Source organism: Anomalospiza imberbis, chromosome 2 (assembly GCF_031753505.1).
Source record: "Anomalospiza imberbis isolate Cuckoo-Finch-1a 21T00152 chromosome 2, ASM3175350v1, whole genome shotgun sequence".
In the NCBI taxonomy this organism is placed as follows: Eukaryota; Metazoa; Chordata; class Aves; order Passeriformes; family Viduidae; genus Anomalospiza; species Anomalospiza imberbis.
The window spans coordinates 75,312,208-75,374,336 of record NC_089682.1 but is presented as its reverse complement, the minus strand read 5'-3'; the positions used below and the strand labels follow the sequence as shown (position 1 = coordinate 75,374,336).

General features: G+C 39.3%; 1 protein-coding gene across 1 annotated transcript; it reads left to right on the top strand.

Moving 5' to 3' along the window:
* Window positions 1-4,489: 4,489 nt before the first annotated feature.
* Window positions 4,490-61,786, top strand: PRMT8 (protein arginine methyltransferase 8). The gene is made up of 11 exons (XM_068182896.1): window positions 4,490-4,631; window positions 5,552-5,695; window positions 36,081-36,266; window positions 39,455-39,610; window positions 44,568-44,631; window positions 47,660-47,802; window positions 48,186-48,273; window positions 51,387-51,502; window positions 56,020-56,170; window positions 58,444-58,565; window positions 60,333-61,786. The coding sequence occupies exons 2-11, from the start codon at window positions 5,621-5,623 to the stop codon at window positions 60,414-60,416; spliced, it is 1,185 nt and encodes a 394-aa protein (XP_068038997.1). The 5' UTR covers window positions 4,490-4,631; window positions 5,552-5,620; the 3' UTR covers window positions 60,417-61,786.
* Window positions 61,787-62,129: the final 343 nt, after the last annotated feature.

Genomic DNA, 62,129 nt, shown 5'->3' with positions numbered 1-62,129 from the left:
TGTCTGTTCTGAGTACAAGATTTGTAAATGCTCAAAATGTTAGGTGGGAACTGAACAAGGTCAGTGTATAACAAACATATCACGATACTATGCCCATTTATCTACCATTGCAGTAATCACAATTCTCAAAAACCTGCTTAGCTCCTCCAATCCACAAAGGACTGGAGACACACTTTGGTGACCTTTACAGAAGTTGTCAGAATACAACTTTCTTCCAACTGACCCAGTTGCAACTTATTCAGTTTGGCACTCTCAATTGAAGAAAAAAAAATGGAAGGAGCATTTTGGTTCAGTTTAGATTAAGTTTTTGGGTTTGCAACTGCAAAACAGAGCTTCTGTTTTTAAATGAAATGAAGTCTACAGTCTTAGAAAAAATAATTCAAATATCTTGCAGAAATAGTTCTGGGGTGTTCCATTATCTGTAATTATGGCTATGGGTTTGTTTGTGAGAAGGTGCCTATAAATTAACACTGAATGATCTGAGCCCTGGACATATATTCTTGGCCTGCAGCAGTGGGTATCTCAGATCAGCTTAGATTCTGACAGACCCTTCCTCACTGAAACCTAACATCAATGGCTGAAAACTGCAATGATTCCCAGGAAAAGACTGGAATATGCAGTGTTAATGAAGAAGGATAAGAAGATGATAGATTGCGGGGGCCAGAGAGAGAAGTTATTGAGGAAAACCACAGGACAAGGAAGGAACAGCATAAATGAAATGAGATCTTTAAATCTGCAGTGTGAATTAGAATTCACTTCAAATTCTTCAAATTAACATGGGCAAGTTTCAGGAATAAGAGTAATATTTGAAGTACTGGCAACTTTGAGAGACACAGTAGGGATAAAAGTGCACGAAGGACTGGAAAGATTGCCAAAGGTATCTTTTGCGACAAAGGAAGTCACTGTGGCTTCCTGAGCAATAAAAAACAATGCAAAGTGATGCTACAGAAGGATCCTTCCAATAACAAATCACATAACAAACAAAATTGATTAGATAACAAAATTTGGTGGGGATATTGGAATAGGAATAGATTTTTGCCAGTCCAATAGGGAATCCAATATTTTGCCATCCAAATAGGATGTGGATTTATCGTCCAAGAATTGGCTAACGCTCAATCTGAACTTCCAAAACCACAACGTGCAGTTGTTGCTCATTTTCAAATGATCTGACTGTACCAAGTGGAGTTTGGGTCATCTTAGTGACAACCCTTAAAGCGAGTCATAATACATTACTGGCTGTCCAACAAGCCCAGTTTTCCTCAGAGCTTCAGTTTTCCTCAGAGCTTAGCTCCTAGAGACCCTTGTAGCAGTCTTTCACTGAGCCATGTGCAGTGTACCAGCCTCCTTCCTGAACCAGAGGACTCAGCTCTGGACTCAGAATCAATGATGTAGTCTCAGCAGTTCCAAGTAGAGACAGAGAATCATACTTCTCTGACTCCACTGGCCCCTTTCCATTTGAGGGAGATGAATTATACAGCTCGCCTTTCCATGCAGCGAGAGCGCGTGACGAGTCATACCCAACCTCGCTGCACCTCCACCCCATAACCCCCAGATGCTTTCCAGCAGGGCTCCTCTGCAATTCCTCAGTCTGCACCGATGCACAGGATTACCCCACCTCAAATGCAAACATCTGGGTTTCATCCAAGCTAATGACAAAGCTGGCAATAAGTCTGACTCTTCTGAGGGCCAGCACAGTTATTGCCACACTCAGGAAGCAGCACAGCAGCCTGAACCACAGCTGCTATTATTGGAATTCTAAAGTAATAAATGCTTCCCTTTCCACTTTCCTTTCAGCACCACTCTACTCAATTCCTAATACTTGGTGACCTTCATATGTACTGACACATGATATATTTAAACTCAGAAGATGCTTTTGACACCTCCTGGCTTTGCTGCAAATGCACTTCTACAACCATGACATTTTCATCATGACACTTTTCTTTTTCTCAAGATCTACCAAAACAGGGGTTCAGAAATATGTTCCTGTGATAGTTCCTATAACCAGTTATCACCCTTGGGTAATGGGTGATGTCAGCAGGATTTGTATTCACATGATGGGAGTATAATTTGTCCCCTAAATAGTATGAAAGCTCACATTCCTCAAGTTCAGTGTTGCTGTGAATTTCAGTATCAACAGGAACTCGCACTGAGCCTCATATTCAAACTGAAGGACTGGCCAAGTGTCTTTGTCTGGTCACAGATATCTGTGTATGTAAACAAACTGTTCTGATTCTGAGTCTCATAAAAATTATTACAAGAAAAGACTTCTACCTGATTAAAAAAAAAAAAAAAAAAAAAAGTAGGACCAGTCATTTTCCCTTTGGAATAAAGCAGATTAGAGAAATCTGTGTGTATGTTTTCAAAGCAGTTTCCTCAATCACATATAGAACATAAATGGAGTGAAGACACCAACCATCTGGCAGATTTCCAAAGGAGCTCAGGACCAAAATATTCATCCTTATGCAGGAAACTAAGAGACTGGAAGGCTTTCCCAGTACTTTCCCAGTATCTGTAAAACATCAGCACCATGTTCAAGGATGAGCAGTCAGGTATCATCTGTGTTGACAAAAAGGTGGAGGAGGACAAGAATAGGTGCCAGGGTAAGTCATGCAGTATCTGAAGCATAGGAGAGAAGGATATATTAAATCTCTGCCTGCCAACTTTGCTAGTTGCCGAGTGCTTTTGAAAATCTGATGCCTCATTTAGCTGACTAAAGAGTGATTGAGCTGTACCAGAAATACAAACCCAGCTGTCAGAAAAAAAACTGGAAAATATGTTCTGGAGTAGTTTTTCAAAATCAAATTCTTTTTCTCTATATAGAACACTGGTTTATTTTAAAATGTTTAATTAGGCTAAGTTTAGCTGTGTGTATCACCTGAAAATAGAAAAAATACACTAAAACTATGCAGGTTAGTCCAAATGCTTGCTGAATAAAACTTCATGCACTCACTAACCACCAGATATTCATGCCATAGCAGAGAAAAACATTGTGACAAAGACTGCAGAGACATTAGATTTTTATCTGAAGATTATTTTTCCCCTTACCCCTTCACTTAGACATCTAAGTACTTGGTGAGAAAGATGCCCATAGCCCAAGATTATGAGAGTAGCTTTGGAATACTTGGCAATGACTATAGATGTTTTTGTATTTGAAGGGTTTTAGGACCTTCTAAAGCTCTATGAATGTCACAAAGAAAACGGGAGATGACCTGCTTCCACCTCTGTCATTACTTAAGTCTCATGCCTGGAAGGTGTGAAATAAAATTCTACTATACAAAGACAGGAGGTGTGGATGATTACTGAAAAAATTAGCAGTGATCTGGAGCTAATGAAAGAACTTGAGGTGTCAAAATAAATGTGAGATGAAAGGAAGCTTGTGAAAGACTGAGTGATCAAATGGCCCTGCAAAAGTGTCACAGAGGTCCAGTTTTGGAACGTGTATCTAAAACACATTCTCATATTCTGAAACCGCTTCATATAGTATCATTGTGTCCTACATGGCATATCCTCATTGCCACTTGACATTTCAGCATATCACACACCTTCTGCTTCCCTAGGTTTCTTACTTATTACTGTGTGACTCATTACAAATTCCTGAAATCTAAGGTATACCTACCGATCTGTTTCTGAGCAAGAATTTGTGAGGGTCATTCAAGTAAAAAGAAGAAATTCGCCTATTTAATTTTCTTGGCCCCACCTCCTCATCCCTATGGGGCAGGAGAATAATTTTGCTCTCTACTCTCTGATTCACATACTCTATTTCCATTCCCCCACCCCCAGGAATATTTCCGCCTGCCGTGTGCCCAGGGACCTCCTATTTTTGGCAGTACTTCATGGTATGTCAGTATTCCAGAGGTCAGCTGAGGATAAACTCTAATTGAAAGATATTAAAATAGGCTGCAAGGGACAAAAATTCGAAACCCCAAATCTATCAAAATCTGTTACTGATGAAGCATCTGAGCTAGCTATGTCCTTAAAATATGCATCAAAAGTAATCTTCCAAACCTCTTCTTCAGGTCCCCATTGGCACCCCAGAGGAAATAATTTCAAACTGTTCAGAGAGCAGCAGTCCTGTTCTGGTCCTTGAAATCCTTCGAGCAACACACACCCACACAGCAGCATTATTTTCTCACCTCCTCCGTATAAAAACAAAACAGAAACGTGAGAACAGTGGGCTGGAGATGGAGCTGCGGAAAGTGAAGTTGGAAGGATTAATTATGTAATACGCCCCCTCTCCCGCCCTTACCCACAGCAACACGAGTGAGGTAAACCCAATCCTCCCAGCTGACAACTCAGAACTAGAAAGTGCCCGGAGGAGTGAAAGCAAAATAAACGTGTGGGGAAGGTGGCGATGCACTCCTACAGAGGAAGATGTCATTAGGAAAAGGCTAAAAACAAGTTCAAATCACCTTTAGCCTCTCCCCTTCCCTCCCCAGCAAGACCTCTCCCTCCGCCTCTTCCCCTCTCCTCCCCCCAGCTCCTCCTCCCCCCTGTTCAGCAGGAGCTGCAGCCGGATCGGGACTATATTCCTCCAGTTCACGGCTCTCGGACGGAGCGTGGATCCTCCTGAAAAACTTCAAGTAAAACAGGAGCTGGGAGAACACACACACGAAGATATATTAAGAAAGCAGGTTTGCTACTTAACTCGGAGGAAAGAAGCTGGAGCAGACTTCTTCGGTTGCTCTCTAAGAGCCTTGCCGAGAGTCCTTGCAAAGAAAAGTGTTGCTGATTCAAAAGAAGAGGAGGGATGGGGAAGAGAAAAAAAATTGTGCATGTCTGTGTGAGAGGGAGACAACGTGTGTGTGCGTACGTGTGAATGCGTGCTTGTGTGTGAGAGGGTGTAGGCGACGGGTGGGGGGAGCTTGAAATTATATATTTTTTATTTTTTTTTCTACGAAAGACACGTGAATGCAATTCCCAGTGAGGGGCACCAAGCTCTGCCCAAGAGCAGAAGGGGTAGGGAGAGGGAAAGGGAGAAGAGAGGGAAGGGGAGAGGGGGGGAAGGAGGGAGGGAGAAGGAGGAGGAGAAGGGATTTCTATTTCAGAAGACATTCATAGAAAGAGGGTGGCAAATTCTGTGACCGTCTTTAAAGGAGGTGTCCTGGGACATAGAGAGAAAGAAAGAAGCCCAAAGAAGGAAAATAAAGGGCTATGATTTCCTTGTCCTGTTGCTTTGTCTCTGGCTCCCTCTGCCTCTGGAAGAGTAGCCACAGGACACAAAGATGCCCAGCTGGTCACTGCACGCCCAAGTTCAGTTTAGCTGGTGCTTCTCTCCTGTTTAGCCTGACTGCTTTCTCTGAAGGGGAGGACTCATAGCCCGACAGCCTTTTAGTTTAACCTGAAGAGTGTGTGCCGCCTCTCTGCCCACCCCAAGAACTCGCTGGAGGTGGAGGAGAGGGGAGAAAGAGGAGGACTTGAAAGTGCCTGAGGAGCTCCCGATGCTAAGAGGAGACAAACATTCCTGTGGACGACGCAGAAAGGACAAAGCTGACTGATTTATTGCTGTTTTCCATATTTTTTTTTTATCTCCCTGTCCTTTGGCGCACACCAGTGTTTGGAGATCTTTGAAAACACAAACCAAAACACCAGCCCCGAAGCCCCAACCCCTTGGCTAGCTCTTATGGGAATGAAACACTCCTCCCGCTGCCTGCTCCTAAGGAGGAAAATGGCGGAGAACGCTGCCGACAGCACCGAGGTGAGTAAGGATGCGAGCCGGAGCCGGCGCCGCGCTCCCCCAGAGCCGAGCACTGATCCCTCGGCAGAAGCAGCAGGAAGTGCAGAACAACTTTCCCGGCCCCTCCGGCCAGCTCCTGCCTGCCGTGCTGCTATGGTTTCCTGCATTCGCCCCCCCTCTCCCCCCACTTCCCTCCCCCCCGGATCGCTCCGTTCCCCGTAGGCAGAGAAGTTTGCCCGGCGCCGAGCCCTCCAGGCGCTCGGGGCTGCCCGGGGCCGCCGCTCCGCGGCCGCTTCCCGGGAAGTTGGGTGGCCGTGCGGAGAGGCGGCTCCGCGGGGTGTCGGGTCTGAGGGCAGGGGGGGCGGGCGGCGGTAATTCGGGTGTTGGACGCGCCGAAAGGCACAGACCGTCTCTTGCGGCAGTACCTTGGCCAGCTCCCCGCGCTTTCCGCCGGCAGCCTTGGCTGGGATCGTTTGGGGCCACTTTAGGAGCATCCGAGTCTCTGCAGCATCCTGGATATTACCAGAGCGGAGCTGCCCGAGGTGGGGGCTGTCCGGCTGGCCTGGGCAGTGCCGAAAATAGCTTTGCACTGCCTTCAGGCCGGGAGGGGAGCCTGCGAGGTCTTGGGTTTTCTGCAAGAAATCCACCCCCCCACCACTCCCCCACCCGTTACCTTCTGCTTCCTCAACACTGGGGCTGAGCAGCCCCTGTTTACTTGTCTGGGGCTGTCTTGACCTCACTGAGACTTCTCAGGGGATACGGCAGTGTGCGAAGTCTCAGGTCTGGAAAAGCAGAAGGACGCAGGATGCAGTCCCAGCATCTCTGCGAGCATGTGAGAAGGAGACAGGCGAAAGTGCGAGTGTGTGCCAAACTCACTGTTTCTATTTATAGACTGTGCCTAGCACTCTGACTGAACACTTAACACATGCTTAAGCAAGATGCATCACAGCCATGTACAGACCCCATGGACTTGCACCCCAAACAACTTTACAGCTTTACCCTTGCAGGGGCAGCACTGAACCTTCTCCCCAGTTACCCTGCAGAGGGAATAAAGAGCAAAACCTACTGTGAACACATGACTATTCCATTCTTTATTATTTCCACATCTCTGCCTAATGTCTCCTGCTTTCAGTTAGTCCTCCCAGTAGGTGTCCCGCTCGCTCATGAATTCCTTCCACATTTCTCTTCACAATAGTGTTCTCTCTGCTTGACCTTCATAAATATGCCTCCTTTGCCATGCCAGGTGAAGAGCCAAATTTTCTTAAATGAATGTGATGTAAGCACTAAATCAAAGAACATGCCTGCTACTGCGCTACAACCCCATAGAGTACTGCTTGCAGCAGAGGCATCTATAAATAGCAAGAAGTCTGGCTGCACATCTGTAAACTGTCGTAGTCCTGACAGCACATATTGCATTATAGGTCCCAGGATCCCAGGACAGGATTGCAACAAGAAATTTACAAGCACAGACAGTTCCTTTCAAAGCCATTTTTGTCAATGGAAATTGTTTTTAGACAGGGAAAATAGGTGAAAAGAGCTCTTTAAAGATTCCTCTTCTATTTCATTCATTCTCATCACATTTTTATTGTTTAATTGTGTTTTCCTGTTTGTGCAATGCTGCACACACTGCAATGTTATTTTATGGAGAAGGATTTTTTTAACAAAAAGAGATTCATTCCAATGCTGCATACAGGTTAGGAGAATATTAAAATTCTGTGCTTTGTCTCTTCAGAGTATCCGTCAGTGACAGACTTGTGAAATGAGAGTGAAAATATTGCAGATTAGGCATATCCTGCTCCACTTCTACCTTCAGAAAATCAGAAGGGATACATTTATAACCCCTGCCTAGATATTTTCTATTTTATTAATGTTCTTATTACTGATATGGTCTGGGAGAAGTTGTCTGTCTGCATATGTGCAGAGGTAGAAGTGCACCAAGCAAAATATTCCAAGACCTGTGAAGCTCTTTTACTCGTCAATCATCTATATTTAGCAAAGCCATATGATACCAGTTTGACCTTCAAACCTGTGTTTCTCTAACTTTCTCCTGAAGTTAACGAATATGTGTGACAGAAGGAATACAGGACAAAATATCTCACTTCTTGACTTACCACAGTGTCACAGAAAATTAGGAATTGGTATAAATTTGCTTCATTTGAAAGAAATGGGGTACCAGTAATAGTCATTATTTGATAATAAATTTCTGAAGAATTTTGATGTCACAGTCATATAGGCATGATTTAAACAAAATCAGCAGTAATGAGAGATGAAGAATTAAAACATTTAACAACTGGTCAGAATGCCCTACTACCAAATTATTCCAAAGACCTTCTGGTTCTTGCTTAGACTGATTTGACCCAATTTACTTGTGTTACGGCTTCATAGTATATTTTTCATGTTTCAGGGTTGTTTTTTTTTTTTAATCTACCACTACTAAGAGCATTTATCCAAATTTTGGTCAAATATGGCAAGTATACTCTTTCAGTTGTAGGGAAGTTTAAAACAATACATTAAGTCAAGGAACATAGACACTGCATAAAAAACAACTTTTTATTCCCTTGACTACCCTCTGTTGCCCATGCTACCTCTTGAGCTTAAAGAAATTATGAGAACAGGGACAGACAAGGAAAAAGCAAAGATACAGTAAGACAACACTCACTGTTTCCTCAAGCAAAAATACGGAATAGAAAAGCAATTGCTCACTAGCATTACTTTCCAGTCAAGGAAGACACCTTGTGTTACCAGGAAACTTAGAGTGTGCTCCCATGGTTCCAGCTGTACAGTCATTTACATCACTGATATCCCCACAGCCTTATATCTTGATACAAAACATGGTCAAGTGAGTCCAAGTATTGCCACAGGTGCTGTTGGACCTTGGATCAGAATATCAGAACTATCAGAATGGTTTTGCAATTTATTTCACTGATAACAGCTTGATATCAGTCTATCTGCTGGAGTTTATGTAGGACCAGTGGTTTGTTGTATGTGTTTATAGTATCCTGAGAATACACAGTGTTTTGTATAAAAACGAAAGTCAAGGGGTAAAAAAACCCCTATGATTTTTCTGTTTAGACCCTCACTAAAGGCCACAGGGTCCCACTAATAGGAAACTTGCCAGAATGGTTTCAGATCTGTGTCTGCAGCACACAAGGAAAAAAGATGCAGAAAATCTTTATTGCCCTTGGCCATCACATGAATATTTAGAGATGTTCCACTGGAACACAAGAATCTCTCCTTCTTGAGAATTTCTCCTCAAGAAACAAGAATGAACCTCCGTATCTTTAGTCACAAAAGGAGGCTTGTCTAAATAAAACAGGACTGTTTGCATAATAACAGATGCAGAATTGCGTTCTCTGCAAATAATTAAAGATACTCTGACAGAAAACAAAGTAAAAGAGGAACTGTTCTTTGTAGAACATACGCACAAAGGTTCTGCAAATTCATGGTGCTGATCTGCTGTAGATTTTGAGTTCTGGGGTTTTTTTTTTTAATGTATTATTTAGAATCCTACTCAATAGTAGGCCTGATATCAGTGATGGAGAAAAAAATCTGAAAGAAGTGTGATTTCACAAGAAGTGTGCCTGGCTGTTACTTGTGAACCTGTGCCAGGTGAAAGGAACGCAACCATAAAATCATAGAATAATTTGAGTTGGAAGGAAAATTTAAGGTCATCTACTCTCCCCTCCCTTGCCATGGGCAGGACATCTTCAACTTGACCAGGTTGCTCAGAGCCCCATCCAACCTGACACTGAATGTTTTCATGGATAGGGTGTTAATCACCTCTCTGGGCAGCCTGTGCCAGTGTTTCACCATCTTCATTGTAAAAAAAATTTCTTTCTTATGTCTTGTCTATATATAAGTCTAATCTAAATTGACCCTCTTTTAGTTTAAAACCATTATGCCTTGTTCTGTCACAACAGGTCCTGCTACAAAGTTTGCCCCCATCTTTCTCGTGAGCCCCCTTTAAGTACTAAGAAGGTGCAATAACCACAAAGTGCTGCAGCAGCACAAAGTTCCAGGGTTTATGTGCACATCCAAAAGATACCTACCTGTCACAGGCTAGTGTCTGACTGAAATAATCCTAGAACTTGAAACTGATCTGGTTTTGTACAATCTAATTGCTCAGTAACTTCATGAAGAGCAGTTCTTATGCTGAAGACTTCACAGTCTTTAGAGAGAAAAGATTCCTGTGTCATTGCTAAGAATAGAGAGATCAGTTAATTTATTTATGGTAGCATAATGGAGTCCTCCCAGAATGACTTATTATGCAAACCTTGGGCTTTGGTTAGATTTGGGGTATCATGCCTAATAGATGTACTTCCCTAAACAGATGAATAAAACTGATTCAGGATTATGTGATCTGGGTCAGCAAAGGTAACTGACTGTTCTGTTGTCAGAAGTGGGGAGGTTAAAGTGTTCTATCTGCATGAAATCCAGTCATACAACTACTGAGGGGGAAAAAAATATATTGTAGAATCTATTGAAACCATGAGCTTCTATTTGTGATTTATGAGTGGGAAGAGGAATTTCTTCTTAATAAGCTACCGAAGCAGAAATTAACAGAAACAGAGCAGGAGTGTGTGTAACAGAGAAAATTGGACTGAATTTATTCAATAAACCAAAGTTTTGCTCCTGGTTATTGTGCTGGGTGTTCTTGCAGATAGAATTAATTCTCTCTAAATTTTTCTATTCATTCTATTGGATTCTATGTTTCATTTGTGAGAGGTCTTGTAGAAATTTCTTATTTGGTGCTATTAAATTGCTTAGAACAGCATATATGAATGAACATTTATGAGTGGGTGATGTTTACCCAAGTGAGAAATGGCACTGCTGTATGGTTTACATCTTGGACTAACAGAAGTCGTGAGAGGTGTGGCCTGGTGTCACAGAGCCAGCTGAGGAGGCAGTTTGTAACACGAATTTCAACCTTACTGAGTGGCCACATGCCTGTGACACACGGCTTTGAATGGGAAAAGTTGTGGGTGTGTGCAAGTGATGTAGGTGACCTACAGAGACCACTGGCTCATGATCCAGAGGTTTTGCACAGCTGACAAGACAGTCAGAAAGCTGACCCAAGATGTCAGGGCTTCACTGAGGGTGTAGCCAAATTCCCAAGGGCTATAGAGGCGGCTCTGAGTTAAAGCAGGGAATATTCCACCTCCAACACATTTTGATCCTTTACAATTCTCCTACGAGAACTGAGTTGCCCATGCTATTAGACTAGTACAAGGTACTAGAACAAGGTAGTTCTAACATAGTCATAGGGGCTTTTTTTGGTTTCTAGCCAATTCAAGAGTGAGGGAGCAGAAATATGGCTCTGAGCCACCTTCTACAACTTCAGCTGTGCAGAACATTAATTTAGCTCAGCTGAAGATATAGCTAAATGCATTCCACTCTTCTCTCAAATTTAATACTAAAAATTCAAGGTATTGACCATGAAATTTTGGCCCCATTAAAGAAATAGATTTTAGCTGGCATTAATAATAGAGATAGGATGAAGAAACACTTATGCTTAAGTAAAGAGTAACAGCAATCACTCAAAGCAGAGTTTCAAGATAAAGATATCTTATTATGGTTCATCCTCTGCCAGCATAGGGTTGTTTTAGTAAGTAATGTTTTAGTGTCAAGAAGACTGGGATTTTTAGAAAGGATCTGGTTGATATTGGTGACATCATGGACCAAATCACATTGTTTCCTTGTGTCAATGCTAAAAAAGGACTTCCATGCTAGTGAGCAGGCTTTAATGACACTTTTTTTCCAACCTCAGTTTGTGAAAAGCACAAAATTCTTCAGAGAAGAGCACAAGATAGATACTCTGTAGATGATAGATTTTGTAATTGTTTGCATCCGTGCAAAAAGTGAGCTTAGCAAGACTGATTCACATGCCTTCCAGAGCTCCATCCTGATTGTGAAAGATGAAGGCTTGTGCCCTTACTGGTAAAGGCAGAGCAGAGAAATACTTACAGGTAAAAAAGCATTGAATCTATTCTATTCATAAGATTTTGTCTCTGCCTTTCTGAGTTTGCAGCAAAGTTCAGTCCCTTGACAGGTGATATAATGAACAGCTGAAGGGGGTGAATGATGAAACTTGTTGCTCCTACCTCTGATTCCACAGAGAATTCTGTGTACCTGTTGCCCTGATCACTAGCTTTAATTCTGTCTCTATTTTGATCTAGAAGTTTTGGATAAAATGGATCTTTTCTATATTTTTCTTTTTCCTTTGGGAGTAACCTCTAATTAACAGAAACAATAAACACTCATCTCAAGGAAGCAAAGAGGAGATTACCCAATAAGTGGCTGAGTTGATGACCACAAGGGTGTCTTCCCCATGCCAGAATGGAGCAATTGTTGATTAATCGCAGCCTACCTGGCTCTTTCCTGTGTCCTTGAACAGGTCCTGGCTGTCTTCACACAGTTTTCTGGCATGTTATTTCTTTCAGGGTCTTGCATGGGAGCTGAGTCATTTCATAGCGACAGTGAGAGGATGGGCACTACTTCATTCTTACTATTTCACTTTTAAGCTGAGATTAAACTTCTGGAGAGGCAGGTACTGATCTGTTCACTCTTGTGACCAGTGACAGGACTTGAAGGAACAGCATGAAACTGAGTCAGGAAAGGCTTAGGCTGGATATCAGGAAAAGTTTCCTACCCAAAAGTGTTGTTGGGCACTGGAGCAGGCTCCCCAGGGAAGTGGTCACAGCACCAAGCCTGAAGAAGTGTTTGAGCAACACTCTCAGGCACACGGTGTGATTTTTGGGGATGTCCTGTGTAGGGCCAGGAGCTGGACTCGATGATCTTGATGGGTCCCTTCCAACTCAGCTTAGTCTATGATGCTATGACTCTGCGATTCTGTGATTGATTCTATGATTCTATGATTTAAGAGGTACAGTAAGGTCAAGGATGATATCTTTACATATTTCTTACATGCTAGATTTGCTAAGTCCCAGTTCTGAAAAATAAAAAACCCCAAAATTTTAAAAGGCATCTAAAATGCTGTCTTTTCCATGATCTACATAATTATAAAAATGGAAACTCACTTTAAAAATCTGGAATAAAAAAATCTATTAATCTTTATTTTATTGCATCAACAATTCAGAGATTTAAAGGCTAGAATTGGAAATAAGGCAGACTCATTTTCAGAAACACTCACTGCCAAGTTCGCTTTTCTGAAAATTCTGTTAAGTGCAGAAATTAAATATAATTTTCCTTTGTATTTTGAGCGTGAAATGCTAGGTGATCATAAATAAAATCTCAATGTTTTTCTTTCCAAAATGAAGAGAATATTTTAGTAATAAAACATTTGAAAGGATATTAAGGTGAGAAAAAATTGTTTAGCTGAAATTTTTGACAGAGAAACAATAAAGAAGGTGAAGAGAATACCATTCTCCCTCAGTTAAAATATCCTGTCCTGCAGTACATGCTTTTGGAAGTTTGTGAGTATTGAGGACTGTACCTGGGTCCTTTCCTCACCGAGTGAATTCTTGTTTAAAAAGAGGCATTACCACTTTTTCTAACCGTTGCTCATAGAAAAGGAGTTACTTAAGCTCTTAAGCTTTTCCTTTTTTTTTGAGGAGGGGGGACCCACCTTGGAAGAGAAGCATAGAGATGTGTATTTTCTAAGATACTGTTTGATACCACTGTCCTCCTCAGCTTTTCCTGGTCCCAAACTCTTCACCATAGTGCAGCTGGCAAGCTTCCCATTCAGCATTCTGTTTAGTCTAGAGCACACATTTCAGTTCCTAGTGCTCTCCTTGTCCTGTCCCAAGGTACCAAGTATATCTGAGATGTTCTGCCACAGTTCCCCTCAGTCCCCCTTTTTAGAAGAAAGAGTAGCACTTCTGTTTCTCGTGTCAGTAAGGATGAAAGTAAACATCTACTGGCTGGGAAGCAGTAATATGTTGTAATACTGCAAGGAGCAGTGTTGAAGTGTTCCCTCAGTGGCCACAAAGCATACTTGGGGTCATGTGTGGCCTTCTAGTTCTCTTGTCCTGCTTGTCCTTTTTTGGCTAGACAGCTTATGTTTCATTTCTTCCCATAGGACCAGGAAGGCTCAGACCTGGTTTCAGATCCCAGAATAATATGTGACCAAGACAGGGCTTTCCAACAACAATCCACCAGTTCAAATTTACTTCTGCTTTGGACCTTAATTTCTCATTTAGATAGGAAGAGAGGAGATGTTGCCATCTGTTTCAGTTTCTAGTTGTCTCCATATGCTATTCTTCAGTCCACTGTGAAATTTGACCCCAGCTTGGGTGAAAGACCAGCTACTTATATTCTTTTCTTTAGTCACACACAAGGAAGTAATTTACCCTTCCTGTAACTCATTCTGAACTACTTCTATTTGACAACCATGTATCTCATGATTGTGCCCCATATTAGACATTAACCTGTCTGAATTTGTACTTTTTTTTTTTTACTTTAATATGACTTACATTAGGATGTATCAGGAGTAACACCTCTGAGTCCTATATAAATAGGGATCCCAGTGCTGTGGCAAAACCAGACGTGTTGATTTGAACAAACTTCTGTAGACCAGCTCATGCAACCTCATGTGCAGCATAGAACAGTCACCAGCATTAGATCACGTTGGCCATTGTTGTCCCTGGCCAAGCCTTGAAAATCTCCAAGCACAGAGATTCCACTGCCTCTCTGGGTAACCTGTTCAAGGGCTGCACCCTCAGCAAGTTCTCAGAGGACAAGTTTTTCTTATTGTCCTATCTGAATCTCAATAATTGCAGGTTGTGACCTTTTCACCTCATTATCTCATCTGCTGCTATTTAGAAGAATTCTCTTCCATATTCTTTGTAACTATCTTTGAAGTACTTGCAGGTTGCTGTTAGATTGTCCCTTAGTCTCCTCTTTCACAAATCAAGTTCAGCACACAATAATCTCTTCTTATAGGTTGTCTTCTCAGGCCCATGACCATTGCATTATATAGTATCTTGCTTACCTCTTTTCAACTAAATAAACTCTGAAGAAATTTTTATTAGAATGGAAAGGAAGAATATTTTCCTAAATGAAAAAACATAGTAGAAGACTAACTGATTAATGCACATGGCCAAGTAATGTCAGCAAAGTGTATTTTGCAGAAATCCCCTGTGACAGATCCCAGCTGTATATATGGCATGTTTTACTTCAGTATTTTGGGTCAGTAGTTTCATATTTTCCCTAGAAAGAGAGGTCAAATCTAAAAAGTAGTACTGCTTCTTATCCACAGTTTGCATCTTATGTAAGTGTACATCTGGAACAGCTGTTTCAGGAGGAAATAAAATGAGATTGAGTTAACCACATCACAATATAGTTGTCTCCTTAGGAGGCACAGTGTTTTAAACCTAATTAGGATTAGCCAGATTTACTAGGTGCAGGGGGTGTTCCGCAGTTGCTAGGGATGCTTGCCTGTTGTTGAGCCTTAAAAAAAGGTAAGGGCCATCATTACCCTTTCAGTTTTGTTGGCTTTGGTAAAACCCAGTAAACCCTCTCCGAGCCTGAAGCAGACCAAGGATGCAAAATAGCAAAACTGAGATATGAAACAGTTACTGGGCAGAGGAGATAAAGAAAGGGAACAGATTTCAGTGTGCAAGAAAGTATGTTGCAGACTGAAATTTCAGCTGAATCCTTTTCAGCTCTGTGTAAGTATGCTGATCTCTTAGATTCTTTGGATTAGAAGAGGCAAATGTAAAGTTACCCTCAAATAAAAGCCCTGTTCTGGAAAATATTATATTTATATAGTACTATATTTAACCATGTAAAAGAATGCTTTGCAAATTTACTGGAGGTGAAACTATATAACAAAATTATTTTGTGAAGTTGGAAAAGAAAAGGCAAGAGAGACAAAAGGCAGTCAGGAAAGTGGGTGGGCAGGTGGATGGGGGAAAAAAGAAGGGAGGGTGAAAAGGGAAGGGAAGGAGGGACAAAGGAGAAGGGGGGTAGGGGGGGAGAGGGGGAAGGAGGAGGGTAAAGGGGGGGAGGAAGGAAGGAAGGAAGGAAGGAAGGAAGGAAGGAAGGAAGGAAGGAAGGAAGGAAGGAAGGAAGGAAGGAAGGAAGGAAGGAAGGAAGGAAGGAAGGAAGGAAGGAAGGAAGGAAGGAAGGAAGGAAGGAAGGAAGGAAGGAAGGAAGGAAGGAAGGAAGGAAGGAAGGAAGGAAGGAAGGAAGGAAGGAAGGAAGGAAAGGAAGGAAAGGAAGGAAGGCATTGGGAAATAGAGTCAAAGTACAGAGAAACACAGGAACAGCAGAAATACTTAAAGGAGTCACAGAATCACTCTGTGGCTCCTTGAAGACTGTTCTTATCAGTAAAGGCCAAAGTGAGGAAAGCACTGAGTACTTTGGCCTTTTCCTCATCCATTGTCCCCAGGGCGCCTGCTCCATTTAGCCACAGGCCCACATTTTCCTTAGCCTCCCTTTTGGTGCCTGTGTACTTGCAGATCATTATTCCATTGTCAGGTTTAACAAATGTCAGGAATCAAGGAGCTGTAGGCAGAGGTAGCAGGAGGCCTTCAGAGGAGTGAATCAATTTACCCTTTTACAGGCTGTCAATAAGGAAATAGCAGGGGGGGTCTAATGCAAATCTCAGTTTCTCTGTCAAAGTGAATAAGCCCAACATTCACTGCTCTCTGACAGATTAGTCAGTTATGAAATAAGAAGAGACAGTGTGTAGTTCTAGGCCTGTGATTCACCCCCACCAACCATGAAAAAAGAAAGAATATAACATAGAACAAAACAGGACTCTTTTAAATTAGTAATCAAGGTATATATTTTTAAGCTTCCTTGAAATTCTCCATTCAAATTTGCCTTTATCAGCATTGTCTCACAAATGATGAAACCAATTGGTAATCTCACAAATAAGGGATTTATAATACTGTGAGAGAGACTCTGCCAATGGAAGCTTACCACCAACTCCTACACCTTTGCACACACACCTGAAGCCCACCCCAATCTCCACTCCAACAAGTAAAACAGAACAGAGTGCAAGATTCCTCACTGGTCTCCATGTCAGGATTCTAAGCAGCAGGTCAGCTCCAGCTCACCTCATCTCACCTCATAGGCACATTGTCATTGCTGAACCTGACATATTACTGTAACGATCATTTCCCTAGCTCGCTGTTTCAACTACATTATCCTTCTATTAATATCTGAATTGCTAAATCTGTATATTCTGCTAAATCCAAAAGATGATTGCACTTTCCAGGGCTGTTCAAAGCATGTGTCCTGCTACCTATCTGAATTTCTTATTCAGCACCAAGAGATTAATTCAAGCCTCCAGTGCCAAACTCCATCTCACACTTCTTAGATTTTTCAAGAATATTTTAATGAATAATAATAATAGTACTATGACAATGTGTATACTGCTTAATGAAGTATATTTTGCCTAACAAAATTGTAAAACTAGGCCAATGGGTTTATATTTCTGTTTTCTCTGTATTTGACATTCAATTTCTGTCCTGCTTTTCTAAGAGACATTTTTCATCAGATAAACTTAATGGGAGGGAAAGATATATGAGGATTTTAAGTAAAGAAGGTGCTTGCACTTATTACTGTGAGATTATCATGAAAATGTGAAACTATTCTCATAGCCTCAATACCACTATTTTATTGATGAAAAAAATCTCTATGCCATCTTTCTATCTTTTTAGATCTGTTCCTTTCTCAACAGAAAACCAATAATGCTTCTCAGTGCTCATAAAATATGTCTTTGTTGCTTTGTAAAAGGGAAGGCAAAAGTATTTATGTGTGCAAGGCCTATCTCCACCTGGTAAAACTGAGTATTCTAACCATGCCTACTAGAAAACAAAAGTATTCTCAGCTCAAGACAGGTTTACCCTCACGTAAATCCATCAGTTTCAGCAGAATTATTTTTGATTTTTATAGATTTAAAACCAGCTCGCATCTGTATATAAAATTGTATTTAAAAGGACGAATCACCAGTGGTTTTGCTCAAGAATAGGGTTTTCATCATTCTGTTTCACGATTGTGTAAAAATATTAGGAGCATACTTCTTTGTATTGCTTTCTTAACCATATTTGAAAGATGGGTGTAAGATACTAAAAGTTTATTTGATCATTAACACAAAGCTACAAAAACTTGATTTATATCAACACAATTATCAGTTGCTGCTTTTGAAATACACAGTGTAGATACCTTTTTTAACAAGTGTGGTTCAGAAACCACTGTAGTTAACATAAATCACTGAAGATCTCTGAACATTTCAGTGAATGTTTGATTAATAATGCAAGAAATGCTGAACACACTGGTTTGGTCATGTGTGTCAGTAGCACTCAGCATGATTATTTATTGTAGAATCAAGTCCATACCAGCAGGGTATTTAAAAACACTCCTCATCTACCTTGTATAATATGGAGCAAGAGTAAATCTGCTGAAAACTAGAGGTATTACCTTTGTCCTGCATGTTAGATACATACCCATTTTCTTAAATGAGTGCTGAAAACACATTGAAGTCAATTATGCATTTGCAGCTCTCCTGGGAAAAATGTATTACCAAGCCTGGAATTGACAGGTTGTTAATCTCAGTCTCTTCCAATGAAATTTCTCACATTCGGTAAATTAACCCCAAGTAACATTAATGGCCAAATATCAGCAAGTGTAGTTCATCAGGCTAAATTTACAGGGTGGTTAGGAACATATATGTTGTCCTTGCAATAAATGGGGACTAGTCACACAATACACACCATTCCCTTTGTAGTCTGCAGAAAGACTAGTATTTCTTTGTCATGGTTTAACCCCAGTTGGCAACTAAGTACCAGGCAGCTGCTCCTTCACTCCTTTTCTTCTCCAGGGAGATGGGGAGGAGAATCAGGAGGTAAAAAAAAGGAGCAAAACTCATTAGCTAAGAAGAGTTTATTAATTGTAAGAATGTAAAATGCAATAATAACAGTGCTGTTTAAACTACTACTAGTACTGCTAATAATAATTATTTTACTGAAATGGAGAGGGGGAGACAAACAAGTGATGCACAGTATAGTTTCTCAGCACAGACTGAGGCCCAGCCCATCCCTGAGCAGCAGTCAGCAGCTCCCAGCCATCTCACCCCAGTTTACTCACTGAGCTGATGTTCAGTGGAATATCCCTTCAGCCAGCTGGGGTCAGCTGTCCTGGCCATTCTTCCTCCCTGCTTCTTTTGCACCTGCTCACTGACAGGACATGAGACACTGAAAAGTCCTTGGCTTAGAGCAAGCAACAACCAAAACATCAGTATGGTTCTCACACTAAATCCAAAACACAGCACTGTGCCAGCTACTAAGAAAACGTACTCTGTCCCAGCTGAAACCAGGAGGAAGACTTACAAGTAGCTTTCCTTTACATGGGTATTTTAAACCTTAGATTTAAATTTAATTAGCTGCTTGGTTTTATAACCATTATAATGCTTTTATAACCATTAGCATGGTTATAAAATACCATCACCATTAAAAAAAAAACATTGATACCCAGTGGAGTTCCAGAATCTGGTAATTAATGAACTGCCATAAGATACTCAGTCACACAACAGTTTCTTCTCTGACACTATTCCAAACCAAGAAAGTTACTCCACTCCCCATCTTAAAACTAAAATGCAAATGTAATACATAACCCTAATTCTGAGTGAGCTGGACTGTGCTACTTAATAATTCAATAACTGCCTCGACATTGTGATCATTTGTCATTTCAGCCATGCAATTCCTTAAAGACACATTAAGATGCTTGCTTACAAAATTCTTTAGCAGGTATATGTGTCTGCATACATATACTCATAATGTTATATTTACATAAAATTCAAACTGGATATTTTACCATGACTTCCACGTCTTTGTGCACCTGTGTTAGTCTTACTAAAACTGTGTCAGAGAAGACACAACTATGCCTGTGTGGGCTCAAACACTGTAAAATTATAAAATCCTGGTTAAAGTCTTATACCACATCGAGTGTTTATATATATATGTACACATATACATTTATATGTTGATAGAGAAACTCTGTGTTTAAAAAGACAGTTTTATGGAAAAGTCCTAGCTTTTTATTTCTTTACATCCTTTGTATTCACTATGTTCCTCTGTATGGTTGTTGTGACAAAATTCAGTTTAGATTTGGAGAATCACAGGAAGATCAACTCTTCCATTTCAAGTTCAAAACGAACCTCATATTTTAGATATAGTACTACCTGAGCTGAATTAAGCTTAAATTCAACTAACTTGGTGAGCTGTTAGTAATACAAGCTCCCAATGTAGAAAGGGAGCATTAAAATACATTTGTCTCTGAGTTTTGATCACTTCCAAGCATTCGCACCTTTGATTCAGCAATTAAATATAGTTGGTCTTGTTTTCTTAAATTCTGTAACACCTACACATCTCATAGCTCATAGAGATGCCCACCTGGATCCTGGGCTCCTTTACATGCCCCACAGGGTCTCCCACTGCCAGCTGTGCCCTGTGACAGGATCAGAAGCAATGGGCACAGACTGAAACACTGGAGGTTCCATCTTCAAATCAGGAAATATTGTTTTACTGCAAGGATGACCGAGCACTGGCACAGATTGCCCAGGTTGATTGTGGAGTCTCTTTCCTTGGAGATAATCAAAAACCATCTGGATACACATAGGCAACTGGCCTGAGGTGATACTGCTTGAACATAGGGGCTGGGCCAGATGACCTCCAGAGGTCCCTTCCAACCTCAGCTGCTCCGTGGTTCTGTGAAATCAAACACAACTTGTAAATAAAATTGGAAATCTAAGTGGTTTATATGTCTATTTCACACATCACATTTGTCTTCTTTGCTGATATTTTAAAATCTGGTAAATTTAGGAATCTACAACAAAGGAACAGAGCCTCTGTTTTTTCTCAAACATTCAGTCCTGTGAAATGATGAGTATGTTCACATTTCTATTCAGTATGGTGTTTTTTACATCTGATGAACTGACGTCTCAATAAAACAAATAGGACCAATGATTTATTAAAGTCACTGGATTGTACAGACTGTACAGAACAAAGGAAGTCAAGTCAATTAACTTAATGTGCTAGGCACCAATTCTATATTTATCTTTTTTCACTTTGCATTGATTTTAGTTTTTTGACTGCTGAATATGACTTTACTATCTTGGACATCAACTAAAAATCAAAATCCTTCTTAATCATCTGGTTTTAGTGTGAAATCCTAGGTTAAATAAAGATAGTACTATTTATTTGGGAATTCCTAAGGAGTTAGGGGAGATGCTGTTGTCAGTTCCCATTTTTATTCCTTCATCTTTTAACCATGTTCTCTGTGGTATGGTCTTCAAAAGAAACATTATTGTTTGAGGGATATAATTTATGTGTCTTGCTGCTGGTGGCAGAACCTTGCATTCCTCTACTCGCAACATGCTTCAGAGTTCTGCTGAAAATCACTGCATTGTAAGTAAAAGAAGAAAAATAAGAACTGGGTTTTTTTAATGTGGTGCAGAATGATTTGACCTCCAGGGATTCAGCGGCTCAAAAAAATAAAAACCACCAAAAAAACCCCAAACCAAAACAAGAAAACCACCCCAAATATTTTTACAAGCCTTTTTTAGGGAAATCTTCTTAATGACAGTAATTTGTTTTCCAGGGTATTTTAAGAAATATGCACAACTCATTGGATAGAGTCCTAATGTTCTCTATCATTGAATCAACAAATCTTTGTTATTTTTGGTTGTTATTATTTTACTTTGAATGGATCAGCTAGGATCTGGAATCTGTTCACATAAATTCAAATGCTTTAATAAGGTATCTGAGCTGCTGGCCTGCTTGTCCTGTCTAAGCAGAAGAGACAAATACCTCTGAATGGCAACTCTGTTCATCTCAAACCCATCTCATACTTTTACAGAAACCTTTTTCTTTCTATTGATCCTAGACACATTCTAGAGCAGTTTGGCGGCCAAACTCCAGTAATATTAGCAGACCAAACACAGTGGCTTTTGATTTGTATGACAATACTGAGAGCATACTCCTCTGATTTATATGTCTATGAAAAATCTTGGTTTTGTCTGTGTTTTTTACATTTTCAAAATCTTCTCCTTGTCAGAAAGCTCTCCCTCCCCATTAATTCTGAATGTGCAGCCAGTTCAGAAGTGAGAGCTGATGCTTCTCCTCCTCTATCCCACTCAGCTGTCAATCATTCCATGAACAGAAGAAATATTTAAAGAAACAGAATCCCATGAAGCTTGATATGTTCCAAAAAGAAAAAAAAAAAACAAAACAAACCACTCCATGTCAATAAAACCTTGAGTCACCTTGAATTGAAACACTATTTTTACTTCTGTTATATCTCTTCTCTTTTTCTTCCAGTTTCTGAGATCAATTTAATGTTCAAATAAGCAGCAAGTGAAACTTTCAGTCTTATTCTTGAACTCCAAGTTATCTTAGACAATTTGCAGCTTTTTTTTTTTTTTAATTTTAGGGGTTTTTAGGGTAGTACAACAGCACATCAAAAGGCAAGAAAATCTGAAGGACACTTCTGCCAGTGGAACACAGATAGGGTTGGTGCAACAAAGAATTTTGCATTGCTGTACATCATGCTGTGCCCATGCTGTGGCTAAAGAACAATAATGCCAACCTTATATGTGGAAAGGTGATAAGACTGGCTAAAAAAAGACACTGAATCTGCGTCAATGTGTTACTTTTATAGGCCTTTCTGTACCCAGAAACTTTTAGTTATTCTTCTCAAGGTTTCTTCACAACTGTGAATAGTAAAAACCTTTCTAAGGCTGAGATCCACTCTCTGAGCTTCTCAGGTTAAGAAAAGTCACATGAATCAGTGAAATTCATGGGTCAGAAGCACTTTAATCAGAAAACATCAGTCTTCACACTCATCAAGCTATTTACACAGCATCAACAGAAGACTAATTTGAACAGAAGCCCAGTTATCCAGATCTTGCTACTGTCAGTTGCATTTTCTGCTCTTGTTGTTGCTGGTAATTTTCTTTTTGCTCTACAGCTTTCCTAAGTGGAGCCACTTCTCCAGTCTGTAGTGATTCTACACCAATCATTTCTATTGCTTCTCTATTACTGCCTAAGTAAAGGGAAGGATGAACCACTCATGCATGCACAAGGACGTCTCGTTACTCAGCTGCTCCTGTGGATGCTTTTGGCAGAGCCAGATTTTCACACAACAAGAAACAATCAGAGCCCAGGAAGGATGTCAACAGAAAAGCGTGGAAGGGCATGTGGCCACTACAGAAGTGGAGGATCAGGATGCAGACTGTCCTTGCACGCCTGAGATGTGCAGGAAGGACCCAACTCCAGCTGACCCCATGCCGTGCAAGCAGCATTTTCTTGTTGCAAAAGAGGCACTGACAATTGTCAGGACAGTCACAGGCTGTGTTTTGTGGACAAAGCATTGTGCTTTGTGTCCGTAAGTCAGGCAAGGATTTCCATTCTGTCTTAGCCAAGCGCATACCCACTCTCATCTCAAAATAACATATGCTGCCTTATGAATCAGCATCAAGAGAAGTGCTGAGGCACAAAGGGAAAGTGCTGCCAATCCCTTATGAAAATGGCAGCAACAAGAAAAGGAAGGCAAATTATAGCAACAAAAGACAGGGTGGAGACAGCCCCTTGGTGAATAGAAATGGAGGTGGCTCAGGGTAGGTAGTTTGTTATATTTTAACTAACCCGAAACCAGTCAGTATAAAATTCATATATTCTCACTCCTGGAGGGAGAAGAGAAGATGCACTCTTCATGGTAAATCTCAAGGGGAACTGCCTTCTCCAACTTCAAGTGCCCTAGAGAGAACCAAGTCAGAATTTTCCTCCTTTCATAGACTAAACCATGTTTGTGAGGCCAAAAAGCTCCTGACTTAGTTTTAGCAGCTGGGGATCCTGAGCACAATCTAAAATGGATTTCTGCCAGTTTTCTACCCAGTGATTTAACTACTGTGGGACTCTTTACATCTGATTAAAAAAAATAAACCTTTGAATGTCATCACAAGAGTTGTATTCTAATGACTACAAACGAAAATAGTAATTGCTAAGAGGCATCAGAGTACAATATGCTTTTGATCAGTTTCTTCTAGAAATTCCTGCCTGGAAGATGCAACGTGAAATGTCAAATGTCTTATTAATGTCTCTTTTGAAAACAGATGACATTTTATGGGATTTCTGATTTACCAGGGGTGTACAAAATGCACTGAAAATGGAATATAAACCAAAGTTTAACTTAGAAAAATATAAGAACTGCAATTGTAGTTAAATCATAATATACATGTGTTTTTGTATTTTGTCCATGGTCATGACACTGGGTGTCCCCAGTTACTGGGGAGGAAAATGTGAGTTGAAGGCAGCTCAACCCCATTGCTCTCACTGAAATTATTCTGTTAGTTTTTCAACTTTTATACTTTCTGTTGGGTCACGTCAGCACAGTCCCCTTTATGAGTTTGGCTAACTCAGGGAGCTGATCATGTTCTTTTAATGAACTCAGGGAGGAGCACTTAAACTATCAGTTAATTCACCTAAAATCAGGTTCTTTGCAACAGCTGTGGGCAGCTGCATTATTCCCTGAGTTTCACAGGCACTTCATCCTTGCCCATCTTCAGTGAGCCATGGTAAGTGTTGATTCAGAGAGCCACATTCCACCTCTAGGGGTTTCCTCTGTCACAAAAATATGAAAAATTCTGATAACCCACACTAAGAAATGGCTGATTGCTTCAAGGTCACACAGTGAGATGGACTTAAGACCAACACAGAGGACAAAAACTGCCAGGTGATGAAGAAAAAGTCTGTGCTATAACATACTAAGATCCAGTGAGCTACAGCTCACAAAGAAGTGGCAGGGTGTCATTGCTCTGTGCAGGGAAATGTTATTTTTTGCCAGTTGACAAATGGAAGCAACAAATGTGGGACTTCTATTCAATGTTGGTGCTTGTTTGCTGGTAGCTCTGCAGCAGCACTGAACTGTAAGTCACTGTGCTGATTTTCTCTGGCACTTCAGCTCAGGAACTGCCATTTTCCAGTCTTGTTCTTCTTTTTGTCCTCACTTATCCTGCAGAGGGTAAGAAATAATAAACCTGGACACTTCTTAGGCAGAGACCTCCTCTAGAGCTGAAGTACATCTGAAACTACGCTGAGTGTAGGTCAGAAGCTTGGCTAGGACACGGAGTAGGTCAGTTGGATATTTTTTCCTCCTCCATACTAAGGCTCAGCAAAGCCTACAGAATATAATGTCTTCCTGGAGAACTTCCTATAGAGCTTCCTATGTAGCAGTCCTACCTGCATGAACTTCCTATACAGCTGAAACACAGTGTGAGGGGAAGAAAAGACTGGTATATCAGCGGCAAAGTGACTTTCACAGATCAGCGCATTAGAAATTTGCTAAGCAGAGGGGGGCTTCCATTAAATTTTCTGCTAATTTAAGAAAATAATTTGTACAGATAGAATACTCTGGTTATTTTTGTTAATAATTAGCCTCTAAAAATAGTGGAGCTCTACTTTTTCATGTGAAGTTCAGCTTACTGCCTGATGCCGAGAAAAGGCCTAAAAATAACTGGTTTTATAGTTGATTAGCACTTTCTGGTTCTTGTTCTTTGTCACTAGAGAGTCAGTTGAAATTATGCTGGGGAGAGGAAGAGGCCAGTCAGTGATACAGCTGCTTTTCCTACAGGAAAGGTACTGTGAGCATTGATAATGGAGGCTCTAACTCACCTTGACCTCTCCTCAACAGATTTTCATGAACTTGTTAGGGTGATGTAAAGTAGCTTGAAAGTTCCAAGTCCTTTTTGTTTCCTTTCCATTCATTTCCATTGCCTTGCCTGTTCAGCAAGGCAGGCACTTATGCAGCAGCAATGATAGTAAAAACCAATAAGAAAATCACAATGGAAAGTTCACACTTCTCTGGCTCTCTATCTTCATAATTCTTTATGCAATGATCTGCAATAAACTCTTCACTGCATTCAACTTTGATATTTTCAGTGCAGGCTTCTATAACTTCTGTTGCTATTTCTACAACAAGCTGCGCCTTGTGATGCGAGGCGTTCTAAAGTAATCTGGCACATGAATATCTCTCTTCACTTGAAAATCAATAAAAACCTTCAGTCACATTTGCATTTCTGTGTACTGCTTCCAGATAACAGGACCGTGTCTTCCCCAGGTTATAGCTGATCACAGAGTGAAAACAACTGCTAGGGTTTCATGCCTCAGAAGATGACCTTGTCCTTTTTTTTTTTCTTGTCATAAAAAGAGCTGACTTGCCTAGCCATCCTTAAAATAGAACTAATTACCATCTGTTAACGGGCCCCTAATGCTCTGACTGTAGATCCTTATGCACCATTCATGGTTTCACAGCCATGATGATAAATAGTCTGTAATTCAGAATTCATATGGAATTACATCAGCTTACCTGGGTGACCCAGCACACATTATGGAGACTTCTCCTGTAGAGCCTTGCACACTGAATGTTGGACTCCACAGAGAAATGCAAGGGCAGCCTTTTAATCAGTTGACACCATGATTTGTAAAAAAGAAGTATTCAGGCAACGCTGATGAGTCCTCTTTGTTGCATGCAGAAGGAAGGACAGAGAAATGAGAAACCTAGATCCTCCCTCCAGCTAGTCCAAGTTGGTGCAAAGGCAGCCCTGGAAAACTGAGCCCCACATTACAGGAGGAAGAGGAGCTGAGTCGTGACTTGCTAAATAATGATATAGGCTTTGAGCTACTCCCAGGGAAATATAGCATGGAATGATTTCTTCATTCTGTATGATTGCATAGTGCCAAATCTACCCAAGCAGCAGGGAACATGACTCACCAGCAACCCTGAACTTTCATGTGTACACAAGAAGAACCACTTACCCTTGTTCCAGCTACTCCCTCACAGTACCCAGCCACCCTGGAAATGGTGCTGGATTCACAGGTCGTGGTGACTCCTCTCAGCCACACATAAAATTGAGTGTGTTTCCATCCTGTCTGAAAAAAATGAGGCAAGGCTGCTGCAGTTTGACTACTTGTAATGCAGAATACAAAGGGAAGGGAAAGACTTCACAACTGCAGTTTTAAGCCAGTGCTGTCTGAGCAATATGACACTTCTGCAGCCTTCTCTTTCTGCCATGCTAAACCTGAAAGGGTCTTGGAAATGGTGTTGGGGAGTTCAGTCCCTGAACAGCACCCCATAGCTGTGTCCTACTTGTTGATGGCACAGAAGTGCTTGCCCAGTCAGGCCAGGTGGGACATTAAATATCAGTATCAGTGCAACTAGTAAGCATATAACATTAACAATTATCACTACCAAATATAGAGGCAACTCTGCAATGAATGCCCAGGAATGAAAGTGATATGGTTTATTTTTAGATGCTTCCCATTTAGGACCGTTATTTTAAAATCATCTGGAAGACCTGATGCATTTTATTAATGCAGAGATATTCCTTTCCCTTGTGTAACTCCCTAAAAGGCAAATCAGAAATAAAATAACATTAAACTTGGAAAAGCTCTTTATTTCCCAGAGGCTGTAGCCTACTTCAAATGGAAAATACTGTTACCAGCTTTTTCTCTTTCCAGTTTCAACAATAGACAGGCAGTAGTCCTACCTCAAACCTTCCCTCTGAACAACCACAAAAAATAAGCCTCTAATAGCTCTGTCAGAACAACAGGCTGTTTCCCCCTTCTTATATCTGTGCATCTTGATTTCTTTTGTTCTTGACAATTTTGTGTGTAGCACTTTAAAGGCAAGAGATCTGTCAAAACTCCCAAAACCCAGACATCTCAGAAGGAAAATCTGTTCCAGGAGAACATACAACATAGTTTACACCTACTGCTTGTTTTTTTCTGGATAATTGAATGGAAGATGAAAAGTTTTCCATGGTGATCAGTCAATTTAAGTGCTCCCTGGCCTTTACTGGCTATTTTAGGTGTTAGGTGCTCTTCAGATTTTGATAGAAGTGAAACCAGTGATGTAAAATATGGCTGTCAATAACAATCATAACTCTCACACTTGACCTTAGTTCTAAATTTTAAATTCCTGTCATGATATCAGAATTTCACAGTCAACACTGATAGACTTGGGACCACACATTAGGGCATCTTCCTGTTTTTCACTACCAAGTTAGCTTCTACCAACTGAATAAAGAATTCAATTCAATTCAGTTCAATTCAATTCAATTCAATTCTCATCTTCTTTAGTCACAAAAGGAGACACTTAAAATTAGAAGAAGGTAGGAAGGATCTTATTATCATTTGGTTTTATTTGCCTTTCATGAATCCTTGAAAAGGGTCAGGATGCTCCACAGAAAGCAGGGACTTTCAGTGTTACCATGTCAGACATAGCTGTACATCTGTGTAAGTCCAGAAGCTTCAACCTGCAAGAGACACAGGCTTTGTGAAGCTGCTGGTGGGCTTCTCTGTGGTCCACACACCAGAGTAAACTTTTCAGACTGGATTCTGGAACAGGAGAGAGGCTGCTGTAGCATAATGCAACCAAAAAGCTCATACATCTTAGCAAGGCACTGTATTCAGAAGAGCTCTGTTAGAAAGCATGCTTTTCCTTAGGAGCCCTGATATATGGTACTGAGTTAGGAAAAAGCTGAGAAGTCTGGAATGTCTCTCAGATACACCTAGCCCTGGTGGTCTAGCTTGTGTTTCTCAGCCTGCTAGATTTACTTCTAGGTATCAATCTTGTGTCAAAATAACCAGTATGTTTGAATAGATCCACCTCTTCTATTCCTGATTACGGTGAAAACTGGAAAGAAAACCACAGGACATCTAGCCACAGAGCATCACAGCTTTCTTTATTTATCTGTAGTTCTCCTTTATTTAAATCTTAAGCTTTCAGATTCTTGACTTATGTGGCAGAGACCATTAAAGTACAAGAAATCCATATGCTGTGAATGTGGAGGCAACAGCACGGTTATACATGGAGATCCATTTCCAGATTATTGATAGCAGTTAGATTAGTCTCTACCCTATGAAAAGAAGAATGAATTTAGCCATCTGCCAACTGTAGTTTGCTTTTGGTATTATCCACCAGAGGACAAGGCTTCTAAAACACGATCCCCCACTGAGCTGAAGCTGTGAATCCCTGGCTGTGAGAGAAGCGGGTTTGAAGCTTCATCCAGAGCTTGAGAACCTCCTCACTGTGCAACTTACCTCATTCTTAATGAGGCTCAAGGGGCTCCAAACAAACAGATGGACAACAGAGTCTACTGACAGACCATCTGCTCAACACCACAGAGCGCAGGTGAAAACACAAGGCATTTCTCCAGCTGTTCCTTGTAGCAGGGATCTTGCAAACCTAGAAGGTATTGCTGTGATATTAAATCTAAAATAATACTAGGCATTAGAGCTACCAAATGCCAAAGATAATCAAAATGCAACCTTCTTCTAAAGAAAGGTGCCTCTTAGCACTTTAAAAGTAATGCTTTGCTATCCTTCCACAAGGTGCTTCACAAAGAATAAAATTCAGTTAACACTAATACGTTTCTGTCATATTTTCCTTTTGTTCTGTGCTGAACTAGAATTTTCATGCCCTGCATGGGACATTCTACTCTACATGCATTGCCAAGTCTCCAGCTTTATGAAAAGTAACAAATGTTCAATTAAATGTCAACATCTGTAACTTGTTGCTGTTTTTTTCCCCAATGGCACTAAGCAGTCATGAGAGCAGATTGGATGAAGAGCATTTTAATTACATGCACACAGAACGGTCTAGAACTGCTCACACATTTATAAATAATACAAATACTTAATATCATTCCTGTCCTTAAATTTTGTCAACTCATTTCCTGTAATCTCAGTTCTGTTCTGTTACAGAACTAGAGAGAACTAGCTAGAAAGTTTAGAAGGTTTAGAAGGTAGCTTAAGAAGGTTTTCATTCTTGAGTGAAGTCCTCAACTTCTTGTAGTGTGCATTCTTTCATCTCATGAAAGCAGGTTCTGTTCTTATTGTGTGTACAAAACTATCAACCAAAATTTATAACCTACCTCATAATTTGCACTAGGCTCAGGTTTATAAACGTTGCCACCTGTATCTCCTGCACAGTGCAAATATAATTATGTCTTAATATCATAGAATAATATGTGTGGAAGGGACCTCTGGGGGCCATCTAGTTCAGTACCCTGCTCAGATAAAAGATTGCTTTAAAGGCTGGTAAGGGATATTCTCCATCTGAGTTCTACAGTCTACACAGTTGGAGACCCCACAGACCATTCATTTCAGTGCTTAAACTGTATTATTCCTGCATACCCAGAAATATTAGAAACTGGAAATTGGATTGCTTATTTTGTGACCTGTCACTAAGAAAATTCTGGCTTTACCCAACAGACAATTCCCATGAAAAATCATGACAGTATGAAGTACCCTGGATCAGACCCATAAAGGTATCACAGCACCTATGTTTACATATCTAAATTTCTTTTTAGCTTCTGCACAATAAGTAACAACTTTGCAAATGTTGTGATCTTTACATTCCTTTTTTGCTACTTGTTGTTATTTCTGCTGCAGCCTAAGTATGCTGACCCCACTTTTATCATACTGATGACCAGCTTGCATCTTTTCTTTTGACTTTTTGAGGATTTGGACATCTAAGTTATAATCTAGTTCCTTGTATAACTGATCAGTCTCAGTTGTTCTGGACAGAGGCTTTATTCTAAAAGTGTTTTCACAATATTATTTTTATCACCATTACTTAGGGGTTTTATGTCACAGCTGTAGTACACTCTAAGCTATGCTTGTCTGTATAAAGGACAGTGAATTTCCTGCTGATAACAACAGGTTAGGTTTGTCTGTGACAGGTTGATCTGGCATTCCAAACAATCCATGTAGAAAGTTCAGAGCAGTGCCTCACTTTGAAGTGGCTGAACAAGGGGTAGCCTCAAAGCAAGCAATTTTAAGAATCAGTTTTCTCTCCCAGTTTTCTTACAGAGTCTGTCTGACTAGATTCAGTTTTAGAGTTTAGATTTGCATTTGCATTGAACTCATAGTGCAACTTAAAACAGACTGAGGCTGACTTTCATCAAGCAGAAAGTAGATTTATAGCTGCTGAAGAATTGGCAATTTCATACTGATTTTTGGACAATGTAAAGCTTCCACTAAGTAAATGTTCTTTACTGGTCTTCAGAGGTCATATATATATATATATATATATGCATATATATATATATGTGTGTGTGTGTGTGTGTGTGTGTGTGTGTGTGTGTATCCTTGTTTCCAAAGAGCTACAGCTGTCTGCAGTTGAATGTTGGAACTCCCTGCTTTCCTGCCATTTTGCATTCCTTGTGAACTTCCCATCCTCAGCATGGAAAGGTTTTCCCATATGTAGAGGAGCTAAAAAAGCCTGGATTCCTGCAAGTATGTGCTCTTTATTCCCCCAGCTCTTAATTTAGTTCTGAGTAAGGCCTGGTCTTCTTTGTACACCTTCATTACTGCTCATGCAGTCCAGAGGTTACACATTGCACATGTAACAACAGCCAGGTGGCTTAATAGACCTAGAGCAGGTCAAAAGCATGACAGCTGAAATCTAGTTGCTTCAATTTCAGTGGATCATCAAATAACTTATCCTTCTACCTAATTTCTGCTTTTCAAGAAATGTACCAAAATACAATTGTATTTGATACTTGCACAATTCTGTCAAATCAGACTGGCTTGGACAAGCTCAAAAGTTATTAATGGGAGGCATAGGCAAGATACTGTAAGAGCTTCATTTCCTCACAAAATCAGGTTAAAACTTCTCTGATAATGGATTCAACTCTTTGCTCTATTCAAAGATCACCTAAGATAAGCCTTAGACAAAGACTTCAATACAAGATAAAGGGGTCAAAGGAGGTTTTAACTTGCATGATGACTGCCAAGAAGTTTTTGTTGAAGCCTAAATTTTGGCAGGAGGATAGCAAATACCTCTTATATTTGGCTGTGCTTTTATATCTGCAGCAGGAAGAAGCTGTATTGTTAGAATCGCTATGGTGATTGCATACCAGTTGATAATCTCTTGCACTCCAGAAGTCTTGACTATTAAATTCAGACCAATTAAAATGGTGTTAGGCACATTCTATTCTAGTAGTTCTGACATAGAAAGCTATCTGGCTCAAAAAATAAGTAAAATCGCATTTAAATATGATAAAATCTCATGTTTAAAAGGAAGAGGATGCTGAAATTGAATAATTTAAAACTGTAATTCCATTTTTAATTAGTTTCTTACGGAAAAGTTCTGTACTTCCCAGCAGAAGGTGCAGTTAACCACTTCAATATCATAAAAATGCCATAAAGAACTAAGAATTTGTCAAGAATAAAACACTGCAGCTTGAACAACAGTTTTGCAAGGATTGGAATTTTAACCTCCAGCCCAATGTCTCCATAGTAATATCAAGAAAGGAGAATTGAAATTCAAGTTTATTTTTACTCTACACACCACAGCTTTTGTCACAAACCTCTTAGAAAATGAATTGTGCATATTTCACCATCTAGTCTCTCTGTAGATGGCTATATCTAAAAGGCTCAAATTTTCAAAAATAGCTCATGATTTTTGAATACTCAGTTCTCTTTGGTATTTTTGGAGTATTTTGTGTATTTTGCACACCCAGACAGCCTTGTTGGTACATGTTGGATTAGGTCCAGTTTTCAAAGAAGAACTTCAACAGTACCCATTGATGCACATGGACAACTCTGTATATCTTCAAGTCACACAGAGGTGTCACTGAAGTACCTGTATATGTTTTAGAAACCTACATCAGGATGTTGAGTTGAGGGATTTTGAGAAAGAATGAGGTTTACGAATCTTGTCTTTTGCGAGAATTCAAAGCTTTTAAGGAAACCAGTCCTGTGCTAGTACATTTAATCACCTGCAATGCACCAACCCTGTCCACAAAGACGAAATAAATTTTATTTGATTTTTAAATGTAGGAAAGTATTTCTCTAATTTAATTTGGTTTAAATGTTGAAATGGTACACAAAGGTAGGATTTCAGTCGCAAAGAGGTGATGGACTGCTTCTCAGATCCTTCAGACCCCCCCACTTCCAAATTCAGTACCGCATGGGAGATGGAAAAATAGAGGACTGCATGTTTAGCACAATGAAGAATGAATTCTGAAGCAGCTGCTTCCATTCTTTCAGACTTCATCTGCATTAGCAGCAAGCCAGTGTTCTGGAATTGTGTGCAGCTGGCCAGAACCCATACATGGGTTCTGCAGAGACAGTTTTTTAGATTCTTTACACTGGTGTGAGGTTTGCCCCCAGCCCAGATGCTTTGCCTTTTCAGGTGTTATTCAAAAGATGAGTTATTCCTCATGTAGGCTATATATATATGCTAAGCTTGCAAATCACATCAAGGGATTTTTTCACTTCTGGAAAGAATATAGGAAGTTGTCTTTCCTTGATAGCTGTTGTTCTAAAGCATGTTTTGTCCTTAAGCAATTATACCATATCCCTAAAAGCATAGTTGTTTCTAGTTTACAATCTCAGAGCTGTACACGGAAAGACTTTATTGTTTCTGTTACAAATAATAGCTTTCATTGCAATTCTTTATTCTGCAGTTGTCCACTCTGTGTATGTTTTCCCCAGATATTTGTTGCCATAGGACATAAGTCACTCTCAAGTGAAATTTTTCGTAGAGTCTATGGCAAGTTATTGACCGAGGGATTTCCTGAGCCCCACTCACAAAATTATTCTTATAACTGTGATATTGTTTTGGAATTCCAGAACTACAGTGCTACACAAAGAAATTTCTGCAGGAGGTATTACAGATGCTATAAAATTTACAGTGTTTGAATCCGGAAGGTCTGTATTGTGTTAGTATGCCTAAAGCAGAAATGAGGCAGCTGGTTTAAGGTCCCTGTGACAGAGTGCTGCTGGCGGAGAAGATCACCACCCCTATGCAGTTTTCTACTGCCCCTGCTGCATGAGGCTGTGGTACCCACAGTACAGGATGGACCTATTGGCATTCAGAGCCAAATGTTGTCAAACAACAACCATCAATACATTTTACTGCAGCCTGCTTGGCTACAAACTAAGGCAGCTGAGAAGCAGAACTAATAGACTTCTTCACATAAGAACACATCTCTTCTGGCAGAGATGTAGATAAACAGTTGAGAGCAGTAACTCTTCAGGTAGTTTGGATAAATCTGAAAAGTACTGCAAGTCAAAGGTGCAATACTGTCTCAGTAGCTTAATGAAAGTTATCTTGCCACTCCTTGGCCATAGCAGAATTCAGTTGCAGACTAGGAAACAGTGATGTTAATTCTTTTACAGGAAAGAAATTGAATGAACTTTCATAGCCTAAGTTGTTAGTTTTAATTTCATTCAGTATCTTTAGTGAGACTAACCTTGTTCTCATAATCCTGTCTGGACCTTTCCATGCAGCCAGGAGCAAAATTGATACTGCCTGAGATCCAGATGGGAGATTTGCCTTCAAGACTAGCCTCTTTTCCTGTAGCAAATGCTCTCTGTTGTACAGTAAACCACATTTAAATTTGTAGTTTGACAGCAGCAGAAATGCTAGAAGCCCCCTGGTTTCATTTTCAAAAACTGATATAACCTCTCCATTACATATCTTTTGAGCATTTTCTTGTGATGCACTGTCGTGTGTCTGGAGACATCCTTACCTAAGACAGGAACAGAATTCAGTCACTGTTTTATTTTGTAATTTATATAAACAAATGTATTTTGATTGTAAAATGATGCAGATGGTAAGATTTAGGAGGAAAGTATAGGACCTTACAGATCTCATATTATAATAAAACAGAATTTCAAACACCTACAGTTTAAATCTTTGTAATCCATCAGACAAATACAGAAAGGACTGCTGAGAAAGGTAACTGCAAAAAATTACATAGGGTGTGTGCCAATGGAGAAAAAAGTTAAGATATAACTCAAGTGTGTAATTAAAAGTAGCAGGATTATATTTGAAAGAGTTGAATATTAAGAGAAACACTTTGACAGAGTAAGTTATCAGTGTTACTGCTTGCAATGAATAGGCAATGAAGCAATGTCTTAAGAGAAATTACTTGATTGCAGATGGACATTTTTGAAACTAGACCAAACAGAAATACAAACACCAATTGGAAGCAAGTGTATTCTGTGTGGGAGGTAAACTAGGTGAGGTTAACAGAGTGAGGTGATAAAGTAAAAAGTGTAAGAAATAGAAAATACTTATAAATAAAGCACTTCTGTATCTTTGCAGATGAAAAATGTTACAGGAACATAAACCAATGGTATTTACTTTTTTTAACAGATGGACCAAAGAAGCCATCAAAAGATGACACATAGAAATCTACAAAATGTGGGGGCTTTTTCTTCCTCTTTTTTTTTTTTTTTAATGGAAGCAAACTGAACTAGGCTAATTGATGCTATTCAGAGACAGTACAAGGGATTGACACCTCACAGTACCAAGCTATAGAAGACAGCATGGACTTTATGAAAGTAGTGAGAAGAGGCTCTGGCAACTCTGGTCCCCAGTGGGAAACTACCGAGTCTTAAAAAATAAAAAAAAAGTACAAAAGGATATGATATATTTAAAGTAGGATTGACCTTAATATATGAAGTTGTTGGCCCATAATTTGCAGGTGACTTAGTGCATAGGTGAAGCTGTAGCATATTGCTCAGCCTTTCTCAGTTTTCAGAATTTTGCTTCGTATTAAGGATTCAAAATGTAAATACACACATGGGCAGACCAGGGTCTGTTTTACCTCATATTTGAAAAACATTCTATCTTCTGTCTTAATGTGCTACAGGTATCAAATCTGAATCAAAGGGGTGTGAGAATTCTGTGTCTATCAGAATGCTGGTTTTGGAGATGCAGTACACAATAAAAAATTAAGTGCTGGGGGGCCATGGTATGCTGGAAACGCGTAACTCCTGCATCTCCCAACAACAGGAAACTACATGAAGAGACCAAACATGCCACACAGCTCCCTACAGTTCTACCTGGACATGCTGAGAGACTTTCAGATAGCATCAGGGACTTTCAGATATTGTGAGCCTTCTTAGACCTAGCTCATCAATATAGACAGGTACCTTACCTGATAATTAGGAATTGATTGTGAATCCTGCCCTTGTTGGCATCACTGTGTCTGGAATCCTTTTTTTTTGTGAGCTCTTCTTTGCAGGGGAACTATTTATTTATTGCAACCTGCCTCTCACAAAGCTGTGGCAGTTTGACAGAATAGGACATTACTGGAGAAAAAGTAGCACTTTACTGTTTTGTGTCAATAAGTTATCAGCCAACACCAATAATTTACCATTATTCTCCACTAATTTAGGTATCTGCAGAGAAACATTTAGGAAAAATCCATTAAGGAAATTTTACAAGACCTCAAATAAGTTAAAGATCCAGGAACAGAAGGCAGTCTAAATTTCACTTATGATACACCAGGTGTCTTTGGACTTGTTATCTACTAGATAGTTACAATAATAGCACTAACAATATATCACTATGCTAGACATAGAGAGAAATATTTTCTTTTAATGATGCCTCTTAACAATATTCTGTGTTCTCCTAGGTTTGCACCATTCCATCCCAGCCTCCTCAGCCTACTGTTGTTCCAAAGCCAGTTCAGTCTGTCATCCATGTTCCATTGCAACCAAGCTGTCCAGGCCGAGGCAAGATGGCAAAGCTTATCAATCCAGAAGAGATGACATCTAGGGATTATTACTTTGATTCCTATGCTCACTTTGGAATTCATGAGGTAACCTTTATTTTTGTTTCAGCAATTGTTAAATAACTAACAATATAATAATAATAATAATTCTCATTATTTCTTTTATTTTTTACTTCCTTATCTGTATCCCACTTGCTCATGATTATATTCCTCTGCCTTTCCTCAGACAATTGTGTAGTCTGGTTAAGTGCCAAAGATATCACCACTTCTCTAGAGACTTGCACTCAAAACCTCTGTCCCACTTAGATTCTTATTGTAGCTGTCCATGCAGAGGTGAATTTCACAAGTGCACTGATGCAATGCATTTATGAGGGCTGCAAACCAGCCCAGCCACAACCATGGGCACTCCCTTATTGCTAAGTTGGGGATTTGGTTCTGTTGCATGTTTGAGCACAGACATCAGCAGAACAGCTGCTCAGCTGACATGAAAAGCCAAAGAGTTTCTTGACTCCTGGCATGTAACTTGAATGCACAGGCTGCATTGATGGGAACATTAAGCCCAATCACCTCCATTAAATACACTCCTGGAAAGAATTTGAAATACTTGATGGACCATTTACTATCAAAATGTTGACTGTAGACGAGTCCTAAAGAAGTCACCGATACCTTGCCCTGCTGATATTTTTGTGATGCAAGAGGATGAGATCTTTAAGAGTAGGATGCAAAAAAGCAAATGTGAAATGACTAAGTGCACTCCTCACAAACAGTACAACAAACAATATATATATCCATTACTCTAGTAATTTTTTGTGGGGTGTAAACATAGAAGATTTCTATCTGCCAATAACATCTTGCCATTGTAGCATTCAGAAATTCAGTCCAAGAGTGAGAGAAGATAGAGAAACAATTGAGCGGGAAGGAGACCTAGGAGAAATTTTGAAGACACATCAGAGACCATAAGTCAAATGGAGCTCCTGATGGAAGGATACAGCCATGTAGGTCTCAGGGAGTGCAAAGAGCTGCTTGCTGAGGCTGGGAAGTTTCCTCCTTGCCTGCAGGAGGTGTGCACCGTAAAAGATCTGTGTCAACAAGTAAAGGAGTTGCTAGAGGAGGCTGGCAGACTTTGAAGCATCGCGGGCATGAGGAAGAGACTGACTGGATCTTGTCTGAGAGCATGAAGGTACAAGACCCTAAAACACCAACCACAGTGAAAGGAGAGGCAGTCAGAGTCCATAACCATGTTTGGAAGTGGGTACTCCTCTGATGGTGAAGGCTGGAAATTTGTGCCTGCTGGGAGCAGGAGGGAGTACCTTCATCCACCTGCAGATCTCTGGCTACAGAATAGGGTCAGTGTCTTCATTGTAGCTGAGGGGCAGGAACTTCTGTCCAAAAAACCTCCAGAACCAGTGGACTCTGAACCAGGCAGAAGCACTGGGAGCAAGTGACAAGTGATAGCTGCAAAGGCTCTCACCTGCAGGGTACAGAGGCCCCCATCTGCTGACAAGACCTTCTGCCAAGGCATTTGGATCTGGGACATTGTGGAGAGACTGCTGGCATTTGTCCATCCCTTAGACCAGCCCTTAGAGTCTGCTGCTGTTCTACATGAGCACCAGTGAGACCTGGAGCATAGAAGGTCTCACTGGGCAGCTCTCAGAATGATGATCAACAGCAAGGTGTGCCAGGTGGATTTTTGCCTCAATTTCAGCAGCACAAACAAGGACTTGAGGAGAAGTGTTACCACGGGTCCACAATTGACAAGTTTTTGGTTTTTATATCTATGGTACCCTCTTTGAGGATTGATGTCTGCTAGGAAGACATGAATCCACCTGAAAAAACAGGCCAGAAGGCATCAGTATTGACACCTGGGGAAATACTACTAGTGACTGGCCTCCAGATGGACTTTGTGCTGCTCATTACAACATTTTTGGAGCAGCAGTTCAGTCAGTTCTCAGCCCACTGCACTGACCATTTATGCAGTCCATAGTTCATCCATTTTTCAACGAGGATGTTATGGGAAAAAAAGTTGAAAATTTTGCAAAAAATCAAGATAAAAAACATTCCTCTTCCTCATTCCCCTTCCCTCATCCACAAAGCCCATTATTTCACCATAGAAAGATACCAAGTGCTCAGTCATCTCCAAATCCATGCTGAACACTCCCAGTCACCTTCTTGTTCTTCATATGTGTGGAAAGAGTTTCCATGAGGGTGTACACACACCTTTCCAGTGGTGATGGAGTGCTTTTTGCCTGGTACCAAACCATGCTTTATGATAAAAGTTGCCTTTTATTCATCTGCAGTTACTGAGCACACACAGTGTCCTGCCAAGACAGGCAAGTAAGCAGCTGGTACATGTAACAATCCAGTTCATGACTGCCTCAGACTGCTGGGCAGTGAACAGATCCTTTTCATCCTGAAATTGAAAAACTCATTTGTCTATTTGTTCAAACTATGAAATTAGGCAATAGTATAAGCAAACCTTCATCTTTCCAGACATAACAGGGGCATTTTCAGAAAACTAAAGTCTGTGTTGAATGGTCTACAATTCTCTTAAGAATGGCACCTTGGTCTTGAGCTGGGTCCTTTTCATTGATAGAGTTTGACGGACGAATGTACAAGAGAAAGCAAGGCATCAATGGAATTAAGTGCATGTACTGCTGATATCAGTGCATCAAAAATCAGCACCTAACAATGGCATCTCAAACTAGTGAGATAGTAGTTTAGGTGATACATTAATATCTTCTGGAAATTGATCAGATAAGTAGGTGGAAAGAGCAGTGAGGAAGGACCTTACAATACAGGATTTCTAAGCTCTGCTATGGGCTTCTGCCTCACATGGGCAAGGCTGTCAAGCCTGCTGTTGTATAATGTCTTCTGGAATTTCTTTTCCATTCAAAGAGGAACCTCAGAACGTCCCTGCACTGAGGCTCTGGGTTTGTGCATGATTTAGGAGGAAAGGAATGTTTGGATTTCTGTATGGCTTCTGTCTATTCCCAGAGCAGTGCTGTGGTTAGATTACATTCTGCTTGTTGATTGTAACAGTGAAGTAATAGCAGAATAAAATTATACAAGGAACATCATGCTGCTTCTTAATAATTCAGCTCTAAGTAGTTGGCGTTTTACAGTTGCTTTGATGTGTGCCCCCCAAAGTACTCGAGAAACCCTTCATGTTGTGTGTTAATAATGCTTAAATGACAGCAAGGGAATGCATTCAGCAGCAGTGTGGAAGGCATATAAGCATTTCAAATAGTGACACAATCCTTTTATTTTCATCACAGGAAATGTTAAAAGATGAAGTGCGCACATTAACCTATAGAAACTCAATGTATCACAATAAACATGTTTTTAAAGATAAGATTGTCCTCGACGTTGGAAGTGGCACGGGAATCCTCTCCATGTTTGCTGCAAAGGCAGGAGCCAAGAAGGTATATGGGGTAAGAAGACTTTCTCTCACATTTTGAATTTGTTTGTGCATTTTGCCTGACAATTTGGCTTTGTGATTTACCTTTTCATACTTGTCTTGGTTTGAAATTCTACTCTCCAAGCTCATCTGTGCCTTGGTTTATGGTGACTTCAGTGCAGTTCTGTTGTATTCTATGACTTGCACTACTGCACCTTTTCCAAATGGGGATGTAAATGTCTTTTCAAATGTGGAACCTTTGGTGTTCTGGTACAAATTCACATTTCTTCTTGGCTGAAAAAAAATGTTAAAGATACTCACTCCTACTCAGAGGGGTTAAGGGAACTATCTTGCTTTTTAAATTTTCAGGGTCTGCAACTTTGTAGTCTTGGAAACACATTTTCTTAATACACTTTTCCCTGCATATTACAACTCAGCAAATTGTGCAAGAAAGCATGTGCATGTTTTCTGTGCCAACAATAACACTTTTCAGAGGCAGAAGGAAATTATTACCTTAAATACATTGAACTTTAAGAGCATGAATGTGCTGTTCTCTGCAGAGAAGTCATTACACAGAGCATAGATTTGCTTACTAAGTATATTCAAACTTATTTGTACTGATTCTAAAATGACAAGTGCAGTTTCTTTTTGCTTTGGACTTCTGTTTGCCCTGAAGACACAATGCAACATAGAAAAGGGGAAATAGATCCTATTCCTCAGTGTACTTCAACAAAATTGTTTACTAAAACTTAATTGGGTACATCTGTGCATTTGAAGACACTGATGTCACCAAGTACCCAAACTGTGTGTCTTTATTACTGGTAATGATACATGAAATGCCATTTCAGTTCTCAGGCTTATATTTTCAAAATCCACTGTAACTTCCAAGTATCTTGTTTGAATATTAGGCTAGAGTGTGGAACTCTAGATAGCTGAAATCAAAAAGTGCTGGAAAAAGTTTTGGAGTTTAAGCCCAAGATAGGCAGCTGGAATGTATTTTCTTGTAAAGCAAGTATTATTTACTAATATGATTTATTATCTCAAAGCCTCAGGGAGGATAAACCAGCAGCTTTCTGTGATGCAGAAATGCAGGTCTCATGCAAAGATGTTGCAGTGCTCTAGAAGTATAAGCATATACAAAATGATGGTGATGTGCTCCCACCTTCCCATCTCTCAGATCCCTGGCCATATGGTCCTCCTCCCTCCCTTGTGCTGGCACTGGTGCTTATCTGATTCTACAGTGAGCCAGCTCACTGGCAGAAAATTCACCAAGTAAAATAAAAGTAAATGCTTTCCCACATTTGTTGTTGTTGTGAGGGTTTTTTGTGTTTGGGTTTTGTTTTGTTTTTTTTCCCTTTGGACTTCTTTAGAGTTCAGGCTTTACCTCAGGACTTTATAAAGCTCAGTGGCACACCACTGCCAGCTCACTGATGGACTGTTCATTGCTGAAGCTTGTGGGTGCACTACCCATGAAACTTAGCTCTCAGAGGAACTCCCTTAGGTGTGAAACTCTTCTGCTACAGCCAAAGAATTTCAGCCTTCTTGTCAGATGAGCTGTCTCACCATGAACACTGTACACAGCAAGCTGCAGAGTGCATTTGTGTTGGACAAGCAGCCATTTCAGACCTAGCAGTGACAATCTTATAGTCAAATTGAGAATTTCTGGTCATATTTGCCATTGGAAACTGTGAGTGTTCCATTTAAAAAACAAACATTTGCCATGAGTTATTACACAGAGCTGCAATGTTCCAGTTTCTTCTCTACAGTTAAATGTGATTTTTCAAATAGCATGACATGGGAACTGTTGACAAATGCAGAATGTTGGTTTTTTGACCACAGAAATCACTTTCCTCTTACTCACACCTTCTCTCTTTGGCTTCAAATTCATCCACTACTCTGTCTGGTTCTTCTTATCCCTTCTTACTTACTGTTGGAACTTATTCCTTGCCACGGCCTAAGCCAACAGCTAGAATTATCTCTGGGTCTTCAAGAGATGTAAATCATAGAATCATTAACTTAAAGCTGTATCAAGTTGGCCAAGGACATGTCCAGTCCAATTTGGAAAATCTCCAAGTATAGAGACTCTAAATACTCTCTCAGCACCTATTCCAGGCCTACAATCAGCAGGAATTTCCCTTGCCACAGCTCAGGATTACTGACTTTTGTTTTGTCCCTGTGCATTTCAGAAAATAGTTTGACTTTACTTTCTTTGCAAGCCCTTTTAGGATACTTTTAGATTGTTATTGGACTGGGGGGAGAGGGGGGGAGGGAGGGGGGCAGTAATCTCTTCTACAACCTGAACAGAACCTTTTCTCTTCTTTCTTCACGTGCTCTGAGCCCTAACCCTGTGGGAAGGTTCCAATGTGCCATGCAGTGATGTTCATCTAACAGGGGAGCTGTTGTAAGAAATGTAGAGATAGAATTGACACATACCTCTTAGTGCTTGGGAGGGGTCAGTGAGGGACACAAAAATACGTAAAATATCCCTTGAAGCCTTGGTTCATCTGCTGCATTTAGTCATACAAAATTCAGGACGGTCACTGCAGTAGAACTATCTGAATTCCATGGTATTTTCAGATAAACAAGACAGTGCAGGGAAGAAGGAGTTAAACAGACACAGAAAATGAAGGCTGATGTTAGATGTCAGCTGCTTTGTATAAAAAGGTGGTGATGAGGACACAGCCCAGGGGAAATCTGGGGATCTTGTGACTGTTTCAGGAAGAGACCACAGTAAATGAGGAGGCATTTGCAGCAGTAGATTGAAGACTGAGAAGTAAAATGAAAGCAGAGGTGAATATACACACACAGAACCAGATACTGCAGAAGCAATTCAAGGGTCCATGCTGGGACCACTGCTATTTAAGATCTCCATTAAGGACAAGAGATAGTGGGTTTGACTTCACCCTCAGCAAGTTTGCAGATGACACAAAACTGCTTTGTGCAGCTGATATACTTGAGGGAAAATAGGTTACACAGAGGAATCTTGTCAGGCTTGGGGAGTGGGCCTGTGTGAACCGCGTGATTTTCAACATGGCCAAGAACAGGATCCTTCACTTGAATCAGGGCAGTCCTTTGAAGATCTCTTCAAGCCCAAACCATCCTATGATTCTGTGATGATAAACTCAGGTACAGACTTATTTTATTGGAACGTGTGCTTTTCATAAAATCCAAATGCTTTGCAAAATAAGACAGATTTGAGCAGATCACTGACTTGAAAGAAAACTGAGAAAAAAACCTGACAACACCGTTTTTCCCTCTATTTCTTCACCTGCAGAATTCAGTTTTCTTTTTTTCTGAAATGAGTTGCTTTTTAAAATAAAATTAAACCACAGTATAGAGTCCAAGACAAAATGCAGATGAACAGCTTTGGCCACCCCAAAGCAAGTTTATTTTCTGAAACACATATTCCTTCATGAAACATCTAAATGTTGGGGATTTTTATTGTTTTGCCTCTTTGCATCTGAAGCAGATTTTTTGAAACTTGTTGTCATTCATGAGAGAGAACTTTTTATTTCTTTGCACCTTGTTCTTTAGAAAGTTTGGAACGCAACCTCCAAACACCTACCTACGCCTGCTTTATTTAAAAACCATCCAAAATGGGCAATGGAATTGAAAATACCAGACAGATGTGAATAAAGACAGGGAAAATGAGTATAATGGCAGTAACTATAGACAAGGCATATAGTCTATATGGTTTACAGTAAGGGAAGAACCTGGATGGAGAAAAGGATGGCCCTCACCCCAAAGGATTTCTTCCTTGAGCTCTTTGGACTGGCACTCAGGTGTTCCTTTCCACAAGCCAGTTTTGGTTTATGCCCAGGCCATTGAGCCAGACATTTTAGGAATGGTTTACATCCACAGGCAAGCTAAGCAGAATCAATGTGCTCCCATGGGGACTGGGGTTAATATTATGACTGCTATTATGTCTGTTTCATGCACAATATAAAAAGAATAAGGGATCTGTGTGTCCTTGTATCCGCTGTCCTGCCATCTGTGAGTGCTGTCACAGAGGTCAAGCACAATTTAGCTTTTAGAGATTAAATGGGATTCACTGGATATATAAACCACTTCATTAGAGATAATATAGTTCTATTTGACATTCCCACAGGGGAATTAGGGAGACAAGGATTATGCAAAGTAGTATCGTCTGTTTAATGCCAAATTTGGAAGAGGTAAATTAGGAACTGATTCAGTGACTACAAGCAACTTTGGCCTTCATGATTTTCAAGGGGCACAAAACCCAGAGAGATTCATGGAATGTAGTTTTTCTCTAGAAGATATTAAAGGTCATTGCAAAAATGCTTTTATGCTAGTACACAGATTTTACCAAGTTTAAGGGCAAATCTAAAGGATGCACTCTGTAATTATTTTCCTAGAAAAAGCACAGAACTGGTCAGAGAAAAAGCCATGCATATCTGGATGTTCTTTTAAGTACAAAATTTCAGTCCTTTCTTAAATGACTGCATTCTTTTGGAATAGCAGCTTTTCTAAAGAATATAGATTTTTCACATAGAAAACAATTGCTTCTTGGCATAGACCAGTATTGGCATATTTGAATTTTACTATTATTCGCAAAGTTTGAATGTGTTTTGTTTTAAAAGATATATGGAAATGTGGCATCATCCTAATTCATTCAATTCAGCAGATTTTTGTGGGGGAGGAGGCAATATTCTAAAGTATCAGGAATAAATTAAATATAGTTAATAATGTACATTTTGTAGGTAGAACCTCTTCTTTTTTCACATTTCAATAATTTTATAAGCAGTCTTTTCCACGAGAGCCACTTTAACTCAGACACAGACTACAATTTAAATATTAAAGTATCATTAATTATGATCCTCCCCACAGGTTCGATTTACTCTTTATCAATGGTTACATGATTTGTAGAGTCTTTGCTGCCTTCAGTAAATAGTTTTCATTCACACAGCTGAGCTCTCTAACAGATAAATTGCTCTTTATCTTGCTTTTCTTTTTTTCCCTTTTTTTCCTAGATTGAATGCTCAAGTATATCTGACTACTCAGAAAAAATTATCAAGGCCAACCACTTGGACAACAGTAAGACATATATAATTTTTTTTTCAGGAAAAAGAGAAGATAACAATTTTGCTTTTTCTGATTAATTTATGTTGTGTTTTACATGTAAATGGTAGTTTTGCAGAATTTACTCTTGTAAATACAAAACTAAACACCTCTTTCTAGGCACTACAACAATTCCTCACAGGAATTACTGTCACTTCTGTATTTATCAGAGACAAAAAACGGAAATAGAACTGATCAACGGGAAGTTTGGTTTAGCAAAGCAGAAAGAAGACCCTTTATTAGAACTGAACTTATCAAATTAATTCTGCCATTAGAATTCCACCTTCTCTCTTAAACAGAAGAGAAATACAAACACACATACTGACATTCAAATTGAAATAAGCAATTTCAAATTCCAATTTAAAGCAAAAATTTTTCACTAAGTTTTCTGACTCCCCACTTTAAGAAAATATTTTTTCAAAACCTTATCAAAGCACACACACAAACGAAAATGTTCAAATCATAAAATAAAAATATCATATAAAACTTATTTTTTGATTAAAAAGAAAGCTGAGGAAATTTCCAAGTACATGGAAACTCTAAATTGAAAAAAAAAAAAAAAAACCCACAAAAAAACCTAGAAGTAACCCCAAGCTACTGAAAAGTTCTATTTCATGCCTTCAGTCCTCCTCCAAATGACAGCACTCAAGATATCTTTGTAACAACCTAAAAAATTAGTCTTTTTTTAACTGAGGCCGTGAGACAGCTGCTGTTTAAAAGTGCTTTTTTGTGAAGAGCTTGCCTTTGCTGCAGAGCAGGTCATGGCTGGGCTGTACCAATGCCCCCACTTTCAGCTGTGTCTGCGCTGATGCTCTGCCCGCACATGCGCAACATTGGGTTTCTGTTCTGGTTCAGATCTGCTCTAATTTTTATTGCTGTCACTGGCAGTTTGTGACTAACCCCGAGCTCTCTCGGAGGAATGTTTATTGTACATCACGAGCATTCAAGTGTTGTGGTGTGAAACAGCAGTGGTGTGGGATACGAGGGGCCAGCCAGCATATGCAACTCTTGGTTCAGGAAAAGAAAGGAAGCAAAGGACCAGAAAATACTCTTTCCACAGTAGGGATAAGGCACTAAAGCAGTGAGGTGTGACCTCTGTGGTTGTCCTGAACCTTGGATGCAGAGGCTGTGTGTTCCCAGAACGGCTTTCATTCGCTAGAGACACAAATAGCACACCGCAAATCAATTTGTGTTTGGATTTCCAGCAGCAGGAATTGTGTGTGAAGGGACCATTGTCAGAATAAATTAGAAGATTCCAGTGTTCTCCAGAAGGTGCAGAAGGTTTTTATCTCTGCTTTTTCCTCCTGTTTCAGCAAGGAGAAAGTCAGTGGGAAACTGTGGAGGCAGAAGCAGAGCCCCCTCCCTTTGGGAGGAGGCTTGGCAGGCAAGGTTCAGCAGTCTGCCTGACTGCAGTTTGGTCTGCAAACTGCACACCTGAACCAACATTTACACCTTCACACTCCACACTGACCCACATTCACTTCTATTTTAATGCAGCCAGGTACTGAGCCAAAGGATCTTGTTGCTCATGGAAATCTTCCTTTTCCACCCCCCCACCCCCACATCTTTTGAGCAATGCAGAGTCAGCAAAAGGGGCTGAACCAAGGGAAAGCCCACTGCTTCCAGAACAGATACATGCAATCCATCAGGGGACAGCACAATCTGTCCCCACATGATGCCTTGTGAAGGGTGGTGGGAGGAACCAGTGCTGCTGCTGCTTATACTGTGACTGTTCTAGGTGTAAACAGGGGGCTTCAAAGTCAGGTGTGTCACTCTGGCAGCTGTCAACAGTGCTAAAATTCACTCCAAAATAATTGGGGCAGTGAAAGTTCTTGGGAGAAAAGAGAACGAAAGATAACTCATGGTTGGAGCTTATAGACATGAAGAGTCTTCAGTATAACAAAAGATGAACTGTTGAATTACTAATTGTGAAAGAAATGAGTTTAAATGATGGCAAAAAGAACTCTGCTCTTTTCCAGTCAGGTTGCTCTTATCAGCTGATACTTTGTGATGCCAGTCTGAGACAAAGTGTTCCAAATTTCTTAGGGGGCCAGTCTGGATTAAAAATTTGCTATGCAAATAAAGTGGCCACATCTGGTTAGAGTAATACTAGTACTGCATGTATTTGGGAAAGACAAAACCTCCTTTTCCCTGGGCTGAGTTCTAAAAATCACTCAACCCTCACTTTCACATTCAGCCAGCTAACCTAGTTAAGTTGTATTAAATTAAATTACCTTCATTTTTCTGAAACTGAATGTTGACCATTGCATCAATAAAAACTGCTACTATTAAAAATTACCATTCATTAAGAGTAGTGGAGTAATCTTATCAATTAGTAATGGAAAGTAGAATATTCACCTTATTCCTAAATTTCAAGTGCATCTGTTACCTTTTCAAGGAAGAATCCACTGCAACAAACAATAAAAACATGAGAGAAACACACACTGAAAATTATTTAGCACAAGCTGAAAATACATGTCTAAATAGGATTTTTTTTTAAAGCAGGAATGATTGGTGACTTGTGTTGTGGTCCTAAAACAAAATTATTTGTTACAACTGAACCAAATATGGCCCAACATTCAAACATTAGTGTGTAAACCTGCAGGGATGTTTAAAGGCTTCTAAGTGTATTCTTTGCTATACTTGGTCAATGATCTAGAAATCTGCCAAATTCCAAAGGACATTTTAAAATGAGATCATAAAGGTAACCAGGTAAGGCCTGTTTTTCTGTTGTTTTTAGACATGGTGGGTTTTGTTTGTTTGGCCTTTGGATTTTGGGTTGGTGTTTTTTCTTTATATACTGATACTAAAAATTCTATTTATTATACGTACTCTGAATAGTTTTTAAAAAGTGTGAAATGCATTGAGTCACATGGAGTCATGCTTTATGGACAGGCATTCAAGAAGAGAATCATATTGAAAAGGTCAGCCTGACATTCACCAGTAAGGATCTTAGTCAGGTGTTTTATTATGTGAAACGTATTTCTTTGGATTCTCTTTTCAGTAATCACAATATTTAAAGGTAAAGTGGAAGAAGTTGAATTACCTGTGGATCAAGTAGACATCATCATCAGCGAGTGGATGGGTTACTGTCTGTTCTATGAGTCAATGTTAAACACAGTCATCTTCGCACGAGACAAGTGGCTGGTAGGTGCTCTGCATGTCGTGCTCCTTGCTGGAGCAGTCACCATTTATTTTCTGACTACAAGCTTTCCCTTCCCTACTGTCGCCATAACGAGACACGGTCACATCTCCAAGTGCCATTTCTTAGGCTTTAACGAGGAGATAACAAAGGGAACCTCAGTGAAAGAGCTTTGCTTTTGATTAAGTGCTGGCCGGCCAAGTTTGCCTAGACACTGTCTAATGACATTGCCACAGGCTGCAAGGTTAAAGCTGGTGTGCAAATCTGAAGGAAAACAATAAAGGCATGCAAGGGGTGCTTGTCTGGTTTTTGTATGTGCAGTTCAAAATGTGATGTCTTTGTCAGGTGAATAGATTACGAGATCCATTTCCCCACAATTCATCAACAGAAACCTGGAGGGCTAATGTTTCCAGACCGAGCTGCTTTGTACGTGGTAGCAATTGAAGACAGACAGTACAAGGACTTCAAAATTCACTGTGAGTAAGCACCTGCCACTAAGACTTTTCTGTGGTTATTTCCCTAAAAGCTTTCATTTCCAGTAGCCTACTGTGATCTCTTTGCAGGCCAGAATTCCAGTATGAATGTGAACTCTGAGAAAATGTTGGTCTGCTGATAAAATCAGGAAATTTGCAGAAATTTAAAGTGTGCAAAGGAGAGATGCATGAATAAACTGATGAAGTCTTTGCCTAGAGTCATATTAATACCTCTAGCTATATTTAAAATGTGGATTAAAGGAGATTTAGTTTTGGTTTTGTTTTGATAAATATATAATCCATCATAACAGCCACAAAGCCCAGTAATACTCTTTTGCCATTCAGGTCCTTATTTTTGTTTTTAACATAACAAAAACATAAAAGCAGTAAGATGTGAATTAATGTACATGTGAAGAAGTAAACTTAGAAAAAAATTATATCTCCATGATGGCCTGTCAAAAAGAGAAAAATTCCACAACATTTATAGCTTTTTAAAAAATATTTTTCGCAAGAATTTTTAAATTAAAAATAAGGATCAGGAATTTAAATTTTACTTATATGTTAAAAATAATTCTAATTTGGGGGTTTTTAATACTTCATAGATGCATAAAATTGACTTTTCCTTTGCTTTTAAAATGTTGGAAGAGTTTCCTTGAAGTATCATTGAATAACTGGTGCTGTTAGTGACATCTACAAGCAACCTAGTCCAGGCTTCTGCTGTGATCAAATGAACAAGTTTTACATCATTTCATTCTTCTTCTTTTCCTTTCAACATTTTTTTATTTTATTTATTTTTCAGAGTTGGGCAGTTTCACTTAAAGGTATTTTCCATTAGGGAAAAAAAAAGAACCACAAAATTCCTAAGCAGATTTATTAACCAAAGATACATGTGAAAATTTGGGTTAAATTAGTGGGTTCAGACAGTCTTTAAATAAAAATGCCTAGCTCCTCATTCCTTGATGCTCACCTCCTCCCAGAAAAGAAGGCTTGGTGTTTTTGTAATCAAATTCAGTGCTAATACACAGAACTGCCAGTTGGTCAAAATTGCTATTTTGGGTCAGAAGCAAGCCCAGTGCAGTGGGGTGGTGACAAGAAATCTCTGTAGGTGCCAGGAAGGATTATATCTCCTCCTCAAGCACAGCCTACATTTTTCTCCTCAGCTATGTGATGACCTTGACAGTTAAACTCCTTATAAAATGTACAGATTCAAATGGATGTATGAGGTATCCATTCTGTAAAGGAATCAGAGCCATTTTGGCCTAAAATCTTTCATTTTGCTTTTGAACTCCTTCCTTTCTAGACCTTGAGTCTTTTTCTTTTCTCACAGACAGTACATCTGTTTTCAAATTGTTTCATTTTGAGCCATTCGAAAAAAAATGTACAAAGCAATTTTTCCCTCTTCTAAAATGTTGTTTTCCTTTAAGACACTTCATTTTTTGATTTCACCTCTGATTTTCCTTCCTCCCCTTACCTTATATACCTTACATACCTCTGTGTCCTCAGTTATTTCCGTCCCACTATCTATCTGCACCACCACCTTGAGTCTTCTTTCCATTTATATATCCCTGATGGTGCTCCTTACATTTCAGTTTTTTATCTTTTTCTCTCTTAAGGAGGATAGAGTCTTGCTTTCTTATGAGATGCAGGGCTGAGCATTTTAAAGGGCGTTCAAGAACCATTATATTGATAAAGAAATAATGCAATAAGAGGTTTTTAAAAAAATCTAACTTCTGATTTTTTTGACTGAAGATTAGTGCCACAGAGTACTACTACAGTGAATTATTCTGATTTACTGCAAAATATAGAACATATAATTTTAGTTTTTACCTCCTGTGACAGCTCTCTGCCTAAGACAGATTGGGCCACATATTTCAACGGTATCCCATGTGGGCTGAGGTGCAGTAAATTATGGAGGCCCCAAAAATAAATAAAAAATTAATCAGTTGTTTCTTCAAGACTTCCTAGTTAATCTTTTCTGAGTAATCATATAAAAATATACCACTTTTTAAAATGTAATCCAAAGTTCTCACATGCTCATGATGCCTGAAACAAAAGTTTCAGCTCCCTGAAATGTTGAGAGACTCACAACCCAATAAAGAGATAATAAAGAGATATCAAATAATCATTCATGTCCCTGCTTTTTCCAGTTTAGGAATTTGCAGATTTTTATATCACTTGACATTTTCAGTCATTCTGCTCTGGAAAACCCAGTAGCTCAAATGCTATGCTCTGAAAAAAATGAGACATTTCAAATATGCTCAAAAATGTGTTTATCTGTTTACTTTGTTTTTTGTTCAAGCCATTTTTAAAACACTTCCAGTATTCAGTTTAGATTTTGAGATGAAGCACTGAATGGACCTTGACTTACATGCTTCATAAGACTTAAGATTTCACTTGTTTGAAGGTTCTTGTTTTCACTTTGTTAAGCAACCTTAAAAGCAAAGCCAGTGTAATTCTACATTTTTCAATGCTTTCATTTTGTGCAAAAAATCCTCAACATGTTAAGAAGCATCTGTTGGAACAATCAGAAGAACAATGCAAATACAGAGGATTGGCATGGCTTTTAAATCTTTTCAAAGTGAACCTTTTGCTTTTCTGTCATGATGTATGTGCAGAAATAAACTTGGAGTCCCAACTATTGAAACACACCTGCAATTCTACTCCTGCCAGTAATTTACTTGCTGAAAAAAAAACTACATAAATAATCAAAAGAGCATGTAAACTGCCAATTGAGTGGCAATCTATGAGGAAAAACAAAAACAAAAAAACAAAACCAAAAAAAACCACCCAACACTCAGCCTGACATCACATGATTTTGGGCAACAATCACAAGCGTCTAAAGCCACGAAAATCATTGACAAATCTCATATAAAACAGTTTTGGAGATGCCAAAAAATAAGGGCCACTTGTTCAAGGATGTACATTGAGGGCTTATTTTGCCAGAACTGCATGATTTGTAAAATAGCAATGGGGACATAGACAGCTGGGGCAGGGAGCAAAGAGCTGAAGGGGACATCTGAAAATTAGGGGATGGTAGAAATTCTTTCAAAAGAAAAAAGCTTTGAGAAGCAAAACCTATTTTCTGCTAACCTTGACAAATCCATTTGCACTGACAGGGTGGGAGAATGTGTACGGCTTTGACATGACCTGTATTAGGGATGTTGCCATGAAGGAACCCTTGGTGGACATAGTAGATCCAAAGCAAGTGGTGACCAACGCCTGCTTAATAAAGGTTTGGCAATTCTGAATATACCTCATTGTGACTGTTTACACCTAACTGCAGGGTTCTTTTGGGACCTGCTGCTTATGTTTTGCTACAGTCTTTGCATGCTTTGAAGCAGCTGCAGAAGCCATCATTGCAGAATGCTGCCACACTAAGAAGGAAAATTGTGCAGTTTTAAATTAGCCAGTTCTTGCATGTTTCACATGCTCAGTACTGTCATGTGACCTGAACACGAACACTGATACCTTGATTTCTCACGGAATTCCCAAAAGCAAGATGCTCCTTGTGTCTCTACTCATCTGGTTACATCTGCAGGCTGTAACTCAAGATTCTTACAAAATTTACATGTGCAAACAGTGGATGAAGAGAGATGTGGTATATTTAGATATGAATTTGAATTGCCCTGACTTTTTGCCAATAGAGGTTGGAAATTACTGATTGAGTGCTGCTGAGGAGAAGGGGTAAATGATTCTGTTTGCAGTAAGAAAGTCTGAAGCATCAGTTCTGAACTGATGATGAAATAAATAATTAACTCCAGAACATGTGATCAGAATTTGAACTCAATTTATTTCTCTAACTTCCTAATTCTTAGCTTTATATAGAATGTTACTGTTCTCTCTCAGCCCCAACATCTGCACTCAGAGGTTAACTGGTACCCTGCTCTACATGAGAAAGGTCACTAAACCCTGTTCACAAGATCAGGTTAACAATGAAGGAACTGCCTGCAGGAACACTTGAAAGCTCTAAAATCTCCTTCACGTGAAGGAATCCTCCTCATGTGGGACAACTGTCCTGGACAAGACTGTCTGCATCAATAGTAGTGGTACTACCAGGTCCATGAATCCAAGAGCTCATTTATCCCAAAGAATCAGTTCTAACTTTTCCCTTTCACTTTTTGCCAGTGAAAAACACAGCATTAAATATTCCCATATGCAAAAGGGAAAGCCATGCCTCCAGTCTGCAAAACCTTTACTGAAAGCAGCAAAAAGGAACAGAAGCAGAAACTCTGCATGAGTACGTATGCATGCACAGTCCATCTGCACTGAGGGGAACACATGGCTGTGCCTGAAAACAGCCTCAACCAGGGCAATTTAAAATTGCAGCATACACAAAAGAAACAGCTATTTAGACTCTATGAAATATGTCCAGAGAGAAAGAGATCAGGGAGCAAAATGGGTTGGCTGCTCTGGAATAAAAAGCTGCACACCCTTAATTGAAGTGCAAATCCAATGCTTTATTTAGAAGGACTTTGAAAGTAATTTGGTTTAAGATGACAGACAACAATTTCAAAGTGTTTCTATTCAGGTTTTATATTTAGTTTTGACATCTTTTGTCCATAAACTGAATGGTGCTGTACCATGTAGAGGCACCATGAGAGCAAAGCAGGTAATAAGTACAAACTACCCTCCATTCCAGAATCAGTCACTAATCTCACAAACTGATCACTAAGCAAAGAGAAAATTGTCATTGAAAAGCATGAAGGAGGGAGATTTATGTTCAAGATAGCAATATGGAAGCAGGAAAAACAGACTCTGTAGTTACATATTTTTAAATTTAATTTACTTTTGCACATGGTTGATTTATATACAATGGGTTTCTTTCCCCCTGAAAATATTTCTGAATTCAGAGAATAATACTAGCTTAAGAAAACATTTGAGAATAAACAAAGCCATAATGTTTAATTATTCAAATGTTTTATTACAGCACTTTTGGATACCGCAGTTTGTTCATATTAGATTCACAGAGGGATTTTTAGGGTTGTATTCAACCAAAAACCAGCTAATTTAGGGTGCCTACCAGATGAGTCTGGGTTTTCTCTACATTAGTCAGTGGATGGACCAGTCACTAGATACATTCCTCAGAGATCAGTCAGAGTCTTGTGCTTCTGCATTTATTTCACTTTCCAATTTAGATGCTCTGAATGGTTCTACAAAATCAGCAAAATAAGACATCAACTGTGCATGCTGTGTAGCCATGGCACTTATCTGATGTGCTGGAGACTTGAGTAAAATTGCCTCCTTTTTACTCCTCAGAAACTGGATGTAACCCAAGTCCTGAATGCTTTAAGGAACTTTAGGCACTGGATCACAGGTGCACTAGGGTGGTGCATGCAGGGAATGTGGCATCCTCTCTGCTGTGAGAGCCGTTCTCTTTTGCATGATCTCTTAAATACATCTGAGGGGCACGGGAACTGTCCTGCCAAATAGGAGTCCTGTGTTTAACTTCCACAGCAAATCAGCCAGGGAGAGTAGTGAGAACAAAACATCTTAAAACTACCGGAATCAATAAGTGAACTCAGGAATAAGTCCTGAGGTGTCCTACTGGGGGCCTACTGCTTTCAGTAGCATTGCCAAAAAATATGGAAAAGTTTGTTTCATACTTAGTAAAACAGTTGTGTTTTCTTCTCTGATCCAAAAACAAGCAAACAAACAAACAAAAAGATGAAAGAACTCCACCAAACCTGGACATCCACTGAGACTTCCACGTTTAGTTTATTTCCATGCTCACAAAATCCTAGCTGAGTAACCTGACTGTCTGGGAAGGAGATCAGGAAAGAGGTGCCATGGCACTCTAGAAGCAACTTTAACTCCAGTTTCTATAATTTGTCTCCTGTGCAGTTAGCTGTAATGAGTGTTGCTGTTTTATATAAGAATATATAGTTGCCAGAGTACAATTCAAAGAGATCACCAAAACCAGACTTGGCCATTCTCAGACTTATTTTAATTAATAAAAATCACCCCACTTTTGTCTCCTACCATGTGTTGTAAGAAAAATTGTTTCTGTCCTTAAAAAAAGGACTGCAAAAGTGAACAACAGTTTATTCAGGATATCTGTTCAATATTTTGAGAAATTTCTACTGACTTCTCTAATGAAAATATTTCCTAGTGCTTTTGATTCCACTTTATCCTGCACAACCAACACAGCTCAGAGAGAGGGAGCTAGCTCCCTTTTATGTCCCTCACCACTAGACTTAAGTCCCAATTTCCCTACAGTGAGATCACTAAAAAGACACCAAAAATTACAGAAGTCTGCAGCTATCACCCACCAGTCCAGTTTAGCTTTGCAAAGCAAATTTTGCAGGCTACTATCTGCCAGGAGACCTCAGAAGTCCTCATTCCTACCATGCTTTTTTCTTACCCTCTTTTGAGGGGGGGAAAAAACAAAAAACATTTTGAGGTTATCACAGGTTTAAATGACCAGTTATATGCATAGGTCACATAGGATAAACACTAGTGCCTCAGGGTGTCATTGCAATGCAGTAAAATAATTTTCATTATGGTTAAGTTGTTCTTGAACAATAATGGTAACCAGACAGGCCAAAGCTATGGCTTGCTTAAATCATCTCCCCATAAGTTTTATAAGTCTCAGAAACACATATGTGGTCCATGCATAGACCTCAGTAATTGAAATATGGCTGCATCTTTCCATATCTCTTTTTGCAGTCTTACCTTAGATTACAGAAGGCAATTTCTACAAAAGCCCTGTAATGTGCCCTAAAAGAGAACCCTCTAATGGGCGGTCTAGACTCTGCTCTCCATTTTGCAGTGCAAGTCTTAAGAAATGCTAGTGACGTCAGAGACACAATTCCTGACTTCAGCTGGTAGAGTAGAGAAAATTTGGATTTCTGCCTACAAAAATTCTGTTTCCCTGTATGCATGAGCAATAAGGGTACCGGAGCAATGAGAATGAGCAATGAAGGTACCAGAAAGTGTATAGGAAACATTTACCACAGCATTAGAATTCAGACTTACCATCCTCCTTATCATCACTGCAACTTTTAGAAACAACCTAGATAAAAGCAGTACCTACCTGGGAAAATCAGTTCCATCTGAAAAACACAGTTTAAGCCTTGAACAGTGAGATTTAAATATTAATGGAAGTAAGCAATCCTGAAGACTACATCATCCTTTCCAACTACTGCAATCAAGCCATAATACAATTGACATAATTTGTTTCTGTCTTCTTCAAGAGCAAGATCCCTGTGCTCACTGTTTGGAATCAGTTACCTGACACAGGACTAGAAAGCATCACCATCAAAATCTCGTGCCTCAAATGTTTTGCGTGCTTCGTGCTTGACACAGTTAAATCACTTTCCTTTCCAGAGATGCAAAACCAAATAAGGTTATTTTTATTAAAAACCCAGCTCTGGCATCTTTCCTCATGCTGACAGTCCCTGATGATAAAAGGTCTTTGAACAGGACCTGTATCTCCATTTCAACATCTACCTGTATTTATCAGAGCACCTTTTTACCCTGATTTTCCCCAGCTCCTACAGCCCTTCCCTGCCATTCCCAAGAGCACATGCTCTTCACTGAGTGTCCTCTCTGTCAGCTTAGTCAGATAACTGCATCATTTGCTCATGATTTGATATATTAGAATATACCTCTGATTTCTTACAGTGCTAAAAAGCTGCCAGTCATCTTTGTGTCTGATCATTAAATAAAATACTAAAGTACTTCATTTAACACTTACCTGACAGTCACAGACATCTGCATGTAAATGTCATTTCTTTCTCCTCAAAACAGGAAGTAGATATTTATACAGTGAAGACTGAAGAATTGGAATTTACTTCTGCATTCTGCCTCCAAATTCAACGCAATGATTACATTCATGCCTTGGTCACCTATTTTAATATTGAATTTACAAAATGCCACAAGAAGATGGGATTTTCTACAGGTAATCTGTATTTCTTTTAATTTCATTTCTGTTGCTATCAGTCTATCAGTGCTGATGATTAGCTGCTACAGGAAGGTTTAATGTACCACCACATTTGAATTACAGTGATAAAAACTATTGTAATTTTGGGGGAGGTGAGCAGGATGGGGAAAGGACAACTGCTTATAGGAATTCTGTGGAAACAGAGACAGAATTTCATAATGGCTATCAATCTTAGAGCTCAGCAGGAATTACAACCTGTGAATTTATGTCCCTCACCAGTTATATCTAAATCCTGTGTCAAGTTTCTCAGATTAGACAGAGAATTATCAGCTCAGAGAGAAATAGCAGCTCTGCATTCTAGTTTTCCCTAAATCCAAAACCCAACAAAGCTTGCCCCAGATTTTAGAACAAAACTACCATTTTTTCTAAGCTATAAAAACACACATAGTGATTATGTGAGTTGTCTCTAACAAGCCAGATGTGAAATTCTTACTTGACTTGGTGAGCAGATATTTAAAGGAATAACTCCATTCCCTTAAGGCATTGTTTACCAGACTGAATAAACCAGAGAGTCTTGCAGTAAATGCAAAAAACTTCATCCTGTAGACAGCCTTTGTGTAGACAGAAGGGTGAAGTGTTTCTCTGCCTCTGTTCAGTTTATCATGATAAGGTAGGTGCAGAAGAATTACTCCATAAAAAGGTTGTTTGGCCATCTGCTGCTGAAGGTCACCACTATCTAGAAGACTGGTAAAGATTCTCACCTGTTGGTGTCTGTTGGCAAAGCTGCACCGAATTCAGTAAAATACACCCATTTGTAGGACATGCCAAAACGCTGCTTCATTGATACGTATTTTTAGAAATTATGAATAAGTGTGTAATTTGGGGTGGACATGGAGACCTGGGCCTGCATTACACACACCCCCTGTTGTTGGGGCACAAGTTTCCAGTTATGCCAGGCTTTTCTAGGGAACATGGCCCTACACAGGGACTTGTGCACAACTACGTGGGTGTGTAGAAGGCAGCAGTTATGATTTAAAATATAAATTCAATTTCATCTTGGTCAAACATGTTTTCAGTTAGAAATGTTATGCAGCCATGTCCAAATAGTAAACAGTCTGGATCAGAACTCCTACAAGAAGATATCCCATTTAACAATTGGGATTAAGAGTCATTAAAACTGTCTGCACACATAGACAGAAATTATCTGGTAAAATCCTTTTCCTTTCGATGATACCAATTTGCTAGCACAGTTTCTGAAAAAAGTTGGTTTATATCAGTCTTCTGAGTCTAGAATTTTAGAAAAGAGTTAAAAATTCCTGTCCTGCCAGTTTTTAAAAAAGTATTCCCCAGTTACAAACAATTTTCAAAGCCAAGTAATTTTTTGAAACATGGATGTTGAAATTAAATAAAATCATAATTTTATTAAAATGTTAATAATGATACCATACAGTGACCTCATGTGACTGGGGGATACAAATAGAAAAAAAAAATTATCAGAGGCTTTTTTTTGCCAGATTAGGAAGTCTTTGAGCTCCTACAGCTATTCTTAGGTTCCTAGATGCTCTTGACCGCAGGAATGGTCGGAACAAGAAGTGACCAATACAAGTTCATTAGGCACTGCTCCAAGATTGGAATTTAAATCAGAAATTGAACCAAAGAAGTAAATTAAAAGGCAGAAATAGCAAAGGGTCATCAAAGTGATTCTGCTAAGCAAGACTAGAAATTAATTTAGACCAGTTTCCATCTCTGGCAAATTGCCCAAAATGCCTTTTAATAGTCCCAAAAGAAATCAAGGTGCTACTGCCCTTTCATCTGTTCTATCCCCCTGGAAACTATAAAATGTGCTGTTTTGGTATCACTAGTCAAATGTTTCATTTGCAACATTGTGATTAATAATTTTTGATGTACCCTTCCTTCATGCTTTTGTATCATTTTTTTTTTAACTAATTTAGATTTCTGAAATTCAAAGCACTTAGTGGTAAAGGTTTTCCCAATTTGAACATGTGTGGGTTGAAAGAAAAGCATAAAAATGTGTCTATATATGTTGCCCTGTAAGCCCTTTTGTGGAATCTTTCTTGCTGGGCGTGATTCATATCTGACATATTCCAGTAAAAATTAGAAGACAACTCACAGACAGGCAATAGAATTTTGTTGCAAAGTACCTTTGCTAATGTAGGACATAAAGCTTTCTATGAAAAGAAAGGATTTTTCCCAATTGTTTCCAAGTCATAATTTGATTTGCAAGGCATTAAAAAAATTTCAATAAGTGATACCCATATATATATTTTTAGCACCTGATGCTCCTTATACTCACTGGAAGCAAACTGTCTTCTACTTGGAGGACTATTTAACTGTGAGACGAGGAGAAGAAATCTATGGGACTATATCCATGAAACCAAATGCAAAAAATGTGGTAAGTCAGCATCCCTGATCCTAATTCCATCTCTACTGATCACAAACCATGATCACCAATAAAGAAAATGCATAGGAGTAAAACAATGAGCGTGCTAAAGGCATTAATGTTTATTAGTAAGAGTTCCAGTCACAGCCTCAACAAAGCTGATGACAGCAATGGTAAAGCAGTGCTAATGTTACAGAAGTCAGCCAGCAAGCAGGCTAGCATGGGAGGGGAGAAAGGATTCAAATACATCACTCAGTCAGCTGCCCTCTGCAATCAGCTTTACTCACATTTTGTGACACAAGCAGGCAAGGGGTTTTTCACAGTGTCACTGAAATCAGTGGAAAGATCCCTTCTGCCAATACAGGACGATCAAGAGTAACTACTTCAGTTCCACATCTATGGGCACTGAGTGATTTGCCACTCAGCACCCAAGAACAGTCCAACAGGAAATTAAGTAACACATTTCAGAGCTTGTATGAACTCACTAATTGAGTGAAAGGGTTGTTTAAAAATTGTGCCTTTCCATAGAAAACACAGATGCTTTATTTAAGACTAATGCTAAAGCATGATGGATACCACACTACCATGACTGCTGAAAACTTTCTCAATTTCTCTGCTATGGGCTGAATCCCCCTAGTGCTTCTTTTAACTGGTAAGGAGACTGTGAGACATGGCCTGATAGATAACCTATGGCTGGGTAGAACAAGACATGAGAATTATAGCTTCTGGGAGAAACACTGGGGCATTTTCTACCAAACATCTTGAGCAGTATCTCTTAATTTTCTATTACAGTAAACAGCAGTTAAAATAACCTATTACCCATCTATGCAGTTGTTGTAATTGTTGAAAAACTGCATTTGTTAACTGCAACAAATCTTAACATTTCATTGTCTTCCCTTTTTCATTGCTTTTCCATTCTTATACCAAACACAGATTGGATATGGTGGTGTTGATGCAGAGAGAGAAATAAACACAAAATAAATTTGGCATTAAAACAAACACATTCACCCCTGAGGCTACTTGCTGCAAGAGGAAAAGAATCTGTTTCACCACCCTTATGTCATCCTAGGGGGACTGAAATATTTTCTTTTGGTTTAAATGCATCAATTTTCATTGAGGGGAAAAATGAATAAAATATCTCAAATTTGTTTGCACAGTAGTAAGCACCTGAATGCAGATTTGGGTGCTAAAATAAATGTGCTCTTGATAGTTGTCGTAAGACAGAGAGACCACCTCGGTTCAAAAGGATTTGCTAGTGCTTTGTTCCTCTGAAGCATGAAGTTTTTCAAAAGCTTGCATAGACACAGCTTCCTTCTGTAGGGCTGTGTAGTGCCTCTTCCCTAAAAACGTGTCATTCTAAGATAAAAAATGACTGTACAATGGGAAGTTTACTAGATCTATTCTGGAGCAACCCCTAGTGGGAAAGCCCTTTAGCCTAAATTAAGAGCATCTCAATGGGGGGTACCCTACAAAACTTTTCATAGAATACATATGATAACAGCATTTCAGAAGCTTTCTGAACCAGGAAATAACTGGAATATTAAATCCACCTCTGGAAGAGTTTAGAAATATGACCTAAGCACAGATTCTATGGTGAATGATATTAAACATCTTACAACCTGCTTTCTCAATGTTAGCACCATTTAAAACCAAAAGTAGTTAGAAACTGCCACAGGAATCTCTTGAATCTGCTGGTCTTTTCAACCCAAGCAGTGATAACTGAATTAATATACTAAACCTATGGTCTTACTTACATGTTGCATTTAAATCTTTTTACAGCGTGACCTGGATTTCACAGTAGACTTGGATTTTAAAGGACAGCTATGTGAAATGTCAGTATCTAATGACTACAAAATGCGTTAGCAAGAAACCTCTCAGAGAGATGAAAAGGAGAATTTTATCAAGTCTTGAACTGCTGAGCTTCAAGCTAGGAACAACTGTTCACAAGATTCTTATATTAAATACTAGAATGTTTACTCTGATGGAGGGTGGTAACCTGATCTTTCTTGCAGATAGTACAGGGGGCTGGGATCCCACTGTGAATGTACAGTATACAGAACTGTAGCTTTTGTTAAACATAGGAAAAAAATTAAGCAACAGTCTTGAGTGTTCTGGTTAACTTTAGGATGGCAGAAGACGCATATACAAATTGTATTACTTACTGTGAATTTCTGGTTCTTCCAAGCTTTGCATGTTAAAGATGATTAGGGCAGTTTTCTCACTATGAAAGACTACTACAGCACATTACTGTGATAGTATTACTGGACTTATATTCAATATAAATGAATATATATATTGTACATGAGGAAAAAAAAGTCACTTCATAATAGGAATTTGTTTTGTGATTATTTAATTCTCTTTATGCAGTTATGGAAAGATAATGATGTTACCTCTGGCGCTACTCTAGGCAGTGATATATTCCATTAACTGTCCAATGTTATAGCTTTGGTAAGTATTCCATGCAAAGTGTAGATAAGAGCTGGGCATTTACAGGAAGTTCAACAACTATATTTTTGAATGTCCTCTGAAAATGTGGACCATTAGTTTTGAAATTCACCTTCACAACTGGATGTCTGTCAAAGCTTTAAAAGACATTAGCTTTTTATCCTTGAAAATATTCTGTGTTGAGTTTTTATAGCTGGATTTTGCATGAGACTTTCAGAAATCAGACACCTAGTATTTAAATGTGATGAATGCAAAGTCTCTGAAATGGTGGATAATTCATGCTTCTTGGCCATGTCATATTTCAGTTCTTTGCAAAATTCTTAATACAAAATAATTTTTAAAAAATAGGAATTAGTGTTACCTTTTGGTGATGTTTTAGATAAGTTTTAAATTGCAAATACTATTCTCAAGAGTGCAGTAATTTGCAGGAGCAAGTAAATGTCTTTAAAAAAAAATGTCGATGGCTTCTGATATTACTAAGATGTCTGTAGCTTTCCCGTCCCCTTGAGTCCCTTGTTTTTCGTACAAAATCTCCTGCTTACTGTTAAAATATTAAGTGCTTATAATTCTTCATATGTATGTATCAGGTCTTTTTACTATATGAATGTGAGCCATTTAACCTCATGTAATTCATCAACAACTGCATCACCAGTCCTATCGACACATTTTCCAGTCCGTCTGGCATTAGGCACTAAATCATGTTCTATCTTGTAATGGATAAGATTGACTAGTTTTTTTGCCTAAAAATATTTTTAATCACCTGCAAATAAAGCATACTTGAAGATGTATTTTGCCAGTATTTGTCAACTTCTCGCTTTTTAGAAACCTATTTCTATTGATTTTCCCTCCACAGAAACTGTACAGTGCCTCCATTTTCTTATGGTCTAAAGAATGTGAGCTGGGGATTCTATCAAATGGTATCTATGTAGAGTGAAATTAAACTGTAATTCAGCAGTAAAAGATACTGTTTGCAGTTTGGTTCATCACTGTTGTTTTAAAGCTTCTGTCATATTTTTGGATTGAGGATGAAAAACTTACCTTACAAAATCAAGTTTATCTGTGGAATATTGCTGTCATTTTCAGGGAATGAGTTCAGCTACTCTTTCAGTAATGGACTGGGAAAAAACATCT

Excerpts from the sequence above, each read along its gene's own strand:
- PRMT8 (XM_068182896.1), top strand. The coding sequence starts at position 5,621 with ATGGGAATGAAACACTCCTCCCGCTGCCTGCTCCTAAGGAGGAAAATG. Across the intron at positions 48,274-51,386 it reads CAAGGACTTCAAAATTCACT|GGTGGGAGAATGTGTACGGC; the intron begins GTGAGTAAGCAC and ends TTGCACTGACAG. Across the intron at positions 58,566-60,332 it reads AACCAAATGCAAAAAATGTG|CGTGACCTGGATTTCACAGT; the intron begins GTAAGTCAGCAT and ends ATCTTTTTACAG.